Source organism: Perca fluviatilis, chromosome 2 (genome assembly GCF_010015445.1).
Source record: "Perca fluviatilis chromosome 2, GENO_Pfluv_1.0, whole genome shotgun sequence".
Lineage (NCBI taxonomy): Eukaryota > Metazoa > Chordata > Actinopteri > Perciformes > Percidae > Perca > Perca fluviatilis.
The window spans coordinates 34,586,758-34,650,790 of record NC_053113.1 but is presented as its reverse complement, the minus strand read 5'-3'; the positions used below and the strand labels follow the sequence as shown (position 1 = coordinate 34,650,790).

General features: G+C 39.6%; 5 protein-coding genes and 1 pseudogene across 5 annotated transcripts; all 6 read left to right on the top strand.

Moving 5' to 3' along the window:
* The first annotated feature begins 1,457 nt into the window (after positions 1 to 1,457).
* Positions 1,458 to 6,944, top strand: LOC120547358 (extracellular calcium-sensing receptor-like). Its single transcript, XM_039782920.1, has 8 exons — positions 1,458 to 1,579; positions 2,074 to 2,368; positions 2,473 to 2,762; positions 3,022 to 3,317; positions 4,955 to 5,160; positions 5,295 to 5,516; positions 5,830 to 5,953; positions 6,046 to 6,944. The coding sequence occupies exons 1-8, from the start codon at positions 1,473 to 1,475 to the stop codon at positions 6,942 to 6,944; spliced, it is 2,439 nt and encodes an 812-aa protein (XP_039638854.1). The 5' UTR covers positions 1,458 to 1,472.
* A 5,599-nt stretch (positions 6,945 to 12,543) lies between these two features.
* Positions 12,544 to 21,941, top strand: LOC120572483 (extracellular calcium-sensing receptor-like). The gene is made up of 7 exons (XM_039821824.1): positions 12,544 to 12,819; positions 12,915 to 13,204; positions 13,433 to 13,728; positions 14,726 to 14,928; positions 15,054 to 15,275; positions 15,817 to 15,940; positions 21,037 to 21,941. The coding sequence occupies exons 1-7, from the start codon at positions 12,559 to 12,561 to the stop codon at positions 21,939 to 21,941; spliced, it is 2,301 nt and encodes a 766-aa protein (XP_039677758.1). The 5' UTR covers positions 12,544 to 12,558.
* A 1,122-nt stretch (positions 21,942 to 23,063) lies between these two features.
* Positions 23,064 to 28,121, top strand: LOC120547343 (extracellular calcium-sensing receptor-like). Its single transcript, XM_039782919.1, has 8 exons — positions 23,064 to 23,137; positions 23,575 to 23,869; positions 23,968 to 24,257; positions 24,483 to 24,786; positions 26,069 to 26,257; positions 26,387 to 26,608; positions 26,990 to 27,113; positions 27,208 to 28,121. Exons 1-8 carry the CDS (start codon positions 23,079 to 23,081, stop codon positions 28,119 to 28,121), a joined length of 2,397 nt encoding a protein of 798 aa, XP_039638853.1. The 5' UTR covers positions 23,064 to 23,078.
* Positions 28,122 to 32,957: 4,836 nt separating this feature from the next.
* On the top strand, positions 32,958 to 38,593 carry LOC120570322 (annotated as a pseudogene).
* A 3,433-nt stretch (positions 38,594 to 42,026) lies between these two features.
* On the top strand, positions 42,027 to 47,569 carry LOC120570314 (extracellular calcium-sensing receptor-like). The gene is made up of 8 exons (XM_039818604.1): positions 42,027 to 42,124; positions 42,569 to 42,863; positions 42,962 to 43,251; positions 43,482 to 43,777; positions 45,434 to 45,639; positions 45,766 to 45,987; positions 46,454 to 46,577; positions 46,671 to 47,569. Exons 1-8 carry the CDS (start codon positions 42,066 to 42,068, stop codon positions 47,567 to 47,569), a joined length of 2,391 nt encoding a protein of 796 aa, XP_039674538.1. The 5' UTR covers positions 42,027 to 42,065.
* Positions 47,570 to 53,274: 5,705 nt separating this feature from the next.
* Positions 53,275 to 63,777, top strand: LOC120570310 (extracellular calcium-sensing receptor-like). Its single transcript, XM_039818590.1, has 8 exons — positions 53,275 to 53,387; positions 53,794 to 54,088; positions 54,187 to 54,476; positions 54,731 to 55,026; positions 56,346 to 56,551; positions 61,988 to 62,209; positions 62,652 to 62,775; positions 62,864 to 63,777. The coding sequence occupies exons 1-8, from the start codon at positions 53,281 to 53,283 to the stop codon at positions 63,775 to 63,777; spliced, it is 2,454 nt and encodes an 817-aa protein (XP_039674524.1). The 5' UTR covers positions 53,275 to 53,280.
* Positions 63,778 to 64,033: the final 256 nt, after the last annotated feature.

Here is a 64,033-nt window from a genome sequence, read left to right as displayed (position 1 = left end):
CCATTTGCACTGCTTACTGTGACTACTGTGTTATACGATAATTAGATTTTTAATATAGGTTTAATCTATGTATGTTTCATAGTTTTTTTTTTTTTCTTTAAAAAAAAAAATTTTTTTTTTTTTTTTTTTTATTTCCCCCCCCCCCCCCCCGGTTTTTTTTTTTTTTTTATAAAAAAAAAAAAAAGTGTTATCGCACATCACTTGCTTTTTTTTTTTTTTTAATTTTTTTTTTTTTTTTTTTTTTTTTTTTTTTTTCCATACCAACCTTTTTTTTTTTTTTTTTTTTTTTTTATTTTTATTTTTTTTTTTTCTTCCCTTAGGGATGGCACCAGGCGGGAAGGCAAGGCAAGGCTCCAGGCTGCAGCCATACAGTCTCAAAGTTTTCCCAAATTTGCGATCTTAAAGGCGGGTCCTCTAACTCTTGTGGGTCGCCACTCGCCACCACTCGCCATGCTCGTCCTTTCGTGCTGCTATCTTTGACTCACTCACTGGACCGTCGACCTGACAAAAAACTGCATGTAGCCGGAGCTCGACTAGCTTCAGAGCTAAGGGGAGCTACAAATTAAATGTCCCTAGAACTCGCGTATCTAACAGTAGTTCCGCATTATATTAGTTCTGCATAACATTAATTAATTTGCAGGCAAGTTTTAAAAAACGTCGTTTTAGCTAAGTTGGAGCTCTACATGTAGCTGTAGCAGCTCTGTGTTACTAGCACCAATTTGGCTCGTTTTCTTTCTATCGACTGTACTAGCATATTTATAGCAATCAAGATTAACGTAAGAATTGGCTGGAGTTCTCCTTTAAGATGGCAACATACAGTATGTATGCTGTGCACATCCAACAAAGTCTTCACCTTGTCTAAAATAGGTTATTTTTGCATTTAATATTTTCTTAATTGTCATTTTGTGAATGTCCTTTTAATGTTGATGTTGTATTTTATAAATATTACTTCACATCACATGGGCTGAAAATATAAAAATTAAGTGAATAAATTAAGTCCAAATTCACAACATAAACTTTAATTTATTATGAAATATTTATCTTTTAAATATTATTTCTGTATCTGCATTTTTTTAAATGGGATTAAAAGTGCGCATTTGTTAGGATTAACTCTAATGTAAGCTAAATCAAAGCCAAATAGATAAAACGGTAGGACTGGATAAGGCCATCCTCTCTCTGATGTAAAGTAAACTGACGTACAGTAGATGGAGGAAGGATTTGTCTGAAAATCTATAAAGCAGACATGCCCACATGCTCACAGTTGAGGGATGGAGATCTCCGCTCTCTGTATTGGCCTGATCCTGTCTCTGGGTTTGTGTGAACTGAACTCAGCTCTTGCCTTGAATGGTTCTGAGGATGGTGTTAAACAAAGGGCTGGGCTTACAGAAGATAGGACTGGAGCTGGGGTCAGCACTCAGACTTCATCTGTGAAATGTAAGCTCCAGGGTACCACTCGTCTCCCTGTGTTCTCAATGGATGGTGACTACGTTATTGGGGGTGTTTTGTCCATACACTACAACATGCAAACAGTGAAGCATAACTACACCACCATGCCTGAGCCACTAAGATGTACAGGAAGGTTAGTAAGAGGGAGAACTGGGGGATAAGAGGATGTTAGACTATGTTGTTGTTGTGATTTGTATCATGTGCTTACAATTGTGTTGCAAGTTTTGTGTTGGACTGAAAAAAATAATATTTGGTCATATATATTTCATGTATTATATTCACAAATTCACAAATTTGAGTTTGATATGAAAAAAGCATTTTTGAACATTAACTGACAGATTTTGTATAAAAACTGACATATATTTAGGAAGATAGAAATAAATTAAGACTATGGACTAACTATTTTTTAACCATGCAATAGGATTCTTGTACATTTTTGACTCATATTTACTCTTTTGAATTTTGGTGTTCAGGCACTCTTTGATGCCTGTACAGTATTTTGTTCACATATGGGCAGATATCAGCCATTGTCAATAACTATGAATTGCAATTTCCCTTTATTATTACAACTATTTCTCTTTAAGTTGTGAATGTCCTTGATTAAGAGACTTGAGTATCTGTGTGCAGCATTAACACCCGTGAACTGCGCTTCTCACGTGCAATGATCTTCGCCATTGAGGAGATAAACAACAGCACGGAGCTGCTGCCAGGAATCAAACTCGGTTATCACATCTATGATGCGTGCGGCTCGGTGACCGTAGCGGTGCATGTGGCATTCCAGCTTTCAAATGGCCTGGATCCAGTGTTTTACACCGGTGACAGTTGCTCACAATCTGGTATGGTGATGGCTGTCGTTGGTGAGTCTGGGTCCTCGCCATCCATCAGCATGTCGCGCATCATCGGGCCCTTTAACATCCCTCAAGTAAATATTCTGAATTACTGGAGAAAAAAAAATTGGAATAGAGACCATGCAGTGCTGATTTTTTTGTGTGTCACGTTAATATTGACCCTGTTATTTTCCTTCAGGTGAGCTACTTTGCCACTTGTGCATGTCTGTCTGATAAGCAGCAGTACCCAAATTTCTTCAGAACAATTCCTAGTGATCAGTTCCAGGCTGACGCGCTGGCCAAGCTGGTAAAACACTTTGGCTGGACTTGGATAGGTGCTGTCCGGTCAGATTCGGATTATGGCAATAATGGTATGGCGTCTTTTCTGGACGCAGCACGCAAAGAGGGGATCTGTGTGGAATACTCTGAATCTTTCTATCGGACCCACCCACGTAGCAGGATCCAGAGAGTAGCTGACGTTATCCGCAGGTTTGATGTTCCCTGTGTTGACACTGACCTGCACACAAAAGCACAACAAAAATGTTCTGTAAATGTAAGATGGACGATTTTTTTATGTTCAGTGGCAAATTGGAAATGTTTCTTTTTTCATCACGTTAAAAATAAAAATGGTCAGTCAGACAAAATAGCCTGCTAAAGTTTCATGTAGGCTATCTCATGGTTGTTTGTGTTAACTTTCTTGTTATATATTTTAAAAAGTATACTGTATTTATTTTAAATGTCTCTCCAGGTCGACAGCTATGGTTGTTGTGGCATTTACATCCCCTGGAGAAATTAGAATCCTGCTGGAAGAGCTGTCACTTGAGCCCTCTCCACCTCGCCAGTGGATAGGCAGTGAATCCTGGGTAACCGCCCCAGACATGCTGAGGTTCAGCTTCTGTGCTGGAACCATCGGATTTGGCATTCAGAAATCTGTCATCCCAGGTCTGAGAAATTTCTTGCTGGATCTCTCTCCTTCTAAAGTGGCTGCCTCTCCAGTGCTTACTGAGTTCTGGGAGGATGCATTCAACTGCAGGCTGGGAAAAAGTGAGACATTTATGTTTAACATAGGAGAGGCATCCACAGTTGTGTCCTTGTGGACGTGTATTTTTTGTGGGTTTTTTTGTATTGTTTGAGTGGAGCTTCGTGTGTTTCTAGTTCTATTAAGGCTATCATACTGACAGTGATATCAGATAATTTAATTTATTTTAAACACGTCAGGCCGATCATGTCAGTATTTCATTATACTAATTTGTTGCCTTTTTTTGAAAGTGACTAATTGTCTGATGACTGATTTGTGTTGACATAAGCTAACATAAATAAAGATAAAAAAAAACAAAAATATGTCCTGATACAAACTGAAACAGCAACAATTTAAAAACAAAAAAGCGTATCTGCAAAACATTGCTTTGAAATGTGTTGTAAAATTATGTTTTACTAATAAATTAGAACTATGTAGATATATGGATTTCTGCAAGGCACGTTTAGCAGGTTAAAAAAACTAAAATAAATCAAAGACAACTCGAAGGGTGCTTGGAAAATGCAGACCACCATTTCTCGCAATGGTAATGAAAGTGTAAACTAATTAGCGTATCTGCCCTGTGATTCAGCTCTGATCAACAATTTAATGGGGTTTTCCCCTGGCCCATGATACAACCTTCTACCAAGTTTCATGAAAAGCAGGCCTATACTATGAAGCAAGATCAACATGCCCTGGATTTCTTTCAGTTACCAGGCTTCAGCTAACCTGACAACCGCGGTCCCGCATAACCCGTGTCAAGACGGTGGTTACCAACTAGTTCAATCAACCCAGGGTTTCCCAATCCAGCGGTGTGCTCGTTCACATAAAAGAGGCGGTGTTTGCACAGCACTACCAATCGCAAACATCTACCAGAGCCGCATATTTTATATAAGAAGAGCAAACTATAATTCTACATAAATATGAAGAACACAGACTCTGTTTTACAGGCAAAAGGCAATACAGTCGCTGCTTCCTAAAACAGGAAGGAAAGCTGGCAAAAAAATAGCCAACGCTGTTATGCGTAGCCTAAATCACAACGCTTATCAATATCACTTCCCTATCACTCAGGCACAAGATCTGACCATTTCTTTAGCCTATTATTTCAGTTGAAACCCTGGCAGTGATAAGCGATTGTGAGAGCAAATAAAATATATAACAACATAATTCAAACCGATGTGCGCATTGGCAACACACGGTTCAACAAGCCGACAAATAGCCTATACGTAATTCCCTTGGGTTGACTGTCTCCAAATGTTTAAACTTTTATGAGCGCACCTCTCTCTCTCTCTCCACGCACCGAGCTCCACCGGATCTTCTAAGAACGGTGAACGCTTTTACACCAGTTTTTCTCTAATCTCCAACATAACCTGCTCCCGACCAGGTTAGGTGTTCAGCCTAAGTTACCACAGCAATTGAACCCGGTAAGAAGTGATCCACCGTCGTGATACAGAAAACCCTGGGTTGAACCTGAAGTTAACTCTTTAACGTCAAATCTTGCTTCGTAGTACAGGCCTCTGTTGTTTTCCGTACTCCTGTTGACAAACAGACAAACTGAACCAAAAACATTACCCTCCTGCTGGAGGTAAACTAATAATAAACACATAGGGAAGAATAATAATGTAATATCACATATTATTGTCAAGGCCTTTGTCATGTGTTTTAGGTGCAGCCATAGACAAGAGATTATGTGATGGAACTGAAGACATAAAAACGCTCCAGTGCCCGTACACTGACACATCTCAGCTCCGAATCACTAACATGGTATATAAGGCTGTTTATGCAATAGCTCATGCCATTCATAAAGCAGTGTGTCAGGAAACAAATTCTACAACTCAGTGTGACAAATTCACCAGGATAGAGTCCAAAGAGGTCAGTTGAACATAAGTGAAAGCACCAATCCCCTTTTTTTGCCATAATGTACCTTTTCTGACATAAAATATTTGTTTTATTTGATGTTATTTACTTGCTCTCCCTCACTGTTTACCTTTATTTAATCTTTACAGGTTCTAACTCAGCTGAAGAAAGTAAATTTTTCCCGAAATGGTTATGATATGTCATTTGATGCCAATGGTGATCCAGTGGCCCGATACGAACTGGTTAACTGGCAAAAAGCTGAGAGTGGCAGCATTAAGTTGGTGACAGTAGGGCAATACGATGAATCACTGCCGGTGGGCCAGAAGTTCCAAATTAACAGAAACCTCACCTGGGTGGATGGTGGCACACAAGTAAGAAACACAAAAGCAATAATTTTACATAAATATGGCAATCTTGTAGGGTCTGATATGTGTACATTGAAAGAATTTTTGTTCACTGTAATTGTTCCTCCAATCAGTACTGAGCCTGCTTGTAACCAGTAGGCTACTGACAATGTAATCTACTTTAGAATGACAGATTATTCAATATTAAATAAATTAATAAATACATAAATAAATTAATATATGTGTCAATATAGTTCAATAAATAAATACCTATCTGTTAATCCTCAGAGCTTTAGGGCATACATGAATATGTATGAGTTTGTTTCTCTCTATGTGCCAGGTTCCTGTGTCAGTGTGCACTGACAGCTGTCCTCCAGGAACTCGTAAATTGCTGCAAAAAGGAAAACCCATCTGCTGTTACGATTGTATACTGTGTCCTGAGGGAGAGATTAGTAATGCTACAGGTATTTTTTTTCTCCTATACAAAGCCGATGTACTGTAAAAGATCAATTTAGAGTACGACTTTCTAGAAGGCCTTTTTGTTTTATTTTTTCAGATTCCCCTGATTGTTTTCCTTGCCCCAAGGAGTTCTGGCCTAATGCAGAGAGAGACACTTGTCTCCCCAAACCTGTAGAGTTTCTTTCCTACAACGAGGTCCTAGGAATCATCCTGGCTACATTCTCAGTTGGTGGTGCCTGTCTGGCCATTATAACAGCGGCTGTGTTCTATCGTCACAGGACATCCCCGATTGTCAGGGCCAACAACTCTGAGCTGAGCTTCCTGCTGCTCTTCTCCCTGACTCTATGTTTCTTATGTTCATTAACTTTCATTGGAGCACCCTCTGAGTGGTCCTGCATGCTGCGCCACACAGCGTTTGGGATCACCTTCGTCCTCTGTATGTCTTGTGTTCTTGGAAAAACAATAGTAGTGTTAATGGCCTTCAAAGCTACACTCCCAGGTAGTAATGTCATGAAATGGTTTGGTCCTCCACAGCAAAGAATGACTGTAGTGTCTTTCACGCTTATTCAAGTCTTAATATGTACTATTTGGTTGGGTCTTAGTCCCCCTTTTCCAATGAAAAATCTAACCATATACAAGGAGAGAATCATCCTGGAGTGTGCATTAGGCTCAGCTGTTGGGTTCTGGGCTGTGCTCGGGTACATAGGCCTACTGGCTGTCTTTTGCTTTGTGTTAGCTGTCCTAGCTCGGAAATTACCTGATAATTTTAATGAGGCCAAGCTCATCACCTTCAGCATGCTGATATTCTGTGCAGTCTGGATCACCTTCATTCCTGCATATCTCAGCTCTCCTGGGAAATTTACTGTTGCTGTGGAGATATTTGCCATTCTGGCCTCCAGTTTTGGACTAATACTGTGTATATTTACACCAAAGTGCTTCATTATATTGTTTAAGCCTGAGAAGAACACCAAGAAACATTTAATGAATAAAGATTAATCCTGAGATTCCAGAGGTTTGGACATTTTTAAGTTGGCAACATACATTATACAGCTTATGTTGTGGATAGTCTTTACATCGTGGATTTAAATATTTATAATCACAAGTTTGTTTTTACATTAAATATTTTCCTAATTGTAATGTCATTACATGAATGTCCTTTTAATATGTCTCATTTTAGAAATAGTCTTATCATTTAACTGAAAATGATATATAATTGATATTGAATAAAAAAATTCAAAATGCATAACACAAATGTGTGGTACTGAGTTCTGTCTCAACATTTTGATTCAATCATTGCTATTTTAATATTTTTGTAGATTTAATAAACAAGTTAAATCACTCAAATCTAAGTATGATTTAGAATGAGCATGCTCAGTTATAGCTTTATACAGTATAAAATAACACATGGCTAGGTAACATCAACAAGACTGCAAAGAGGCTGTGTAATAAATGTGTGGTAGTGTTAAAAAAGTGGTAGTCCTTCCTGGAACTCTCTTGGTGTAAAGCCTAACAGCAAAGCCTAAGAGTAAACCCTGGGAAATGGGTGGACGAGTAACGAGCAGAGCACAGCACCCTGAGGCAGAGCACCTCTTCAGCCACTGTAGCAACAAAAAACATCCCCAACAATCGAGTGTGCAACTAGACAACAGATGTGTGCCACTGCTGCAGAGGATAAGGTTGCCCAGGGCATGGACTGAGAGTAACTTAAAAAAGTAAAAGGCTACCGGGAAAGCTAACGACTCGGCCTCAAATTCCTCAAATTTGTGGGTGACTCTGCTTTAAGAGATGTAAAAAGCATTTTAAGTTAAAAAAAAAAAAACTACTCGGCTTTCCCAAGGACAAAGTTGCTGACTTGGCAGAAACAATCCTACACATAGTGGCAGCACACCCAACTGTGAAAAACATACTCAACATTAAATGGTCAAATGATCTTGTAAAGCAACAATCTGAAGTGCTGAAACAGGACTTTATTGATCTGCTGAACAGTTAGCTCTCTGAATGCTGAGGTGGAGCCCAGACTCCGAGGACTCTCAACCCCTCTCTACCCCCTACCTAAAGCCAATTCCATTGCCGAACCATCTCCTTCACCACCCCCCTATTCCCCCTTTCCCTCCTCCCCAGCTGGTTTCTGTTGGAACTATACTTACCCCCTGCCCTTCTGCCATTAAAAAGAGAATGAACATTAAAGGTCCCATGGCATGAAAATTTCACTTTATGCGTTCCCCCAGCCTTCCTATGGTCCCCCAGTGGCTAGAAATGGTGATAGGTGTAAACCGAGCCCTGGGTATCCTGCTCTGCCTTTGAGAAAATGAAAGCTCAGATGGGCCGATCTGGAATCTTCTCCTTATGAGGTCGTAAGGAGCAAGGTTACCTCCCCTTTCTCTGCTTTGCCCGCCCAGAGAATTTGGCCCACCCATGAGAGAGAGACATCATTTCTTTCAAACGAGCAAAGTGGCAGTTGGTCAAGGCCACACCCCCACCCTCCACCTTGCCCCCCCTCTCTCCTCCTCAATAGCTACAGACACAGAAATGGCACATACTAAGGAAAGCTCATTGTGGGACTGGCTCTAGTGGCTGTAATTCTAAACCAAGGCTGAATTTCAGGAAAGACTTCAGATACAGTATTAGGGGACCACTAAGGTCTATATAAAAGCATCCAAAGAGAACAATGTCATGGGACCTTTAAGGCAAAAGGACTGCTGCAGTCAAGAATATAATCACAGATTTATTACGATAAAAAGTACATAAAAACATAACTATAACAAATATGTGCAATATAACTGAAATAATGGAAAAGCAGGCAGTACAGTTGGTAAAGGGTGTGGAAAAATGTTGATCAGCGATGTGCAAAAGTTCGCAGAATAATATGTGCAATAGCCAGGGATAATAGTCCAGGATGTGTTTTAATGTAACGTGTACTGAGGTTGGGGGGTTAAGAGAAGTCATATTGGGTCAGTGGGGGTCCCAGGCTTTGCTAATGAGTTCCACTGCAGTTGGGAAGAAGCGGTTCTTGTGACAGGTTTTGATGATCTTGTTTTGGTTTCTGATGGACCGCAGCCTCCCACCAGAGGAGAGAGGATCAAAAAGTTTGCAACTGGCATGGGAGGGATTGGCCACAATCTTTCATTTACTCATTATCATTCAGTCCTGTTATACTTGCTGGTATAAGGAATGTCTCCAGTGAGGTATTAAAGATTTCAGTGAACACCAAAGCTGATTAGCACAGTGCTTCAGGGTGGAGGGAGAGACTGCTTTGCAGGGGCTCTGACTTTTAGATAGCCTGTTAATGTCTATTTCATTGATGGAGAGTGCCATTGTTGGGGGAGGACAGGAGCGGGGCTCTAAGGTGGGCAGTAATGAAGAGGCCCCAGCCCCTGCTGAGGTGGGGCTGGAGCTGGTGGATGGAGTTGTGGGGTATTGTCAAGTTGTGTATGGTTCACACTTCAGCTCTTGAAAAAGGCCTCTTTAAGAACTGAAGGACAACTCAATTTTCTTCTGACTTCTTTTATTTAATTCCAGTTAGTCAGTTAGTTAACAGTTAGCTAGCAGGTTAGCAGTAGCAGGTTGACAACCTTTAAAAAGGGAAAACACAAAAAGAAATATACATTACTACATTACATTATTACAGGTCATTTCAAAGTGAATTTACAATCTCAATGTAGTCATATTATGAATGGCATTTAGAATTAACTGAATCTATGGAGTAACTTCTCCCAGCAAAAACAAACACAAATAGCCTCAAGTTTCAAACAATATGGTATTTGTATAATAACTGAAACTATGCATTTCAAATACAATACAACATGAATATAAACAATTGTCAAGTAGCTTGCCATCAATCATTGTTCCCCAAAATATAATTATCAAAGTAGACAATTGGTCTCAATTCCAAACACAAATAAACACTTAACTGACAACAATTTTATACAACAATGTCCATTTTCCTACCGGTTGCGTCTCCAGAATCCCAAATGAGCTGAATGTGGGTCTCCTCTTCCATGAAGGAATTCCACAGAAGCTTTTCTCTTCACCAAACATTTCACCGCCTGCTTCACAATGGTGCACCAGTATATATGTTCCCCAGGGAAACATAAGCTAGTGATGGGTTCCACAATGCATGCACTTTATTGCTCCCTGCTGGTGTTTTGTCTTTGAAAGAAGTTGAAAAGGTGAATGCCTTGAATATGAATACCTGTCTTTTGACGCAACAGGTATGATGTCAGGACTGTCACATTGTATTTCAAAACAACAGAAGAATTTGTTCAGGTTGTTTGCCAGGTTGTTGATGGAGTGGGGGGCTTTGGGCTTATAGTTGGTGATCTGTCTGAGGACCCTCCAGACAGAAGCGGAGTCATTAGCTGAGAACTGTTGTTGGAGTTTCTTAGATTACAGTCTTTTTGCATCTTTCACCGCCTTGCTAAACCTCTACTTTGCCGCTTTAAACATGCCCCTGTCTCCACTCCTAAACGCCTCTTCCTTTAGCAACCAGAGTTTGGCTGTGAACCAGCTTTTGTCTTTGTTGTACCTCACCTTGGTGTGTGTTGGTACACAGCTGTCCTCACAGACGGACAGAAGAAGACTTCCGTCACCAAGCCACTCTTAATAATGATCAATTATAGGCCCATATCAGACCTTCCATTTTTAAGTAAAATCTTTGAAAACATTTTTCTTGTCACTAAACAACTGTTTTGATGTCTACAAGTCAGGTTTTAGACCATACCACAGTAATGAGGCTGCTCTTGTTAAGGTCTTTAATCGGATCACCTTAAATACAGACAATGGCAAAATTTCAGTCTTAGTATTACTTGAGCTCAATGCTGCATTTGATATTGTGGAGCACAACATATTACTAGACCATTTGGAAAACTGGGTTGACCTTCTGGCACAGTACTAAACTGGTTTGAATCCTACTTAAAGAACAGGGACTACTTTGTGTCTATAGGTAATTAATTACACATCTGAGCGGACAAATATGACATGGAGAGTTCCCTAAAGGCTCCATTCTGGGGCTTCTTCTGTTTATCTGCTCAGATTATGAAAAATGAAATTAAAAAAATATATACTGGATCAGGTATAGTTATAAATTATTTTTTTTTCTATTATAAAGTATTCTTTGTTCCAGCTTTACTGGATGTTGTGCGGTGCCAATTTGGAGGCAGACCTGTTCGGAACGGGCCGATTGTTTTTTTTTTTTTTCAAACTTTATCTAGCTATTAGTGCGGTTCAATCAGGCGCGGTTCAATCAGGCGCGGTTCGGCTGCGGCTCATCTAGATATTTGGCGTGTCCCCTTTTTTCTTCTAGCTGTCATACATTCAGGTATCGATGTAGCCTGGGTAGAGGAAGCAGGGGGCCCAGCTCAGCCTGCAGGGGAAGAACGGCCAGAAAAATATGCACACATACAATAAAACAATCAAATCAAAATATCCAATTCAGGTGTCAAAGGCCAAGGAGAAGAGGAGATTTTAACAACCATCAGACTCATCTACAGTACATTTTCAAATTAAAATATACAAAGTCAGGGTACTGTATTCCTTGTTTCCTCGAAAGGTCAGGTTAATGAATGTAATTTGTCAGACCAGGGTTCGCTTGGTACAATGAATGCAGAATGTACATGCAGCCCACACAAAAGGCTAAGACAAGATTTCAGCAAAGACCACTGTGTAAGGGCATCCTCTCTCTGATGTACAGAAGGCTGACGTACAAGAGAAGAAGGGTGGCCTTAGTGTGAAAATCTATATAAACCTGTGAAAACACGCATATAGTATTCCCATCCAGATAGTTGAGGTATGGAGATATCAGCTCTCTGTATTGGCCTGATCCTGTTTCTGTGTTTGTGTGATCTGAACTCAGCTCTTGCCTTGAATGGTTCTGAGGATGATGTTAAACAAAGGGCTGGGCTTACAGAGGATAGGACTGGAGCTGGGGTCAGCACTCAGACTTCATCTGTGAAATGTAAGCTCCAGAGTGCCACTCGTCTCCCTGCATTCGCAAAGGGTGGTGACTACGTTATTGGGGGTGTTTTCTCCATTCACTACTACATACAAACAGTGCAGCATGACTACACCACCATTCCTGAGCCACTAAGATGCACGGGGAGGTTAGTAAGAGGGAGACGTGGGGGGTAAGAGGATGTTTAATTGTGTGGGGATAGAAATGTTTTTGCTTTGTATGGTGTCCTTACAATAATGTTGGAAAGCGAATGTGTAGTTTTAAAATCTTTAAAAAGTGCAAAGTGCAAAATCATTATTTTGCCATATAAATTGCAGGTATTATGTTCACAAACATAGTTGAATATACTTTACTATACTAAGTCACAAAGCTCTTCACAAGAGTAACAAGTGTATAACATAGATATGTTTAACAAGTGATTTTTTTTATATTCAACAAACAAATGAATAGGCCTATTTTAGATTTAGTTGACTATATTTATTATTATTTATTAATATTATTGTGAATGTTGGACTGATATATAATCCTGTGTTTTGAATTTTGGTATTCAATTTCCCCGTTTTATGTATTAAATGTTAAAATTGTGAATTGTAAATTTGAACAGTGACATGAGTGTCTGTGTGCAGCATTGACTCCCGTCAACTGCGCTTCTCACGCGCAATGATCTTCGCCATCGAGGAGATAAACAACAGCACAGAGCTGCTGCCGGGAATCAAACTCGGTTATCAGATCTATGATTCGTGCGCCTCGGTGCCCGTGGCGGTGCATGTGGCATTCCAGATTTCAAATGGCCCGGACCCGGTGTTTTACACCGGTGACAATTGCTCACAAACTGGTATGGTGATGGCTGTCGTTGGTGAGTCTGGGTCCACGCCAACCATCAGCATGTTGCGCATCACTGGGCCCTTTAACATTCCTCAAGTAAATATTCTGAATTTCTGGGAAAATGTGTTTAATATGGACCAGTGCTGATTTAGCCTGTTCTGTTAAATAAATACACCGTTGTTGTCCTTTAGGTGAGCTACTTTGCCACTTGTGCATGTCTGTCCAATAAGCAGCAGTACCCGAATTTCTTCAGAACCGTCCCTAGTGATCAGTTCCAGGCTGACGCGCTAGCCAAGCTGGTAAAACACTTTGGCTGGACTTGGATAGGTGCTGTCCGGTCAGATTCGGACTATGGCAATAATGGTATGGCGTCTTTCCTGGACGCAGCACGCAAAGATGGGATCTGTGTGGAATACTCTGAATCTTTCTATCGGACCCAACCACGTAGCAGGATCCAGAGAATAGCTGATGTTATCCGCAGGTCTGATGTTCTTTATGCTGATACTGACCTTCTGCACACAAAACCTGATCAAAAATGTTCTTTAAAATATAAGATGAGAGATTCTTTATCATCTTAGTGGCAAATTGGAAATTTTATTAACTTTATTTATTACTGATATTGTTATAAAAATAGTCAGTCAGACCAAACACTATAGTATCCTAGATATAAATCTCAATATAAATTTAAAATCTTAAATCTTTTTTTCAGGTCGACAGCTATGGTTGTTGTGGCATTTGCAGCATCTGGAGATATGAGGCTTCTGCTGGAGGAGCTGTCGCTTAAGCCTTCTCCACCTCGCCAGTGGATAGGCAGTGAAGACTGGGTAACAGACACAGACATGCTGAGGTTCAGCTTCTGTGCTGGAGCCATCGGATTTGGCATTGAGCGATCTGTCATCCCAGGTCTGAGAGACTTCTTGCTGGATCTCTCTCCCTCTAAAGTGGCTGCCTCTCCAGTGCTTACAGAGTTCTGGGAGGATGCATTCAATTGCAGGCTGGGAAAAAGTGAGAAAGTTTTTCTGATATTTAACATAGGACAGACTCTCACAGTTGGATTCTTGTAGTCATGTTACTGTATGTTGTTTTTTGATTGTCTATCTGAGTGGGATTTCTTGTTCTAAAGATTTAGCAGCTGCTATAAGATTGAACCCCAAATTGATAGGGAAATTACTGATATCAATAAAAGACCTGAGGTGGACATAAGGTGCAACTCAGCACTGTGAATAATCTCACTTTATTTTTTAGATTATTTTTTTGTGCTTTTCACTTGATTTGATAGTGACAGTGGATAGACAGGAAGGTTGGGAGAGAGAAAAAAAAAAAAAAAAAAAAAAAAAGAAAGGGGGTCCACGCAGCAACTGGCCGCAGGTCTGATTGAAATCTGGGCTGCTGCAAAGGACTCAGTCTACATGGGGCCCGCACACTCTACTGGCTTAATAATCTCACTTAATATAATTATCTTTCAGGTCAAGTTTAGGCAATCTGCTGTTATGGTAAATGTTTTGTATAAGGTTTTCTGCAGTGGTTTGTCAATTACTGACGTTCTGAACACACAGTAGACATTCTCCAGGCCACCAATCTAAATTACTACTAATAAATATCTTAAATTGTACTTACTAGCATGTATCAGTTACAGTATATGTTAATATGTATGAAGCTCTTAGTGGTTTCAAATCATTCATTTTTATTCACTTTCAAGTTCTTTATTGTCATATGCACAACAATTAGAGTCGATTGAAAATCTATATCTCAGGTTCTCTCCAACAATGCTCATTAAATATATATTAAAATATAACCATCTTTAGCCTAATATCAATATCAATCAAGAAAGAAAGGTCTGTAAAAGCAATGCTTTAAAATGTAATATAAAATAAGCAACACTATAGTTATGAGTTTCTACAAGGTGGGATTGGCAGGTAAAATGGAACAAAAAAGAACAAATAACATAAGAAAGTGTAAATGTTAATGTCAATTAACACCTTTCTCTGGCTCTGTGTTTCAGGTGCAGCAGATGAGAGAGTGTGTGATGGAACTGAAGACATAAAGACGCTCCAGAGCCCATACACTGACACATCTCAGCTCCGAATCACTAACATGGTATACAAGGCTGTTTATGCAATAGCTAATGCCGTTCATAAAGCAATGTGTCAGGAAACAAATTCTACAACTCAGTGTGACAAATTCACCAGGATAGAATCCAAAGAGGTCAGTTGAAACAAATAAGTGAAAACCCCAATGCTGTTTTTTTGTTGCTATAATGTACTATTTATGAAATTAAGCATTCATTTTATTTCATATTATTTTCTTATTCCTTTACTTTATTCTGACAGGTTCTTTCTCAGCTGAAAAAAGTAAATTTTTCCCGAAATGGGTATGATGTGTCATTTGATGCCAACGGTGATCCTGTGGCCAGATACGAGCTGGTAAACTGGCAAAAAAGTGACAGTGGCAGCATTAAGTTGGTGACAGTAGGGCACTACGATGCATCACTGCCGGTGGGCCAGAAGTTCCGTATCAACAGGAACCTCACCTGGGTGGACGGTGGCACACGAGTAAGAAGCACAAAAACAATAATTTAACATTACAATTGGTAACCTAAATGGTATATGTGTACATTATTAGAATTTTGGTCACTGTATATTCCTCATGTCCATACTGGCTGTGAAGAGATCCATTCCAAAGTTAAAGGATTTTCAGTATGAAATTCTTCCTCCATATTTTTCAAGTGTTGCCTTGCTCAGCTTCAGCAGAGGGATAGTAACAAAATAAAAAGGGAATTTTTACTAAAAAGACTTTAACTATGTAAATAATGACTGTAACTTATAACCAAGTGATTTGTCCAACTCAGACTGCAGAAGCTTCATTTTAGCTTCAGTTGAACTTGAAAAAATGTGGATTTTGTGGATTTTGACAAAATCCACATTTTTGTGTAAAAAAAAGTTCAGCTGAAGCTAAAATGAAGCTTCTTTATATATATATATATATATATATATATATATATATGAATATGACATTAGTATTATTTGAAGAGAGGACTGAAAAAAACTTCCTAGCATACCTGAATGTGTGTGTTTCTTTGTCTCTATGTGCTAGGTGCCTGTGTCAATGTGCACTGACAGGTGTCCTCCAGGAACTCGTAAAGTGCTGCAGAGAGGAAAACCCATCTGCTGTTATGATTGTATACTGTGTCCTGAGGGAGAGATTAGCAATGCTACAGGTATTTGTTTTTCCCCAAATGTATATCTACACTACAACATAAAATATACATTAAATCTGCAAGCAGCGATGAACAGACCCTCGCACCTCCCGGCATGTCGGGGTATTGGCAGGATGCCGGTCGACATGGCCGTGCATTTGCATCATAATTGAACAGTGCGCATAGCGCAGGCCAATTGATATGATGCATTGCAACTACTTCCTGTTTCATTGCTAAATGCACAAAATGGCCGCCACACTGTTAGACAACACACTACACATGCATTATGTTGTTCTGTATCAAGTTTAGAAAACACAATGAAAATGTCATGTAAATCGGATGATGTTTGTCACATGAAGCTGAATTTCATGAATCAGTATTGGCATGTACATGTCCTTAGGCCTGGACACTCATCTTCACACATGTGGAATTTGGGGCAGATTGGACAATGTACATTAGTGGCGTGCGATACTGCAAAATGTGGTATTGATCCGATACCAAGTAAATACATGGCCAGTATCGCCGATACCGATACGATAACGATACGATACTAGGGCTGCTCGATTATGGAAAAAATAATAATCAGTCTTTGGATCAGAATAAAATCTGTTTTACTACTGTGAGTCAGTTCAGCTTTACAGATATCACACATAACGTTGCACAGCTAATGAACAGTTCCACAGACATAACACAATGTGCATCTCACATCACATGTTCACTCACTATGACCACTACTACTGTCAATACTAAAGATTGTGCCAAAATATCAACAATAATGTCACCGTCAGTGGGCTTATTTGCTAGCTAACCTTAGGAAAAATCCAGCACATAGACGGTACCTTAGAGTAATGTTACGTCAAACAGGTGATTTAACGTCCCTGCTCATTTACTTACAGTTTAACAACAAAACTAAATGCTGAGGGAACATTAATATGTTTTTTCATGGTGGTTTTGAGCAGTATCCCTATGCACCCCCACTAAGCTGGAAAAAGTTTTAAACAGTAAGTGAATACAGCGTGTCGGGGGAATACAACGTCTACTACAGTCTACTACTACTTTTTGCTCACCAAACGCTGCTGTCATCTTTACTCGCGCTGAGTTTTTAAATTCCAGCGGATGATGTGCACACGACTTGCCTCTTTGACTGGCATCGGGAGGGGCAGATGTGCGCGTGCAGATGTGCGCGTGCAGATGTGCGCATGCGCGTGTCATTCAGAACACAAGACAAAATAAGAGTGTTCTTGCAAAACAGAACATGGTAAAATAATAGTTTTTCTCGATTATACTATTTTGGTGATTGTTGGGAGCCAAAATCGAAATTGAAATTGAAATTCAATTAATTGCACAGCCCTATACGATACCGATACTTTTTAATAATTAAGGTGGAATTTTCATCAAATGGCTCAATCTGAATGAATTTTCATGACGTAGTGTTTTTGTGATTTTTATTAAGTTAAAACCCAGGACAGCATGTGCATATGCTTGTATACATTTGTACAGCCTTTTTACCAATTATACAGCTTGCCTTTTCATCATCAAGGTCTTAAGGCTTTTCTGAACCTGTTTAAAGAAGATCTGGTCAACCCGCTAGGAGGAGCACATCAAAGAAACATTCTGTTTCCAGTAGGTGGCGCTATCACTATAACTTAATATTGACATGTAGCTACATTCAGATTGCAATCCCAAGTGACTCAAATCCGATTGTTTCTTGACAGTGTGAACAGCCCACGTCACATGGCATCCAATATTTTCTAGTTCTGATTTGGGCCACATTCATATGTGGTCCAAATCCGGAGAAAAATGCGACCTAAGTCTGGACTGTCAGATCGGAATTCATGCGATTCTGATGTCACTCTAAAGCGACCATCCTCACAATTTTGCGCTTTCCCATATACTTTACATGGTGAAAGATAAGTCTATATATCAGCAGATAATTGTTTTTGTGGTACATCAACTTACCAGTCCGAACACTTAAATAGTCCTTATTTAAATCATTATGTTTTACAGTTGTAACATGCACCAATAGCCGAATCCAGAGTTATTTAACTAGGCATAAAAAATGCACATTATGAACGCGAGCTGACCAGAGCAAGGTAATTGGGGTAAATGCCGATCCCCAATCAGTTAAAAAATGCCCATATCGGCTCCGATCCGATACTTGCGATTGGGACATCCCTAATCTAGGTGAAACGTACTGCAGGGGCTGCTTCTTTGTAATTTTATAGGGGTGCTATTGAGTCAATTTACCACTCCCAAGTGCAAGACCAATGTAGCTATCTTCAGGCCTGGACTGTCATCATGCATGACAAATTTGGGGCAGATTGGACAATGTACATTCAAGTTACAACAACTTCCTGTTTCATTGCGTAATATCGAAAGTTTCTGTGTCGACACGGCAATTATGTTTAAAGGGATATTTCACCACTGGAAAGCTGAATATATCTTTAAATTGGGTCACTTATGTAGTATAAATGTGAACAAAAAATTTTAATTGGTGCCTTCTAGCCCGAGAAAAGCCAGGAAATGTGTTTTTGGCTCATGTGGATGAAAGACACCAAATCCCAGAATGCACTTGCTTCGCTGCTCTGAGTCCGCTCCCAAGCCACGCCTACCGTTTACAGACAGACAGACAGTGAGACAGTCAACTCAACTCAACTGTGTTTTATTGTCATTTCAACCATATACACGAAACAACGTTTCACCGTGGCTCAAGTGGTTACACAATTAAAATATATAAAAACGACATACGAAACAGGCTACATTTAGTGCACACACATTATATGCTCCGTAAAGTTCAGCTAACACATACTGGCATTAGCGCTTGATAGGCTGTAAACACTGAGTATAAACACAGCCGTAAATTTGCGTGGAGAATGGTCGGTCACAAACTCCACCAGCAGTTAGTTTGATACAAGCAACCCATTTCTGCAACAGTCCGTGTTAAAAAAGCCCACCTCCACTAGTCTTACCCGGCGACAGAGCAGCACTGTTGTTCAGCCATGTTTCCACAACAACAAAAACACAGCAGTCTCTGAACTCGCGTTGGGAGTTTTGTTGAAGTTGGATATAGTCCAGTTTGTTGTCCAAAGAGACACTTGCAAGCAGGATTGATGGAACAGGTGGCTGGCTAGCGTTATCTTTCCACCTAGAGCTAGGAGTATGAGCTAGGGACATCCTCTGCGTTTCACCGCTGAGGATACCCCCTTACCGGTTAGTGGCATCGAGAAACACTGCAGGATGACGTGCTGGTCTCCGTAGCAGGCAAATCCTGTCAAGTATTCCGGCAAGCGGCACTGCAGGCTGAGGTGGTGGTCTCCGTAGCAGGCGAAGCCTGGCACAGGTGGCCGGCTATCGTTAGCTTTCCACCTAGCTCTGTTGAAACAAAATATAGGTCCATGGTTCAAGGCCAGATTTATAGGCTCGGACCTTATCGCCAGCTGCACTTTGTCAACTTCTCTTCAAGTTCTTCAAAGTATGAAAAAGTCCCAGAACGAGGTCATAGAAAATTCACGCAGAGTCAGAATCAGATGTGAAAAAGAAGTTTTAATGTGCATGAAAGATAAGACAGAAAAACCCCGAGCAAGTACCGGTAAGCTTGCTAAAGATTCCTTTGTCTAGCTTCGCCTTATATTATCCAAAAGAGTGACCCTCCTCCTGAGGAGCGCGCCAATGATCACCTTCAGATCATGCGTGTAAAACTTCAATTGGCTACTTTTGAGGCCACCTCTTTTGGGGATTTTCCACTAGATTAAGTCATTTAGCTGATATTGCATTTTGAACACCTACGCTTAAGGCGTTTGGCGTGGTGCCCGCCGTGGCTTTTGCGGCTATACAGTGGCAGGCCATCTGTGGCTGTTGCGGCTGCATAGCGGCAACTGAGGAGCTGCATGAGGGGGAGAGTCTGTGTAGCAGTGAGGAAGGCAGCTGCGGGAAGCACTCGGAGAGAGAAAGTCTGTGACTCCCACCAGGCAGACACATTGACATCTCCTATCTATATCACATTGATACACGTTGTATATGTCCCCATAATTCAATTAAAAACCAGATTTATCATATTTTGCCACAACAGCTCCAACTCTTACCCTCGTCCCACTTTCCACACACTGCTGAGGATGTCCCCTTACCGGCTAGCGGCATCAAGCAACACCGCAGGCTGAGGTGCTGGTCTCCGTAGCAGACAAAACTTGAGTAGTGTGTCGAGTATTCCATCTGTAATAAAGTTTCCTGAATATTCTCCGATCTGTACCGATGTATCCCGGTGGTACACGTGTGTGGTAGTTTGAATGCACATAATTGTTGTTCTAAAATTTCCTTCGGGATGAATAAATCTATCTATCTAAAAGTTTTCTGCTGAGAAGCCAGTAGCAAGGATTCAAAATGGCTGACGCTCGTTTTGCTTTGGCAATCTTCGGAGAAAGACCACAGTCCAACACCCTATGGGCGGATTGAAAAAATGTGCAAGTAGCTCCTACTACTGGCTGTAGTCCATTGCCTCTGGGCAAAAACTCTTCTGATGACGCAAAAATCATCGTTTTACGCCATTGGAAGATTTTTTCCAGACCCACAATACAGAGATCTCTCGCCTCATGAGGGAGGGAAGCACGGTTATTCAAAAATACTACCGTGTTTCTGCTGATACAAAGCTTAATGCTAAATCAGTGAAGTATCCCTTTAATGAAATCTCACATTCTTCAAAAATGTAGGAGGAGTTTCTTAAAGTACAATGCCTGCAAATGGTCAAAGATGATCAAAATGACTGATTTCCTGTTGGGTTTAGTGCGTGGCTTTAATTGTGATTTTTTTGTAAGTCTGGACATGATACATTCCCATACATCTAGGTGAAACTCACTGTGGGGGCTACTTTTTTGTAATTTTGTAGGGGGCACTATAGAGCCGATTTGCCAAGCTCGAGACCCTTATTACATGTCAATTTTGACCACTTCTGATATGTGTGCAAAGTTTCAAAACTTTCTGAGCACGTTTAGCCCCTCAAAATTGCGATATATTTAAGTTAAGAATAGTAAACTTAAATTTCAATAGTGCCTTCGCTGACCGACGTTGTTAGTGTTCATGCCCTAATTATGACTGCTAAAAGGCCTTTTGTTTTATTTTTTCAGATTCCCGTGAATGTTTCCCTTGCCCCAAGGAGTTCTGGCCTAATGCAAAGAGAGACACTTGTCTCCCCAAGCCTGTAGAGTTTCTTTCCTACAACGAGGTCCTAGGAATCATCCTGGCTGCATTCTCAGTTGGTGGTGCCTGTCTGGCCATTATAACAGCGGCTGTGTTCTATCGTCACAGGACATCCCCGATTGTCAGGGCCAACAACTCTGAGCTGAGCTTCCTGCTGCTCTTCTCCCTGACTCTATGTTTCTTATGTTCATTAACTTTCATTGGAGCACCCTCTGAGTGGTCCTGCATGCTGCGCCACACAGCGTTTGGGATCACCTTTGTCCTCTGTATGTCTTGTGTTCTTGGAAAAACAATAGTAGTGTTAATGGCCTTCAAAGCTACACTCCCAGGTAGTAATGTCATGAAATGGTTTGGTCCTCCACAGCAAAGAATGACTGTAGTGTCTTTCACGTTTATTCAAGTCTTAATATGTACTATTTGGTTGGTTCTTAGTCCCCCTTTTCCAATGAAAAACCTAACCATATACAAAGAGAGAATCATCCTGGAGTGTGCATTAGGCTCAGCTATTGGGTTCTGGGCTGTGCTCGGGTACATAGGCCTACTGGCTGTCTTTTGCTTTGTGTTAGCTATCCTAGCTCGGAAATTACCTGATAATTTTAATGAAGCCAAGCTCATCACCTTCAGCATGCTGATATTCTGTGCAGTCTGGATCACCTTTATTCCTGCATATCTCAGCTCTCCTGGGAAATTTACTGTGGCTGTGGAGATATTTGCCATTCTGGCCTCCAGTTTTGGACTAATACTGTGTATATTTGCTCCAAAGTGTTTCATTATATTATTGAAGCCAGAGAAAAACACCAAGAAACATTTAATGAACAAACATCAATCCTAAGACTTCTCAGGCTTGGAAATAGGTAAGATGACAACATACAGTATAAAGCTTTTGTGGAGCACATCCAACACAGTCCTTATCGTGTTTTTTTTGGTCAATGTCCTTTAATATGCTTCCGCCTGCTCCTTCTCGAACTTATCCTTTTTTATTATTTATTTTTTGGTCTTTGGTAAATTCTAATTGTTTGTGTTTTAATTTTGTGGTTACATTCTTTTGTTTTCATTTCTTTTGCAACATTGTTGATTGTTCAAGATAAATAATAAATAAATAAAAATAAATATTGACTTATTTTACAAATACTCTTTTATCATGGGCTGAAATTTTTTATTTTAAATAAATAAATGAAGTCAAACTTCACAAGATAAATGTGTGGGCCTTTCTCTTTCATGAAATAATTTGTATTTCAATAATGTTTCCATATACACATTATTTAATCTGGGATTAAACCACACAACCCATCAAAGGTGTGTATTTGTTAGGCTTATCTGTAATATCAGATAACACCAAACAAAAAAGATGTAGGGGTAGGACAAACTTAGGAAGATATCTTGCGCCTGTTTTAAGGCTTTAGAAAATCTAGCCATGAGGGAAGACTTTGGTCAACCACAGGTCATATTAGAGAGACATTGATATTGGCTGTTCTGCAGATGCATTGCCCGTGCAACAGAGAGGGGAGAAGGAGGGCTGCATTCTACCCACTGCAGCTTCAATGCAGATTATATAGTACATGCAGCCCACAGGAAATACTTAGACATGAGTTACTCAAAGGCCACTAGATAAGGCCATCCTCTCTGATGTAGAGTAAGATGACGTACAGTAGAAGGAGGGAAGCTGTTGTCTGGAAATCTATAAAACGCAGTATAACCACATGCTGACAGTTGAGGGATGGAGATCTCCGCTCTCTGTATTGGTCTGATCCTGTCTCTGGGTTTGTGTGAGCTGAACTCAGCTCTTGCCTTGAATGGTTGTGAGGATGATGTTAAACAAAGGGCTGGGCTTACAGAGGATAGGACTAGAGCTGGGGTCAGCACTCAGACTTCATCTGTGAAATGTAAGCTCCAGGGTACCACTCGTCTCCCTGTGTTCTCAACGGATGGTGACTACATTATTGGGGGTGTTTTCTCCATACACTACAACATGCACACAGTGAAGCATAACTACACCACCATCCCTGAGCCACTAAGATGCACAGGGAGGTTAGTAAGAGGGAGTGTGGAAAAAGAGATGTTTTGACTGGTATGATGTGCCTACAATTGTGTACTTTTGTCTAGCATTGGAAACTTAAAAAAAGTTAATTAAATGCCAAATAAAGATGAGATAAGATAAACTTTTATTGATCTCCAGAGGGAAAATGCAGGTGTTGTGTAAATTGCATGATATTATATTTACAACAGGTAAAGAATAGTAAATATATAAAAAATAAAGTTTTTTGTTTTTTTTAACTGAAAATATAGGTGTGTTTAACAACTGATTTTGTACATATTTACCAAACAATTTAATACTTTAGATTTATTTGACTCTGTACATTAAGATTCTTGTGAATGTTGGATTGATATCTAATCCTGTGTTTTTTATATTTCTGTTACAATTGTGAATTGTAAAATTCAAATAGTGACACAGTGTCTGTTTGCAGCATTAACACCCGTGAACTGCGCTTCTCACGTGCAATGATCTTCGCCATCGAGGAGATAAACAACAGCACGGAGCTGCTGCCGGGAATCAAACTCGGTTATCAGATCTACGACTCGTGCGCCTCGGTGCCCGTGGCGGTGCATGTGGCATTCCAGCTTTCAAATGGCCTGGACCCAGTGTTTTACACCGGTGACAATTGCTCACAATCTGGTATGGTGAAGGCTGTCGTTGGTGAGTCTGGGTCCACGCCAACCATCAGCATGCTGCGCATCATCGGGCCCTTTAACATCCCTCAAGTAAATATTCTGAATTTCTGGGAAACGTTTTGTAATAGCCTATAGTCCAGTGCTTTTTCCATGTTCTGTTAAATAATTACACTTTTGTTTTCCTTTAGGTGAGCCACTTTGCCACTTGTGCATGTCTGTCCGATAAGCAGCAGTACCCGAGTTTCTTCAGAACAATCCCTAGTGATCAGTTCCAGGCTGATGCGCTGGCCAAGCTGGTAAAACACTTTGGCTGGACTTGGATAGGTGCTGTCCGGTCAGATTCGGACTATGGCAATAATGGTATGGCGTCTTTCCTGGATGCAGCACACAGAGAGGGGATCTGTGTGGAATACTCTGAATCTTTCTATCGGACCCACCCACGTAGCAGGATCCAGAGAGTAGCTGACGTTATCCGCAGGTTTGATGTTCCCTGTGTTGACACTGATCTGCACAAAAGCACAACAAAAATGTTCTGTAAAATATAAGATTGGAGATATTTTTATTGCTTCAGTGGCACGTTGGAAATGTATATATTTTTCATCCTGTTTATGTAGAACTGATGTTATTATAAAAATGGTCAGTCAGACCAAATACTAAAGTATCCTATCTTGATATACATTTAAAAACGTAAATGTTTCTTCAGGTCGACAGCTATGGTTGTTGTGGCATTTGTAGCATTTGGAGAGGCGAGGCTTCTGCTGGAGGAGCTGTCGCTCGAGCCATCTCCACCTCGCCAGTGGATAGGCAGTGAAGCCTGGGTAACAGACCCAAAATTGCTGAGGTTCAGCTTCTGTGCTGGAGCCATCGGATTTGCCATTGAGCGATCTGTCATCCCAGGTCTGAGAGACTTCTTGCTGGATCTCTCTCCCTCTAAAGTGGCTGCCTCTCCAGTGCTTACTGAGTTCTGGGAGGATGCATTCAACTGCAGGCTGGGAAAAAGTGAGAACGTTTTTTTGGATGTCTATCTGAGTGGATTTTCCTGTGTTAAAGACTCAGCAGCTGTTTTAAGACCAAACCCCAGATTGAAAGGGAAATTACCGATATTGATCAAAGACATGAGGTGGACATAAGGTGCATCTCATCTCTGTGAATAAACTCACTTGTTATGATTATCTTTCAGGAAAAATGTAGGCACTCTGCTGTCTTTGTGAAGATTACGTATTGCTGCAGTGATTTCACAATGTCAACACTGAAGTCCTGAACACAAGCACACAGTAGACATTCTCCTGCCACCATGCCTAAGTAGGCTACAAATCAATTTCTTAAATTGTACTTACTCAAATGTATTAGTTACAGTTAATGTGAAGTTTTTATTATAGTGACAGTGATTACTTTTATTAGTTGTAATTTTTAAGTTCTTTATTGTAATATGCACAACAATTACAGAGATGTAACCGTTGGCAAAAATGATCTAGCTCTCAGGCTCCCTCCAACAATGAATATGTATAATAATAAAATCATGCAATAAAAATGACACTCTAAGACATAAAATAGTGCAAAGTTAAAATATAAGGGTAAAGTATACAATAACATATATATGTGGTAGACAAAGTGTACAGTAATTGCAAAAAGAATAAACGGTAATGTCAACAGGAATGTGGTAAATGTATGTGTAATGAGAGGTTGTAAAGTATAAAGGTAAAGTGACAGTATAAAGTATGAAAGGGAAAGTGACAGTATTGTCGTCATTAGCTCAGGAGTTCAGCAGTCTTATGGCCTGTGTGATGAAGTTGTCCCTGAGCCTGGTAGTGCAGGACCGGATGCTGCGTTAGCGTCTGTCAGATGGCAGCAGGTAGAGCACTTTGTGTGATTTGGGTCTCTGATAATCCTGTTGGCCTTCTTCATGCACTGCTGAGGGTTAGAGGTCCTCCTTAAAACAGGTCAAGACAATAATTAAAGGAAAATACATGTTTGGCTTTTATAAATGTGACTTATTTTTAATGATGATTTATCTTATTTGTGGTTTGGCTTACATGAAGGTTGAAAAAAAATATGACTGACACACACTGAAACAGCCACTATTTAAAAACAAAGAAATGTAGGAAAAACAGTGCATTATGGTGTAATGTTAAATATGCAACAATATAGCTATGTGAGTTTCTACAAGGCATGTTTGAAAGGTTAAATGGACTAAAAAAGAACAATAAACACAAAGAAAGAATGATAATTTAAAGGCTAAAAAACACTTTTCTCTGTCTCTGTGTGTTATTAGGTGCAGCAAAAGACGAGAGATTATGTGATGGTACTGAAGACATAAAGACGCTCCAGAGCCCGTACACTGACACATCTCAGCTCCGGATCACTAACATGGTATACAAGGCTGTTTATGCAATAGCTCATGCCATTCATAAAGCAGTGTGCCAGAAAACAAATTCTACAAAGCAGTGTGACAAATTCACCAGGATAGAGTCCAAAGAGGTCAGTTGAAACAAATAATTGAAAACCCCAATGCGATTTTTTGCTTTAATTTCTAAAATGAAATAATTATTTTATTTAATATTATTTAATTTCTGTCCCTCACAGCTTTCCTTTATTTTATCTTCACAGGTTCTTACTCAGCTGAAAAAAGTAAATTTTTCCCGAAATGGTTATGATGTGTCGTTTGATGCCAATGGTGATCCTGTGGCCAGATATGAACTGGTTAACTGGCAAAAAAGTGAGAGTGGCAGCATTAAGTTGGTGACAGTAGGGCACTACGATGCATCACTGCCGGTAGGCCAGAAGTTCAAAGTCAACAGGAACATCACCTGGGTGGACGGTGGCACACAAGTAAGGAGCACAAAAGCAATAATTTTATCATCAAATATGATGATCTCATAGGGTCTGATATGTGTACGTACATTGAAATAATTTTAAGTCACTGTACATTGCTCATGTCCATTCTGGCTGTGAAGAGATCTATTCCAAAGTAACAATATTTTCAGTATTAAATTCTTCCCTCATATTTTACAAAAAAGTATTCCCTTGCTGAGCTGTAGAGGGATAGCAACAAAAGAAAAAGGGAATTTGTACAAAAAAGACTGTAACTTTGAAAGACAACCATTCAAACTGCTAAAACCTCATTTTGGCTTCAGCTGAACTTTAGAATGGATTGAAAAAACTTTGAAGCACACCTGAACATATGTGAGTTTGTTTCTCTCTATGTGCCAGGTTCCTGTGTCAGTGTGCACTGACAGCTGTCCTCCAGGAACTCGTAAAGTGCTGCAGAAAGGAAAACCCATCTGCTGTTATGATTGTATACTGTGTCCTGAGGGAGAGATTAGTAATGCTACAGGTATTTGTTTTTCTCCTGTACATAGCCAATGTACTGTTTAAAATCAAATATACATTACAACCACTAGAATACATTTTGATTTAACTTTTTTCAGATTGCCCTGATTGTTTCCCTTGCCCCAAAGAGTTCTGGCCTAATGCAGAGAGAGACACTTGTCTCCCCAAGCCTGTAGAGTTTCTTTCCTACAACGAGGTCCTAGGAATCATCCTGGCTACATTCTCAGTTGGTGGTGCCTGTCTGGCCATTATAACAGCGGCTGTATTCTATCGTCACAGGACATCCCCGATTGTCAGGGCCAACAACTCTGAGCTGAGCTTCCTGCTGCTCTTCTCCCTGACTTTATGTTTCTTATGTTCATTAACTTTCATTGGAGCACCCTCTGAGTGGTCCTGCATGCTGCGCCACACAGCGTTTGGGATCACCTTCGTCCTCTGTATGTCTTGTGTTCTTGGAAAAACAATAGTAGTGTTAATGGCCTTCAAAGCTACACTCCCAGGTAGTAATGTCATGAAATGGTTTGGTCCTCCACAGCAAAGAATGACTGTAGTGTCTTTTACATTTATTCAAGTTTTAATATGTACTATTTGGTTAGTTCTTAGTCCCCCTTTTCCAATGAAAAACCTAACTATATACAAGGAGAGAATCATCCTGGAGTGTGCATTAGGCTCAGCTATTGGGTTCTGGGCTGTGCTCGGGTACATAGGCCTACTGGCTGTCTTTTGCTTTGTGTTAGCTGTCCTAGCTCGGAAATTACCTGATAATTTTAATGAGGCCAAGCTCATCACCTTCAGCATGCTGATATTCTGTGCAGTCTGGATCACCTTTATCCCAGCATATCTCAGCTCTCCTGGGAAATTTACTGTGGCTGTGGAGATATTTGCCATTCTGGCCTCCAGTTTTGGACTAATACTGTGTATATTTGCTCCAAAGTGTTTCATCATATTGTTTAAGCCAGAGAAAAACACCAAGAAACATTTAATGAACAAAAATGAATCCCAAGACATCTGATGTTTAGAAAAAGTTAAGATGACGACATACAATATAGAGTTTTTGCTGAGAAAATCCAACACAATCTTCATCTTTTTGATTCAATATTTTCTTGGTCTTTTATTGACATTCTGTGAATATCCTTTTAATACGTTATCATCTTATTTTACCAACATTATTTTATCATGGGCAGAAAATGTGAATGCAAAAGTCCAAATTTAAAATATAACATTTCTTTCTTTTTTCATAAAATAGCTTCTATTTCAATAATATATTTATTGTATTATATAATATGTATAACAAATGTGCAGCTTTAATAGGTTCTATGTTTTAATCCCATATTAAAGGATTATTGCATTGCTGCAGGAAGAGGTCTCTCTACACTCTACCTGAATTAGTTGACCTAACGAAATTTGCGTGGAAACCCATTGCCTTAAACCATTTAAGTTTTTACACAAGGTGAAACTTAACAGGTTAAGTTGTATTAACACAGAGCAGTAAGTTGATGCAGTAGTCAAAATCATTAGGGCTCCCGCACACTGCCTGTGTAGCGTGAGTGTGGCGTTTCTGTTGCGTGTCAGTTGCGTGGCGGTTGCGTGGTGTTTTCTATGTCTTTGCACACCAGAAATGACGCGGCGCTACTAGCCTCGTCTGCACACATGTATGTTTCCCATTGATAAAATGAAATAATAGCGTGTTTTTCTCTTCGATATACATATTTTTATATTTCAATTCCCTTTCCTGAGATAATAAATATAAAATGACTGCGCTCAAGCAGTAGTGTACTTCATATTAAACATAAATATATACTGATTTGATTACAGCAAAGACAACGTCGGCAGTATTGACGGAAAAATAGGTTACAGAATATTTTGTTCTGTATTGACAGGTGCAATATTTAAAAATCGATAATTATTTATTATTACTTTTGAAAATTACATTTCTATCTGCATTTATGTCAAAACCTAGAGACTTTCAAACATCAAAATGTCATCTACTAAATGTAAATGTGTCAAAATGAGATATAAACATCTTTTTCTATTCTATTTTGAATGGAAACGCTTCCAACACGCTTGCATGTCGTGTGAAAAATAGGTGGCAGTTCTATTTCTAGCATGCACACGTTTTCAGCACGGCTCGAGCCACGCCTGAGACGTGCGTGTCACTCAGGCAGTGTGCAAGTTCTAACCTGTTAACATGGGAGCCGAAATAAAAACGAACACGCCACGCAGGCATTGTGCAGGAGCCCTTAGTAAACAAACATTATTTTTTTTCTGGAGTCATGTTGTTTAAAATAAATATGTTGCGTTAAACATGCAAAGAAACATAACAAATATAAAACAGGCTACTTATCACTGTTAAAAAAAGAATTAGTTGATATACATATTATTTTATCCTTCATGTCAGTATGACTTTAAGAATATTATATTCAATAACATTCTATTCATGAAACAGGGAAGAACAAAAAAAATCTAAATCAACAATAACATGTTCCAATGATCTATGCTTCAAAGAGAATTTCCCTCAGGAGACAAGATTACTCATCTCCATCTTTTGCTCATAACACAAAATTCCTTTTCACTGCCCAGAGCCGATCTCTCCCCACCCGGGTCTCGGTCATGGTGCAACAATAAATTTAGATAAACATGATCCTAAATCAACCATTCAAAACCAAAACCCAGATATAAAAAATGCACACCCAAAACACAAACAGAACATTATTAAAGCACACTCTAACTAGGACAAAAAACGTTCTGAACATATATATTTTTATTTTTTATTTTTTCCCATGAGCCTTTGCACCGCTTCAGCCAGAACAGTTCAAATGACCCCGCCCCTTCCATACAGAAACTTAACATCCTTAGTTATCTCTGCTTAATATAATCTGTGCATGGCATACTTCAGATGATTATTACAAACAACTAATGGGATTTAGTAATGAATATGGTGTTTAACAAAACATGAAAGAATAACTAGTGACCACTAAAAAGTTTAATTACAACTAAATCTGGGTTTACAGTGTCAAATTCTGGCGTTTTTCTTGCATTCTACCCACTGCAGCTTTGATGAAGATTATATTGTACATGCAGCCCATAGAAAAGAATTAGACATGAGTTAATCAAAGGCCACTAGATGAGGCCATCCTCTCTCTGATGTACAGCAAGATGACGTAGAGTAGAAGGAGGGAAGGTTTTGTCTAAAAATCAATAAAACATACATGCTTCCATATACACATTATTTAATATGGGATTAAAACAAACAGTCCATTACATGTATTTGTTAGGCGTAACTGTTATATCAAATAAAAAATGAAAAAGGTGTAAGGGTAAGACAAACTTGGGAAGATATTTTGACTGTAGCCATGAGGGAAAACTTTGGTCAATCACAGGTCATTTCAGAAGGACAGAGCATTCATATTGGCTGTTCTGCAGATGCATTGCCCGTGCAACAGAGAGGGGAGAAGGAGAGCTGCAGGAAGAGGTCTCTACTTCAAATTCTGGCATTTTTCTTGCATTCTACCCACTGCAGCTTCAATGCAGATTATATTGCACATGCAGCACACAGAAAAGACTAAGACATGAGTTAATCAAAGGCCACTAGATAAGGCCATCCTCTCTCTGATGTACAGCAAGATGACGTAGAGTAAAAGGAAGGAAGCTTTTGTCTGAAAATCTATAAAAACATACATGCAGTATGCCCACATGCTGAAGTTGAGAGATGGAGATCTCTGCTCTCTGTATTGGTCTGATCCTGTCTGTGGGTTTATGTGATCTGAACTCAGCTCTACAGCTACCAGCATACTGGAGAGAAACTAAAATGAAAGTATCAATCTCATTACACTGGTATTGATCAATATAAATACCAACGTTGGTATCGATATTATCATTATTTGGATCGATCCGCCCACTACTAATGTATATTATAGTACCAACAACTTCCTGTTTAATGACATAACATCAAAATTTGCTGTGGCACCACAGCCACGCCCTTGAACGCAGACTCAAAGTCTTAACAATCCGCATCATCAAGGTCTTAAGGCTTTTCTGATCCTGTTTAAGGAAGATCTGGTCAACCCGCTAGGAGGAACTCATCAAAGTATAGTGACTGTAACGTTCTGTTTCCAGTAGGTGGCGCTATCACTATCACTTAATATTGACATGTAGCTACATTCAGATTGCAATCCCAAGTGACTCAAATCCGATTTTTTTCATGACATCATGAACAGCCCTCGTCACATGGCATCTGATATTTTCCAGTTCAAATTCGAAAAAAATGCGACCTGAGTCTGGACTGTTAGATCAGAATTCATGCGATTCTGACGTAACTCTATAGCGACCATCCTCACAATTCTGCGCTTTCCCATATTCTTTGCATGGTGAAAGATATGTCTATATATCAGCGGATAATTGTTTTCGGCTCTGATCCGATATTTGCGATCGGGACATCCCTAATCTAAGTGAAACGGGGCTGCTTCTTTGTAATTTTATAGGGGCACTATTGAGCCAATTTACCACTCCCAAGTGCAACACCAATGTAGCTATCTTCAGGCCTGGACTGTCATCACGCATGACAAATTTGGGGCAGATTGGACAATGTACATTCAAGTTACAACAACTTCCTTTTTCATTGCGTAATATCGAAATTTGCTGTGTCAACACGGCAATTATGTTTAATAAAATCTCACAATCTTCAAAATGTAGGAGGAGTTTCTTAAAGTACAATACCTGCAAATGGTCAAAGATGACCAAAACAATGCATTTTTTATTCAAAATGGCTGCTTTCCTGTTGGGTTTAGTGCATGGCTTTTTTTGTAAGTCTGGACATGATACATTTCCATACATCTAGGTGAAACTCACTGTGGGAGCTACATTTTTGTAATTTTGTAGGGGGCACTATAGAGCTGATTTGCCAACCTTCAGACCACTTTTAGATGTCAATTTTCACCAATTTTGTGTGTGCAAAGTTTAATAACTTTCTGAGCATGTTTAGCCCCTCAATTGTGATTTATTTAAGTTAACAATAATAAACAGAACAATATCAATAGTACCTTTGCTGACTGATGACGTTAGTGCTCTGGCCCTGATCATGACTGCTTAAAGTCCTCTTGTTATATTTTTTCAGATTCCCAACTTGCCCCAAGGAGTTCTGGCCTATTGCTGAGAGACACTTGTCTCAATAATGGTTCTATATACACATTATTTAATATGGTCTTAAACCACACAACTCATTAAAGGTGTGTATTTCTGTAGGGGTAGGACAAACTTAGGAAGATATCTTGACTCAGTTTTAAGGCTTTAGAAAATCTAGCCATGAGGGGAGACTTTGGTCAACCACAGGTCATGTTAGAGAGACAGTGCATTGATATTGGCTGTTCTGCGGGGAGAAGGAGGGCTGCAGAAAGAGGTCTCTACTTAAAACTCTGGTACTTTTATTGTTGCATTCTACCCACTGCAGCATCAATGCAGATTATATAGTACATGCAGCCCACAGGAAAGACTTAGACATGAGTTAATCAAAGGCCACTAGATAAGGCCATCCTCTCTCTGATGTACAGCAAGATGACGTACAGTAGAAGGAGGGAAGCTTTTGTCTGAAAATCTATAAAACACACCTGCAGTATAACCACATGCTGACAGTTGAGGGATGGAGATCTCTGCTCTCTGTATTGGTCTGATCCTGTCTCTGGGTTTGTGTGATCTGAACTCAGCTCTTGCCTTGAATGGTTCTGATGATGGTGTTAAACAAAGGGCTGGGCTTAGAGAGGATAGAACTAGAGCTGGGGTCAGCACTCAGACTTCATCTGTGAAATGTAAGCTCCAGGGTACCACTCGTCTACCTGTGTTCTCAGTGGATGGTGACTACATTATAGGGGGTGTTTTCTCCATACACAATATGCACACAGTGAAGCATAACTACACCACCATGCCTGAGCCACTAAGATGCACAGGAAGGTTAGTAAGAGGGAGTGTGGAAAAAGAGATGTTTTGATTTGTATGATGTGCCTACAATTGTGTACTTTTGTCTAGTTTAAAAAAAGTTCATTAAATGCCAAATAAAGATGAGATAAAATAAAATTGTATTGATCTCCAGAGGGAAAATGCAGGTGTTGTGTAAATTGCATGATATATTTACAAAAAGGTAGATAATAGTAAATATATAAAAAAGAAAGATTTTTTGTATTTTTTAACTGAAAATATAGGCGTGTTTAACAACTGATTTTGTACATATTTACCAAACAATTTAATACTTTAGATTTATTTAACTCTGTACATTAAGATTCTTGGGAATGTTGGATTGATATCTAATCCTGTGTTTTTTATATTTCTGTTACAATTGTGAATTGTAAAATTCAAATAGTGACACAGTGTCTGTTTGCAGCATTGACATCCGTGAACTGCGCTTCTCACGTGCAATGATCTTCGCCATCGAGGAGATAAACAACAGCACAGAGCTGCTGCCGGGAATCAAACTCGGTTATCAGATCTACGACTCGTGCGCCTCGGTGCCCGTGGCGGTGCATGTGGCATTCCAGCTTTCAAATGGTCTGGACCCGGTGTTTTACACTGGTGACAATTGCTCACAATCTGGTATGGTGATGGCTGTCGTTGGTGAGTCTGAGTCCACGCCATCCATCAGCATCTCGCGCATCATCGGGCCCTTTAACATTCCTCAAGTAAATATTCTGAATTTCTGGGAAACGTTTTGTAATAGCCTATAGACCAGAGCTTTTTCCATGTTCTGTTAAATAATTACACTTTTGTTTTCCTTTAGGTGAGCCACTTTGCCACTTGTGCATGTCTGTCCGATAAGCAGCAGTACCCGAGTTTCTTCAGAACAATCCCTAGTGATCAGTTCCAGGCTGACGCGCTGGCCAAGCTGGTAAAACACTTTGGCTGGACTTGGATAGGTGCTGTCCGGTCAGATTCGGATTATGGCAATAATGGTATGGCGTCTTTCCTGGACGCAGCACACAGAGAGGGGATCTGTGTGGAATACTCAGAATCTTTCTATTGGACCCAACCACGTAGCAGGATCCAGAGAGTAGCTGACGTTATCCGCAGGTTTGATGTTCCCTGTGTTGACACTGACCTGCACAAAAGCACAACAAAAATGTTCTGTAAAAGATTGGAGATATTTTTATTACTTCAGTGGCAAATTGGAAATGTATATTTTTTTCATCCTGTTTATTTATTACTGATGTTATTATAAAAATGGTCAGTCAGACCAAATACTAAAGTATCCTATCTTGATATACATTTAAAACCGTAAATGTTTCTTCAGGTCGACAGCTATGGTTGTTGTGGCATTTGTAGCCTTGGGAGACATTAGGATTCTGCTGGAGGAGCTGTCGCTCGAGCCATCTCCACCTCGCCAGTGGATAGGCAGTGAAGCCTGGGTAACAAACACAGAATTGCTGAGGTTCAGCTTCTGTGCTGGAGCCATCGGATTTGCCATTGAGCGATCTGTCATCCCAGGTCTGAGAGACTTCTTGCTGGATCTCTCTCCCTCTAAAGTTGCTGCCTCTCCAGTGCTTACTGAGTTCTGGGAGGATGCATTCAACTGCAGGCTGGGAAAAAGTGAGAAAGTTTCTCAGATTTTTAGCATAGGACAGACAGTTGGATTTCTTTGTTTGTGTTGTTTTTCTAGATGTCTATCTGAGTGGATATTCCTGTGTTAAAGTTTCAGCTGCTGCTTTAAGACCAAACCCCAGACTGAAAGGAAAATTAGCGATATTGATTAAAGACATGAGGTGGACATAAGGTGCATCTCATCTCTGTGAATAAACTCACTTGTTATGATTACCTTTCAGGAAAAATGTAGGCAACTGTGTTCTTGGTGATGATTATGTATGAACTTTGCTGCAGTGATTTCACAATGTCAACACTGAAGTCCTGAACACAAGCACACAGTAGACATTCTCCAGGCTTACTGGAATGTATTAGTTACAGTTAGTGTGAAGTCATGAAGGTAAATATGGTGCAAAAGGTGAGAGAGATATTCACACACATGTGATCTGAATTTGATGTCACACAAAGAAAAAGAAACACATGAGAGCTTGTAAAAAAAATCTGAACTTGTAAATTGAAATTTGCACTTGTAGAAAATAGTCACACACCTGTATTCTGAATGTGAAGTCGCAGAAAAAATATTCACAAATGTGTAGATTGATATTTGCATGAACACAATGACAGCTGCAAACTTGTAATGCAACATTTACTCGTGTACTGTTTTTTTTCCTCAGGTTCATTTTCCATCACAACCACAAGTCAGTGATTACAACCTCTCGAGTCAGTCACTGCAACTTCACACATGTGCTCTCTCACATCACAAAGTGGCGAATCTGCGCCTCCACTTTTGCAACACTTCTTGCGATACATTTGGTGCAAAACTTTTTTTTACCTTCAAATATGTTATTAAAGTGACAGTGATTACTGATAATTTATTAGTTGTAATTTTTAAGTTCTTAATTGTAATATGCACAACAATTACAGAGAAGTAGTCATTGGCAAAAATGATCTAGATCTCAGGCTCCCTCCAACAATGAATATGGATAAAAAGAAAATCATGCAATAGAAATGAGAATCTAAGACATAAAACAGTGCAAAGTTAAAATATAAGTGTAAAGTATAAAATAAAATATATATGTGGTGGACAAAGTGTACAGTAACTGCAAAAAGAATAAACTGTAATGTAAGCAAGAATGTGGTAAATGTATGCGTAATGAGAGGTTGTAAAGTATAAAGGTAAAGTGACAGTATAAAGTATGAAAGGGAAAGTGACAGTATTGTCGTCATTAGCTCAGGAGTTCAGCAGTCTTATGGCCTGTGTGATGAAGTTGTCCCTGAGCCTGGTAGTGCAGGACCGGATGCTGCGTTAGCGTCTGTCAGACGGCAGCAGGTAGAGCAGTTTGTGGCTGAAGTGATTTGGGTCTCTGATAATCCTGTTGGCCTTCTTCGTGCACTGCTGAGGGTTAAAGGTCCTCCTTAAAACAGGTCAAGACAATAATTAAAGGAAAATACATGTTTGGCTTTGATAAATTTGACTTGTTTTCTGATGACTGATGATTTGTGTTATTTGTGAGTTGGCTTACATAAAGGCTGAAAAAAATATGACTGACAAAAACTGAATCAGCCACTATTTAAAAAAAAAAAAGAAATGTAGGAAAAACAGTGCTTTATGGTGCAATGTTAAATACGCAACAATATAGCTATGTGAGTTTCTAGAAGGCATGTTTGACAGGTTAAATGGAATAAAAAAGAACAATAAACACAAAGAAAGAATGATAATTTAAAGGCTAAAAAACACCTTTCTCTGTCTCTGTGTGTTATTAGGTGCAGCAAAAGACGAGAGATTATGTGATGGTACTGAAGACATAAAGACGCTCCAGAGCCCGTACACTGACACATCTCAGCTCCGGATCACTAACATGGTATACAAGGCTGTTTATGCAATAGCTCATGCCATTCATAAAGCAGTGTGTCAGAAAACAAATTCTACAACTCAGTTTGACAAATTCACCAGGATAGAGTCCAAAGAGGTCAGTTGAACATAATTGAAAACCCCAATGCGATTTTTTGCTTTAATTTCTAAAATGAAATAATTATTTTATTTAATATTATTTAATTTCTGTCCCTCACAGCTTTCCTTTATTTTATCTTCACAGGTTCTTACTCAGCTGAAAAAAGTAAATTTTTCCCGAAATGGTTATGATGTGTCGTTTGATGCCAACGGTGATCCTGTGGCCAGATATGAACTGGTTAACTGGCAAAGAAGTGAGAGTGGCAGCATTAAGTTGGTGACAGTAGGGCACTACGATGCATCACTGCCGGTAGGCCAGAAGTTCAAAGTCAACAGGAACATCACCTGGGTGGATGGTGGCACACAAGTAAGGAGCACAAAAGCAATAATTTAACATCAAATATGATGATCTCATAGGGTCTGATATGTGTACGTACATTGAAATAATTTTCAGTCACTGTACATTGCTCATGTCCATTCTGGCTGTGACGAGATCTATTCCAAAGTAACAATATTTTCATCATGAAATTCTTCCTTCATATTTTACAAAAAAGTATTCCCTTGCTGACCTGTAGAGGGATAGTAACAAAAGAAAAAGGGAATTTCTGCAAAAAAGACTGTAACTTTGAAAGACAACCTCTCATACTGCTAAAACCTCATTTTGGCTTCAGCTGAACTTTAGAATGAATTTGACACAAAAACTGTGTATTTTGTCCCTCAGCAGTTACAATGACAATACACATATTGACATGTATTGTTTTAACACAGGATTGAAAAAGCTTTGAAGCACACCTGAACATATGTGAGTTTGTCTCTATGTGCCAGGTTCCTGTGTCAGTGTGCACTGACAGCTGTCCTCCAGGAACTCGTAAAGTGCTGCAGAAAGGAAAACCCATCTGCTGTTATGATTGTATACTGTGTCCTGAGGGAGAGATTAGCAATGCTACAGGTATTGGTTTTTCTCCTGTACATAGCCAATGTACTGTTTAAAATCATATATACTTTACAACCACTAGAATACATTTTGATTTTTTTTTTTCAGATTCCCCTGACTGTTTCCCTTGCCCCAAAGAGTTCTGGCCTAATGCAGAAAGAGACACTTGTCTCCCCAAGCCTGTAGAGTTTCTTTCCTACAACGAGGTCCTAGGAATCATCCTGGCTACATTCTCAGTTGGTGGTGCCTGTCTGGCCATTTTAACAGCGGCTGTGTTCTATTGTCACAGGACATCCCCGATTGTCAGGGCCAACAACTCTGAGCTGAGCTTCCTGCTGCTCTTCTCCCTGACTCTATGTTTCTTATGTTCATTAACTTTCATTGGAGCACCCTCTGAGTGGTCCTGCATGCTGCGCCACACAGCGTTTGGGATCACCTTCGTCCTCTGTATGTCTTGTGTTCTTGGAAAAACAATAGTAGTGTTAAGGGGGGCTTCACCCCACCCTCCCAGGTAGTAATGTCATGAAATGGTTTGGTCCTCCACAGCAAAGAATGACTGTAGTGTCTTTCACGTTTATTCAAGTTTTAATATGTACCATTTGGTTGGGTCTTAGTCCCCCTTTTCCGGTGAAAAACCTAACCATATACAAAAAAAGAATCATTCTGGAGTGTGCATTAGGCTCAGCTGTTGGGTTCTGGGCTGTGCTCGGGTACATAGGCCTACTGGCTGTCTTTTGCTTTGTGTTAGCTGTCCTAGCTCGGAAATTACCTGATAATTTTAATGAAGCCAAGCTCATCACCTTCAGCATGCTGATATTCTGTGCAGTCTGGATCACCTTTATCCCTGCATATCTCAGCTCTCCTGGGAAATTTACTGTTGCTGTGGAGATATTTGCCATTCTGGCCTCCAGTTTTGGACTAATACTGTGTATATTTGCTCCAAAGTGTTTCATCATATTGTTGAAGCCCGAGAAGAACACCAAGAAACATTTAATAAACAAAAAATAATCCCAAGACATCTGATGTTTAGAAAAAGTTAAGATGGAAACATACAATATAGAGTTTTTGCTGAGCAAATCCAACACAGTCTTCATCTTTTTGATTTAAATCTTTTTTCTTTTAACAGTCAATTTTTTCTTGTTTTTTTTGTTGTCATTCTGTGAATGTCCTTTTAATATGTTATCATTTTATTTTAACAACATTATTTTATCAAGTCCAAATTTAAAACATATATGTGTGTTTCTTTCCCCTTTATAAAATAGTTTCTGTTTCAATAATATTTTTATTTTATTAAATAATATGTATAAAAAATGTGCACCTTTAATAGGTTCTCTGTTTTAATCCTCTATTAAAGAATTATTGCATTGCTGCAGGAAGAGGTCTCTCTACACTACCCGAATTAGTTGACTTAACTAGAAATTTGCCTGGAAACCCGTTTAAGTTTTTACACAAAGTGAAACTTAACAGGTTAAGTTGTATTAACACAGAGCAGTAAGTTTATGTAGTAGTCAAAATCATTAGGGCTCCGGCACACTGCCTGCGTGGCGTGAGCACGGCGTTTCTGTTGTCTGTGTCAGTTGCGTGGCGGCTGCATGGATTTTTCTATGTCTTTACACACCAGAAACGTGTCTGACGCGGCGCTGCTGGTGCTAGCCTTGTCTGTATACATGTATGTTTTCCATTGATAAAATACGGCTCGAGCCACGCCTGAGACGTGCGTGTCACTCAGGCAGTGTGAAAGCTCTAACCTGTTAACATGGGAGCCGATATAAAAATGAACACGCTACGCAGGCATTGTGCAGGAGCCCTTAGTAAACAAAGATTTTTTTTTTTCCTGGAGTCATGTTGTTTAAATTAAGTATGTTAAGTTAAACATGCACAGAAAACTAATAAATATAAAACAGGCTACTAAAAAAGAATTAGTTGATATACATATTATTTCATCCTTCATGTCATTATGATTTTAAGAATATTGGGCCTCATTCACCAACCATTCTTATGAAGAAAAGTATTCCTAAACCCCACATATGCACTTTTTATGAAGATTCTGAAATTCACTGTTTTCTTATCTTGGATTTGACTTAGCTAAGAACAAAATCTACGAACACTCAAGAGCACTCTTACGCACATTTGAGTGATGACAATTTGCTCCAAATAATTGGTTACTGCATTTTATTTAATTATCCAGTCATTTACAATGGTGGTATTGTAATGTAATGTATTTCTGATCATTTGTTGAAAAGGAATCACTATGCAAAGAAACGCTAACATTGCAATTTGCATCAGCTATTACACTGATTAAATCCTGCGTTATTTCGTTGATTGATTGTGCTATTTATAGGGCATCGCTAAAATGCAGTGGTGGAATGTAACAAAGTACAAATTCTTCGTTACTGTACTTAAGTAGTAGATTCAATAGTGCATACTTTTGACTTTGACTGAGTTTGGTTGCCATAGATATATATGGGGCACCGCCGATCCTTCATCAGCTTCCAAGCCGGCTCCGGTGCGGGGCATTTTCTTATGCTAATTAGGAGCAACTGGCACGCGCTTTCAATTACGAAGACATGAGATTCATCAATCCTAAGAGCACAGGTGTGAACAATTCTGTTGTTTAAGAACACGTCACAAATCCAACGTAAACATTTCTTCAGGACTTTCCTAAGAACATATTTAAGAGACAGCTTTATTGGTGAATGAGGCCCATTGTATTCATTACATTCTTTTCATGAAAGAGTAGAAAAAAATATCTACATGAAGAATGACGTGCTCCAATGTTCTATGCTTCTAGGAGAATTTCCCTCAGATGAGACATTTACTCAATTCTGTCATTTACTCATGACTCAAAATACCTTTTCACTGTCCAGACCTGATCTGTCCCCACCCGGGTCTCGGTCATGGTGCAACAATAAATTTAGATAAACATGATCCTAAATCAACCATACAAAACCAATACCCAGATATAAAAATGCACACCCAAAACTCTAACAGAACAAAAGCACACTTTAACTAGGACAAAAAACATTCAGAACATATATATTTTTTTCCATGAGCCTTTGCACTGCTTCAGCCAGAACAGTTCAAATGACCCCGCACCTTCCATACAGACACTTAACATCCTTAGTTATCTCTGTTTAATATGATCTGTGCATGGCATACTTAAGCTGATTATTATAAACAACTAATGGGATTTAGTAATGAATCTGGTGTTTAACAAAACATGAAAGAATAACTAGTGACCACTAAAAAGTTTAATTACAACTAAATCTGGGTTTACAGTGTCAAATTCTGGCGTTTTTCTTGCATTCTACCCACTGCAGCTTTAATGAAGATTATATTGTACATGCAGCCCATAGAAAAGAATTAGACATGAGTTAATCAAAGGCCACTAGATAAGGCCATCCTCTCTCTGATGTACAGTAAGATGATGTAGAGTAGAAGGAGGGAAGATTTTGTCTAAAAATCAATAAAACATACATGCAGTATGCCCACATGCTGAAGTTGAGAGATGGAGATCTCTGCTCTCTGTATTAGCCTGATCCTGTCTGTGGGTTTGTGTGGTCTGAACTCAGCTCTACAGCTACCAGCATACTGGAGAGAAACTAAAATGAAAGTATCAATCTCATTACACTGGTATTGATCAATATAAATACCAACGTTGGTATCGATATTATCGATATTTGGATCGATCCGCCCACCACTAATGTACATTAGAGTACCAACAACTTCCTGTTTAATGACATAACATCGAAATTTGCTGTGGTGCCATTCCTACGCCCTTGAACGCAGACTCAAAGTCTTAACAATCAGCATCATCAAGGTCTTAAGACTTTTCTGATCCTGTTTAAGGAAGATCTGGTCAACCCGCTAGGAGGAGCACATCAAAGTATAGTGACTGTAACGTTCTGTTTCCAGTAGGTGGCGCTATCACTATCACTTAATATTGACATGTAGCTACATTCAGATTGCAATCCTAAGTGACTCAAATCCGATTATTTCATGACAATGTGAACAGCCCACGTCACATGGCATCCAATATTTTCCAGTTCTGATTTGGGCCACATTCATATGTGGTCCGGAAAAAAAGCGATGTAAATGCAGCCCACAGGAAAGACTTAGACATGACAAAATCCAAGGCCACTAGATACGGTCATCCTCTCTCTGATGTAGAGTAAGATGACGTACAGTAGAAGGAGGGAAGCTTTAGTCTGAAAATCTATAAAACACCTGCAGTATAACCACATGCTGACAGTTGAAGGATGGAGATCTCTGCTCTCTGTATTGGCCTGATTATGTCTCTGGGTTTGTGTGATCTGAACTCAGCTCTTGCCGTGAATGGTTCTGAGGATGGTGTTAAACAAAGGGCTGGGCTTACAGAGGATAGGACTGGAGCTGGGGTCAGCACTCAGACTTCATCTGTGAAATGTAAGCTCCAGGGTACCACTCGTCTCCCTGTGTTCTCAATGGATGGTGACTACATTATTGGGGGTGTTTTCTCCATACACTACAACATGCACACAGTGAAGCATAACTACACCACCATGCCTGAGCCACTAAGATGCACAGGAAGGTTAGTAAGAGGTAGTGTGGAAAAATAGATGTTTTGATTTGCATGATGTGCCTACAATTGTGTACTTTTGTCTAGCATTGGAAACTTAAAAAAAGTTCATTAAATGCCAAATAAAGATGAGATAAGATAAACTTTTATTGATCTCCAGAGGGAAAATGAAGGAGATGTGTAAATTGCACGCATATTATTTTTACAAAAAGGTAGAGAATAGTAAATATATAAAAAAATAAATATTTTTTGTATTTTTTAACTGAAAATATAGGTGTGTTTAACAGCTGATTTGTTTGTACATATTTACCAAACAATTTAATACTTTAGATGTATTTAACTCTGTACAATAAGATTCTTGTGAATGTTGGATTGATATCTAATCCTGTGTTTTTTATATTTCTGTTAAAATTGTGAATTGTAAAATTCAAATAGTGACACAGTGTCTGTTGGCAGCATTAACACCCGTGAACTGCGCTTCTCACGTGCAATGATCTTCGCCATCGAGGAGATAAACAACAGCACGGAGCTGCTGCCGGGAATCAAACTCGGTTATCAGATTCACGACTCGTGCGCCTCGGTGCCCGTGGCGGTGCATGTGGCATTCCAGCTTTCAAATGGTCTGGACCCGGTGTTTTACACTGGTGACAACTGCTCACAATCTGGTATGGTGAAGGCTGTCGTTGGTGAGTCTGGGTCCACGCCAACCATCAGCATCTCGCGCATCATCGGGCCCTTTAACATTCCTCAAGTAAATATTCTGAATTTCTGGGAAACGTTTTGTAATAGCCTATAAACCAGTGCTTTTTCCATGTTCTGTTAAATAATTACACTTTTGTTTTCCTTTAGGTGAGCCACTTTGCCACTTGTGCATGTCTGTCCGATAAGCAGCAGTACCCGAGTTTCTTCAGAACAATCCCTAGTGATCAGTTCCAGGCTGACGCGCTGGCCAAGCTGGTAAAACACTTTGGCTGGACTTGGATAGGTGCTGTCCGGTCAGATTCGGACTATGGCAATAATGGTATGGCGTCTTTCCTGGACGCAGCACACAGAGAAGGGATCTGTGTGGAATACTCTGAATCTTTCTATCGGACCCACCCACGTAGCAGGATCCAGAGAGTAGCTGACGTTATCCGCAGGTTTGATGTTCCCTGTGTTGACACTGACCTGCACAAAAGCACAATAAAAATGTTCTGTAAAATATAAGATTGGAGATATCTTTATTACTTCAGTGGCACATTGGAAATGTATATATTTTTGATCCTGTTTATGTATTACTGATGTTATTATAAAAATGGTGAGTCAAACCAAATAACCAAATAAAATATCCTATTTTGATATACATTTAAAAAAGTAAATGTTTCTTCAGGTCGACAGCTCTGGTTGTTGTGGCATTTGTAGCCTTGGGAGACATTAGGATTCTGCTGGAGGAGCTGTCGCTCGAGCCATCTCCACCTCGCCAGTGGATAGGTAGTGAAGCCTGGGTAACAGACACAAAATTGCTGAGGTTCAGCTTCTGTGCTGGAGCCATCGGATTTGGCATTGAGCGATCCGTCATCCCAGGTCTGAGAGACTTCTTGCTGGATCTCTCTCCCTCTAAAGCGGCTGCCTCTCCAGTGCTTACTGAGTTCTGGGAGGATGCATTCAATTGCAGGCTGGGAAAAAGTGAGAACGTTTTTCTGATATGCTACATTTACTCGTGTACTTCTTTTTTTTCCTCAGGTTCATTTTCCATCACAACAACTCAGTGATTACAACCTCTCGAATCTGTCACTGCAACTTCACATATGTGCTCTCTAGAATCACAAAGTGGTGAATCTGTGCCGAATTTTGCAACACTTCTTGCGATACATTTGGTGCAAAACTAATTTGTAACCTTCCTGTGGACTTAGGCTGTGGAGCTCTGAGCCAACAGAATGGGGAAAGCAGGGTTTCTATCGCCAGATGAGGGACAACTCTGTCCGGCTTATTTAGCTATAGCATGGAAGCTTGGTGGAATAGCAAGCTAGCGTTAGCTAACTAACCAACCAGCCTGCTTCTAAATAAATACCTACCGCTGCTACCGGGTGTGGGGCTCTCCGTATCCCGCTGGAGCTCCGACTGCAGGTTGAGGTCGGCAGCGAAGCTTTCTGGCAATAGCAATGTTCCTACGCTGGCCGATCCCCACTGGTGACGGTCCGTCTGCGGCTGCAGGACCTGGAGCTCACCGCCAGTGTTTCAGTTTGACTGTTAAAAAGTGTTAAGATAATTAAAAGGTATTTATTTAGAAGCAGGCTGGTTGGTTATTAGTTAACGCTAGCTTGCTATTCCACCAAGCTTTCATGCTACATAGCTAAATAAGCCGGACAGAGTTGTCCCTCATTTGGCGATAGAATCACTGCTTTCCCCGTTCTGTTGGCTCAGACTCCACAGCCTAAGTCCACAGGTACAAATTAGTTTTGCACCATATGTATTGCAAGAAGTGTTGCAAAAGTCAAGGCGCAGATTTGCCACTTTGAGATGCAAGAGAGCACATATGTGAAGTTGCAGTGACAGATTCGAGAGGTTGTAATCACTGACTTGTGGTTGTGATGGAAAATGAACCTGAGGAAAAAAAAAAGTACACGAGTAAATGTTGCATTACAAGTTTGCAGCGGTCATTGTGCTCATGCCAATATCAATCTACACATTTGTGAATATTTTTTTCTGCGACTTCACATTCAGAATACAGCTGTGTGAATATTTTCTAAGAGTGCAACTTTCAATTTACAAGTTCAGATTTTTTTTTACAAGCTCTCGTGTTTTTTTTCTTTGTGTGACTTAAGATTCAGATCACGTGTGTGAATACCTTTTTACAAGTGCAAATTTTAACATACAAGTTCAGATTTTTTGTTCTGCAAGTTCTCACATTGTATTCTATAAGCTCTCACCTTTTGCAGCATATTTACCTTCATATGAAGTTGTTGTTATAGTGACAGTGACAGTGATTACTGAGTATTAGTAGTAATTTTTAAGTTCTTAATTGTAATATGCACAACAATTACAGAGACGTAGTCGTTGGCAAAAATATTCTAGATCTCAGGCTCCCTCCAACAATGAATATGTATAAAAAGAAAATCATGCAATAAAAATGAGAATCTAAGACATAAAACAGTGCAAAGTTAAAATATAAGTGTAAAGTATGAAATAAAATATATATGTGGTAGACAAAGTGTACTGTAACTGAGTTTCTACAAGGCATGTTTGACAGGTTAAATGGAATCAAAAAGAACAATAAACACAAAGAAAGAATGATAATTTAAAGGCTAAAAAACACCTTTCTCTGTCTCTGTGTGTTATTAGGTGCAGCAAAAGACGAGAGATTATGTGATGGTACTGAAGACATAAAGACGCTCCAGAGCCCGTACACTGACACATCTCAGCTCCGGATCACTAACATGGTATACAAGGCTGTTTATGCAATAGCTCATGCCATTCATAAAGCAGTGTGTCAGGAAACAAATTCTACAACTCAGTGTGACAAATTCACCAGGATAGAGTCCAAAGAGGTCAGTTGAACATAATTGAAAACCCCAATGCGATTTTTTGCTTTAATTTCTAAAATGAAATAATTATTTTATTTAATATTATTTAATTTCTGTCCCTCACAGCCTTCCTTTATTTTATCTTCACAGGTTCTTACTCAGCTGAAAAAAGTAAATTTTTCCCGAAATGGTTATGATGTGTCGTTTGATGCCAACGGTGATCCTGTGGCCAGATATGAACTGGTTAACTGGCAAAAAAGTGAGAGTGGCAGCATTAAGTTGGTGACAGTAGGGCACTACGATGCATCACTGCCGGTAGGCCAGAAGTTCAAAGTCAACAGGAACATCACCTGGGTGGACGGTGGCACACAAGTAAGGAGCACAAAAGCAAAAATGTAACATCAAATATGATGATCTCATAGGGTCTGATATGTGTACGTACATTGAAATTATTTTAAGTCACTGTACATTGCTCATGTCCATACTGGCTGTGACGAGATCTATTCCAAAGTAACAATATTTTCAGCATGAAATTCTTCCTTCATATTTTACAAAAAAGTATTCCCTTGCTGACGTGTAGAGGGATAGTAACAAAAGAAAAAGGGAATTTGTACAAAAAAGACTGTAACTTTGAAAGACAACCACTCAAACTGCTAAAACCTCATTTTGGCTTCAGCTGAACTGTAGAATGAATTTGACACAAAAACTGTGTATTTTGTCCCTCAGCAGTTACAATGACAATACACATATTGACATGTGAGTATTGTTGTAACACAGGATTGAAAAAGCTTTGAAGCACACCTGAACATATGTGAGTTTGTTTCTCTCTATGTGCCAGGTTCCTGTGTCAGTGTGCACTGACAGCTGTCCTCCAGGAACTCGTAAAGTGCTGCAGAGAGGAAAACCCATCTGCTGTTATGATTGTATACCGTGTCCTGAGGGGGAGATTAGTAATGCTACAGGTATTGGTTTGTCTCCTGTACATAGCCAATGTACTGTTTAAAATCAAATATATATTACAACCACTAGAATACATTTTGATTTTATTTTTTCAGATTCCCCTGATTGTTTTCCTTGCCCCAAGGAGTTCTGGCCTAATGCAGAGAGAGACACTTGTCTCCCCAAGCCTGTAGAGTTTCTTTCCTACAACGAGGTCCTAGGAATCATCCTGGCTGCATTCTCAGTTGGTGGCGCCTGTCTGGCCATTTTAACAGCGGCTGTGTTCTATTGTCACAGGACATCCCCGATTGTCAGGGCCAACAACTCTGAGCTGAGCTTCCTGCTGCTCTTCTCCCTGACTCTATGTTTCTTATGTTCATTAACTTTCATTGGAGCACCCTCTGAGTGGTCCTGCATGCTGCGCCACACAGCGTTTGGAATCACCTTCGTCCTCTGTATGTCTTGTGTTCTTGGAAAAACAATAGTAGTGTTAATGGCCTTCAAAGCTACACTCCCAGGTAGTAATGTGATGAAATGGTTTGGTCCTCCACAGCAAAGAATGACTGTAGTGTCTTTCACATTTATTCAATTTTTAATATGTACTATTTGGTTAGTTCTTAGTCCCCCTTTTCCAATGAAAAACCTAACTATATACAAAGAGAGAATCATCATGGAGTGTGCATTAGGCTCAGCTATTGGGTTCTGGGCTGTGCTCGGGTACATAGGCCTACTGGCTGTCTTTTGCTTTGTGTTAGCTGTCCTAGCTCGGAAATTACCTGATAATTTTAATGAGGCCAAGCTCATCACCTTCAGCATGCTGATATTCTGTGCAGTCTGGATCACCTTTATACCAGCATATCTCAGCTCTCCTGGGAAATTTACTGTGGCTGTGGAGATATTTGCCATTCTGGCCTCCAGTTTTGGACTAATACTGTGTATATTTGCTCCAAAGTGTTTCATCATATTGTTTAAGCCAGAGAAGAACACCAAGAAACATTTAATGAACAAAAATTAATCCCAAGACATCTGATGTTTAGAAAAAGTTAAGATGGCAACATACAAGATAGAGTTTTTGCTGAGCAAATCCAACATAGTCTAGAGACTTTCAAACATCAAAATGTCATTTACTAAATGTATTTGTGTCAAAATGACATATAACATCTTTTCCTATTCTATTTTGAATGGAAACGCTTCCAACACATTTGCATGTCGCGTGAAAAACAGGCGTCGGTCCGATTTCTAGCATGCACGGGTTTTCAGCACGGCTCGAGCCGCGCCTAAGACATTCGTGTCACTCAGGCAGTGTGCAAGCTCTAAACTGTTAACATGAAACAAACCGAAATAAAAACGAACACGCCACGCAGGCAGTGTGCAGGAGCCTTTAGTGAAAATACATTATTTTTTTTCTGGAGTCAAAACTAAGTAAGTGTTTAAACTAAGTATGTTAAGTTAAACATGCAAAGAAACATAACAAATGTAAAACAGGTAGGTAACAGGTAACTTATCACTGTTAAAAAAAGAATTAGTTGATATACATATTATTTCATCCTTCATGTCAGTATGATTTTAAGAATATTATATTCAATACATTCTTTCCGTGAAACAGTAAAGAAAAAAAATCTACATTAACAATTACATGTTCCAATGCTCTATGCTTCAAGGAGGACTTCCCTCAGGATACAAGGTTACTCATCTCCGTCTTTTGCTCATGACTCAAAACACTGTTTCACTGCCCAGAGCCGATCTGTCCCCACCCGGGTCTCGGTCATGGTGCAACAATAAATTTAGATAAACATGATCCTAAATCAACCATACAAAACCCAGATATAAAAAACAGAACAAAAGCACACTTTAACTAGGACAAAAAACGTTCAGAACATATATATTTTTTCCCATGAGCACTTCTTCAGCCAGAACAGTTCAAATGACCTTGCCCCTTCCATACAGAAACTTAACATCCTTAGTTATCTCTGCTTAATATGATCTGTGCATGGCATACTTAAGCTGATTATTACAAAGAACTATGGGATTTAGTAATGAATATGGTTTTAACAAAACATGAAAGAATAACTAGTGACCACTAAAAAGTTTACTTACAACTAAATCTGGGTTTACAGTGTCAAATTCTGGCTTTTTTCTTGCATTCTACCCACTGCAGCTTTAATGAAGATTATATTGTACATGCAGCCCATAGAAAAGAATTAGACATGAGTTAATCAAAGGCCACTAGATGAGGCCATCCTCTCTCTGATGTACAGTAAGATGATGTAGAGTAGAAGGAGGGAAGGTTTTGTCTAAAAATCAATAAAACATACATGCGGTATGCCCACATGCTGTGGAGATATTTGCAATTCTGGCCTCTAGTTTTGGACTAATACTGTGTATATTTGCTCCAAAGTGTTTCATCATATTGTTTAAGCAAGAGAAGAAAAAACAAAAAATGTAATGAACAAAAGTCAATCCTAAGACATCTGAGGTTTGGAAATAGTTAAGATGATAACATACACTATAAAGCTTATGCTGTGCACATCCAACAACGTCTTCATCTTGGATTTTTTGTGAATTTCCTTTAATAGTTATCTTCTTATTTTACAAATATTCTTTCATCATGGGCTGAAAATATAAAATTAAGTGAATAAATGAAGTAAACATTCACAACATTAATGCATGGTTCTTTCTGTCATGTAAAATAATTTCTCTTTTCAATAATACTTCCATATACACATTATTTAATATGGGATTAAAACAAACAATCCATTAAATGTGTGTATTTGTTAAAGGTCCAATATGTAATATTTGTACTGTAATAAATCCAAAAATGACACCAATGCCTCATCAGATATTAAGGAAACATGTTAAACTGAAATACTATCTTTTCTGACAACAATGCTAATTTCAGTATTTTTTCTTTTTGAAATTTACATTCCATGACGGAATTTATGTTTATGTTTTGATCTGTGTGTTGTTATCAACGGCCCAGTTTGACAGCCAGGCCGGGTTGCCAGATATACCTGTAAAAACGTAAACCCAGCGCGCTACAGCTGTAACGTTAGTACAGCCATGAAAGCAGCAAACAAACAAACACGTTTGCATTAGCATGTTAGCATGTTTCTAACAGTTGCGTGACCAGAGACATAACAACCCCCTGGTAAATAATGGAGATGTATTTGAAAGATGGAGACAGCTTAGAGCCCAAAAGGACGCAGAGTTGGCTTATTTTCTCCTGAACCGGTAAGCATTAGCTTCAGGCTAATTTATCACAGCTACTAGGGACGGGCATTTTTTGTCATTTCAACATTTGTGTTCTCACATTGAATTATATAGCTAGAGTACCCGAGTTGGTTACTCGCAAAAACAATTGAGACACAGCCAGTAAAGTGATCCCGACTGGTCCTGGCTAACGCCGCCATGCTAACCCTGCTACCTGTTAACGTTAACGGAGAACCAGGCAAGCAGCCCACGGCTGTTTACAGCGTGTAGCCTCGTCAGCGGCTGGAGCCGACAACGGTGAGTTATTTTAAGCCACGAGAGGGGGACTGTAAATCGGAAAGAGAGGACTGTGAGTTTGCAGTGTGTTTAGCGATTTTTGCCATAGTTCTAAGCCAATGAAGTGTGTTCCGTCGGTAAGGTAGTGGTATTTTTAGCGTTTCGTATTGTAATTCTAAGCCAAGGAAGTGTGCCTGACTGGCGTGTGGAGAGGACAGTGAGGTTGTTGTGTTTTTAGCGGTTCATACTGTAATTTTAAGCCGAAAAAGTGTGTCTGTCAGTTGGTTACAGAGCTCCGCGTAGCAGGCTTTATGCTGTCAATATAGCCAGCATCTACCGTTAGCTACTCCGTGTTGCTGTGGAGTAAGTTGTCTGGCTATGGGGGAAAAGTGTCTAGCAACGTTGTTGTGAATGCTGCGGTCTCAGCCTGGCAACCCCTGTGAACTTCGAGTCTGGGCAGGAGGGGGCGGGGGAAACGACTCTCCAGTATTTTGAATTGGTAGTGCAGTAACTATTTTAACCGCTAGCTGCCAGTATTACACACAATATTACATATTGCACCTTTAAGCTTAACTGTTATATCAAATAAAAAATGAAAGAAGGTGTAAGGGTAAGAAAAATTTAGGAAGATATTTTGACTCTGTTTTAAGGCTTTAGAAAATATAGCCATGAGGGGAAACTTTGGTCAATCACAGGTCATTACAGAAGGACAGAGCATTCATATTGGCTTATCTGCAGATGCATTGCCCGTGCAACAGAGAGGGGAGAAGGAGGGCTGCAGGAAGAGGTCTCTACTTCAAATTCTGGCGTTTTTCTTGCATTCTACCCACTGCAGCTTCAATGCAGATTATACTGCACATGCAGCACACAGAAAAGACTTAGACATGAGTTAATAGGGCCAGTGGATAAGGCCATCCTCTCTCTGATGTACAGCAGGATGACGTAGAGTAAAAGGAAGGAAGCTTTTGTCTGAAAATCTATAAAAACCAGTATGCCCACATGCTGAAGTTGAGAGATGGGGATCTCTGCTCTGTATTGGCCTGATCCTGTCTGTGGGTTTGTGTGGTCTGAACTCAGCTCTACAGTTACCAGCATACTGGAGAGAAACTAAAATGAAAGTATCAATCTCATTACACTGGTTTTGATCAATATAAAAACCAACGTTGGTATCGATATTATCAATATTTGGATTGATCCGCCCACCACTAATGTACATTAGAGTACCAACAACTTCCTGTTTAATGACATAACATCGAAATTTGCTGTGGTGCCACTGCCACGCCCTTTAACGCAGACTCAAAGTCTTAAGAATACAGCATCATCAAGGTCTTAAGGCTTTTCTGACCCTGTTTAAGGAAGATCTGGTCAACCTGCTAGGTGGAGCACATCAAAGTATAGTGACTGTAACGTTCTGTTTCCAGTAGGTGGCGCTATCACTATCACTTAATATTGACATGTAGCTACATTCAGATTGCAATCCCAAGTGACTCAAATCCGATTATTTCATGACATCATGAACAGCCCTCGTCACATGGCATCTGATATTTTCCAGTTCTGATTTGGGCCGATTTCATATGTGGTCCAAATCCAGAAAAGTAATGCGACCTGAGTCTGGACTGTCAGATCGGAATTCATGTGATTCTGATGTCACTCTATGGCGACCATCCTCACAATTCTGCGCTTTCCCATATACTTTACATGGCAAAAGATATGTCTATATATGAGTGGATAATTGTTTTTGTGGTACATCAATAAGTTGTAACATGCACTAATAGCCAAATCCAGAATTATTTAACTAGGCATAATAAACGCACATTATGAACGCGAGCTGACCAGAGCAAGGTAATTGGGATAAATGCCGATCCCCTATCAGTTAAAAAATGCCCATATCGCTTCTTTGTAATTTCATAGGGGGCGCTATTGAGCTATTTTACCACTCCCAAGTGCGAGACCAATATTCAGGCCTGGACTGTCATCACGCATAACAAATTTTGGGCAGATTGGACAATGTACATTCAAGTTACAACAACTTCCTGTTTCATTGCGTAATATCGAAATTTGCCGTGTCAACAAAGCAATTATGTTTAATGAAATCTCACAATCTTCAAAATGTAGGAGGAGTTTCTTAAAGTACAATACCTGCAAATGGTCAAAGATGACCAAAACAATGCATTTTTTATTCAAAAGGGCTGCTTTCCTGTTGGGTTTAGTGCATGGCTTTAAGAGTTTTTTTCTAAGTCTGGACATGATACATTTCCATACATCTAGGTGAAACTGTGGGGGCTACTTTTTTGGAATTTTGTAGGGGGGACAATAGAGCCAATTTGCCAAGCTCGAGACCCCTATTAGATGTCACTTTTCACCAATTCTGTGTGTGCAAAGTTTAATAACTTTCTGAACATGTTTAGCCCCTCAAAATTGCGATTTATTTAAGTTAAGAATAATACGCATAACAATATCAATAGTGCCTTCGCTGACGACGTTAGTGCTCAGGCCCTGTTATATTTTTTCAGATTCCCAACTTGCCACAAAGAGTTCTGGGCTATTGCTGACAGAGACACTTGTCTCAATAATGGTTCTATATACACATTATTTAATATGGTCTTAAACCACACAACCCATTAAAGGTGTGTATTTCTGTAGGGGTAGGACAAACTTAGGAAGATATCTTGACTCAGTTTTAAGGCTTTAGAAAATCTAGCCATGAGGGTAGACTTTGGTCAACCACAGGTCATGTAGAGAGATAGAGCATTCATATTTGCTGTTCTACGGGAAGAAGGAGGGCTGCAGAAAGAGGTCTCTACTTAAAATCCTGGTACTTTTATTGTTGCATTCTACCGACTGCAGCTTCAATGCAGATTATATAGTACATGCAGCCCACAGGAAAGACTTAGACATGAAATAATCAAAGGCCACTACATAAGGTCATCCTCTCTCTGATGTACAGTAAGATGACGTACAGTAGAAGGAGGGAAGCTTTTGTCTGAAAATCTATAAAACACACCTGCAGTATAACCACATGCTGACAGTTGAGGGATGGAGATCTCCGCTCTCTGTATTGGTCTGATCCTGTCTCTGGGTTTGTGTGATCTAAACTCAGCTCTTGCCTTGAATGGTTGTGAGGATGATGTTAAACAAAGGGCTTGGCTTACAGAGGATAGGACTGGAGCTGGGGTCAGCACTCAGACTTCATCTGTGAAATGTAAGCTCCAGAGTGCCACTCGTCTCCCTGTGTTCTCAATGGATGGTGACTACATTATTGGGGGTGTTTTCTCCATACACTACAACATGCACACAGTGAAGCATAACTACACCACCATGCCTGAGCCACTAAGATGCACAGGGAGGTTAGTAAGAGGGAGTGTGGAAAAAGAGATGTTTTGATTTGTATGATGTGCCTACAATTGTGTACTTTTGTCTAGCATTGGAAACTTAAAAAAGGTTCATTAAATGCCAAATAAAGAGGAGATAAGGTGAAATGCAGGTGTTGTGTAAATTGCATGATATTATATTTACAAAAAGGTAGAGAATAGTAAATATATAACAAAGAAAGATTTTTTGTATTTTTTAACTGAAAATATAGGTGTGTTTAACAACTGATATTTACCAAACAATTTAATACTTTAGATTTATTTAACTCTGTACATTAAGATTCTTGTGAATGTTGGACTGATATCTAATCCTGTGTTTTTTATATTTCTGTTAAAATTGTGAATTGTAAAATTCAAATAGTGACACAGTGTCTGTTTGCAGCATTAACACCCGTGAACTGCGCTTCTCACGTGCAATGATCTTCGCCATCGAGGAGATAAACAACAGCACGGAGCTGCTGCCGGGAATCAAAATTGGTTATCAGATCTACGACTCGTGCGCCTCGGTGCCTGTGGCGGTGCATGTGGCATTCCAGCTTTCAAATGGTCTGGACCCGGTGATTTACACCGGTGACAACTGCTCACAATCTGGTATTGTGATGGCTGTCGTTGGTGAGTCTGGGTCCACGCCATCCATCAGCATCTCGCGCATCTTCGGGCCCTTTAACATCCCTCAAGTAAATATTCTGAATTTCTGGGAAACGTTTTGTAATGTCCTATAGACCAGTGCTTTTTCCATGTTCTGTTAAATAATTACAATTTTGTTTTCCTTTAGGTGAGCCACTTTGCCACTTGTGCATGTCTGTCCGATAAGCAGCAGTACCCGAGTTTCTTCAGAACAATCCCTAGTGATCAGTTCCAGGCTGACGCGCTGGCCAAGCTGGTAAAACACTTTGGCTGGACTTGGATAGGTGCTGTCCGGTCAGATTCGGACTATGGCAATAATGGTATGGCGTCTTTCTTGGACGCAGCACGCAAAGAGGGGATCTGTGTGGAATACTCTGAATCTTTCTATCGGACCCAACCACGTAGCAGGATCCAGAGAGTAGCTGACGTTATCCGCAGGTTTGATGTTCCCTGTGTTGACACTGACCTTCTGCACACAAAAGCACAACAAAAATGTTAAGATGGAAGATTATTATTATCTCTTTGGCAAATTGGAAGCGTTCAATTACAAATCAAACGTTTATTTCTCTCATATTTAATATTGTAATAAAAATGGTCTGTCAGACCAACAACTAAATCTAAATATCCTAGATGTCATGTTTGTTGGGTTTACTATCTCAATATACATTTTAAAAACCTAAAACTTTCTCCAGGTCGACAGCTATGGTTGTTGTGGCATTTGCAGCCTTTGGTGACCTGAGGCTTCTGCTGGAGGAGCTGTTGCTCGAGCCATCTCCACCTCGCCAGTGGATAGGCAGTGAAGACTGGGTAACAGACACAGAATTGCTGAAGTTCAGCTTCTGTGCTGGAGCCATCGGATTTGGCATTGAGCGATCTGTCATCCCAGGTCTGAGAGACTTCTTGCTGGATCTCTCTCCTTCTAAAGTGGCTGCCTCTCCAGTGCTTACTGAGTTCCGGGAGGATGCATTCAACTGCAGGCTGGTAAAAAGTGAGAAAGTTTTGCTGATTTTTAGCATAGGAGAGACATTCACAGTTGGATTCTTGTGGTTGTGTTGTGTTGTTTTTTGATTGTCTGTCTGAGTGGGATGTCCTGTGTTCAGCAGCTGCTTTAAGACCAAACCCCAGATTGACAGGTAAATTACCGACATAAGGTGCATCTTATCTCTGTGAATAATTTAACTTGTTATGATGTTCTTTCAGGTCAAATTTAGGCAATCTGTTGTCTTTGTGAAGATTTTGTATGAATTTTGCTGCAGTGGTTTTGCAATGTCAACAAGCACACAGTATATAGACACAGTCTCCAGCCCACCGAGCTAAAGTACTAATCAATATCTTAAATTGTAGTTACTCGCATGTATTAGTTATAGAACGCAAGTTCTTGTGATAGTGAGTTCTGATCATTAATGTGTTTTCATTTTTAAGTTCTTTATTGTAATATGCACAACAATTACAGATAAGTAGTCCTTGGAAATGAAAATCTAGATCTCAGATCTCAGGCTCCCTCCAACAATGTTCATTAAATATGTAAAAAAAGACAATCATGCACTACAAATGAGAATCTGAGACAAAAAAATAGTGCAAAGTTAAAAGATAGGGGTACAATATTATATATATAAAATATAAACTGTGGTAGATGAAGTGTACAATATTTGCATAAAGATTAAACTTTAATATCAGCAGGAATGTAGTAAATGTATGCGTAATGAGAGGTTGTAAAGTATAAAGGTTAAGTGACAGTATAAAGTATGAAAGGGAAAGTGACAGTATTGTCGTCATTAGCTCAGGAGTTCAGCAGTCTTATGGCCTGTGTGATGAAGTTGTCCCTGAGCCTGGTAGTGCAGGACCAGATGCTGCGTTAGCATCTGTCAGACGGCAGCAGGTAGAGCAGTTTGTGGCTGAAGTGATTTGGGTCTCTGTTAATCTTGTTGGCCTTCTTCCTGCAGCACTGAGGGTAGACGTCCTCCTTAAAACAGGTCAAGACAGTATTTAATTAAAGAAAAATAATTAGTTTGCCTTTATAAATGTTACTGATTGTTTGATCACTGATTCGTGTTAATGTGAGCTGGCTTACATACAGGTTAAAAAATAGGACTGATACAAACTGAAACAGCCACTATTGAAAAAAAAAGGAGAAAGACACATCTGCAAAACAATGCTTTGAATTGTAATGTTAAATAAGCAACAATATACTGTAGCTATATGAGTTCCTACAAGGCATGTTTGGCAGGTTAAATTAACAATAAACATTAGAAAGAATGATAATGTAAAGGCTAAAAAACACCTTCCTCTGTCTCTGTGTGTTATTAGGTGCAGCAAAAGACGAGAGATTATGTGATGGAACTGAAGACATAAAGACGCTCCAGAGCCCGTACACTGACACATCTCAGCTCCGTATCACTAACATGGTATACAAGGCTGTTTATGCAATAGCTCATGCCATTCATAAAGCAGTGTGTCAGGAAAGAAATTCTACAACTCAGTGTGACAAATTCACCAGGATAGAAGCCAAAGAGGTCAGTTGAACATAAGTGCTTTTCATAATGCCAAAATACAAAAACATCCGTTTGTGCTGTCCTGACTATATTTTAGCCTCAGATTTTTTAAAGATTACTTTCATGTGCACTAACAGGACCTAGATTCAATAACATGCTCTTAACTTGGTGTTGTACTATGGCATTATGATCAGCGATGTTGTATAAGAAAGTGTGATTTCCAATCATAAGTACCTTCTTTTTAACACTATTGTCCATAACACAGTCAATAACAATAATACAGTACTGTCCTATTTCTGCATTTTTTTATTTCTACTCATTCAACGAATTTCTTCTGAATTATGTGATGTCTTTACCTTTGATTCTGATATGGTTTTAACTCTTCAGTGAATATCAATGATGCCATTAATACTTTTAACTCAACATGTTAAAATATTCTTGACATTGTAGCTTCTTTGAGATTGAGAATACCCCAAACTAAACATTAGCCCTGGATATCCAATTAAATCAGATCACTTGAACAGCTGTGTTGTAAAGCTCAACTGAAATGGTGGCGCAATAGACAGCCTGCAGACCTACAAACTCTGAGAGACCTAATGAAGAATTGTAATCAAACAGTGAAATTGGCAAGAGAATGGTATTAAAATTGCCTCATTAATAATCATATATCCAATCCAAGACTGAGAAATTGACAAATGTGAACAGTTTAAATCTTTTTTTCTCTGACAAAATTAAAAAAATATAAAAAAAAATATTTCATCTGCTGCCTAGACTGTCATCGAACCCTCTTCTCCTAGCATAAACTGTACCTTAACTTCTTTCGATAAGCTAACAATATAAACATTACTAAAACCATTTTCAAAATGAAGAACTCCACCTGCTCTCTCGATATAATTCCTAACTTCTTCCTAAAAGCAACCCTCACCATAACCTGTCCGTTTCTGATGGATTTATTGAACTCCTACTCTCATCATGGCTGATCATGCATCAGCTGAGCTCATTTAAACTAATTACCAAGGCCTTGATGGGCCTAAATACCACCTTTACCATAGTCACCACATAAATTAGTGATAAAATAACAAATACACAATATGAACACAGACAATGCCAAATAGCCAAAACCCTAAGTGCTACACTATTGACACTATTTGTCACATTAGACCAATCCCACACACAATATCACAAGAAAAGACATTACAGAAAAGGCTTTATATCAAATTCTTCATTTAAGCTGTTTGGAGACATTGTGTTGAGGTAATAAATCCAAAAAGTTTCTCTCTGAAGAAGCCTTCTACCATGATCACCCCCTCTTGGAGGGTTCTGAACACATTCCACCCCAACATATCTCAATGCACTAACATTGTGACCAGCTCGCATAAAGTGGGCAGCTACGGGACTGCGCTCTAATGCTGCTCCTATGTTCACAGATCCTTGTGGTTTTACCCACATATGCCAGGCCGCAAGGACACACAATCATGTATATGACATGTGTGGTGCTACAGGTAATACGACCACTAATGCGTGTGGCTTTACCAGTGTGGTTGAACGTTTTACATTTGTGCGTGTATGAACACTGTACACAGCTGCCACACCTAATTTCCATCTGGCACAGGCGGTAGGAGTGGTGCGCAATGAGGGCGCATATTGCTCCTAACTCAACAGTCTCTTAGGTTAGGTGTGCGCTTAAAAACCATCCTCGGCTTATCTGGAAATACCTATTTTAGATTGGGATCTGAATCAATGATGTGCCAGTGTTTTTGGACAGACTTATTAAGTTCAAAACCCAGTGGGGAGTATTTTACTCAGCACATGGGGGTATTAGTCTTCTTACCAGTGCTCTTTTCTGTAGCCCGAAGGCATTCGTCTTGCGAGATGTTGTCAAAACATTCCATTGCGTTATTTACCCACTCCTGTTTGTGCCCTCTGCTGAGGAATCTATTAGATAAATCCTTAGCCTGTGTAGAATATGAGTCATCACCACTACATATCCTGCGAATCCGATTAAACTGGCTAATGGGAAGGCTTTTATTCAGCTATCGCGGGTGAAAACTGTCTCCTCTCAGTAAAGATTTGCGATCAGTTGGTTTTCGGTACAGATCTGTTTTTATTTCCCTCCTATCTTTATAGACTTTAACATCCAGGAAGCTAATACCAGAGCCAGTCTACGGAGAGCCATTTAACTCCCTATTAAGCCCCATTGTACCGAATTTGGTTGCAGTTCCACCAGAGTTCCACTGGGGGTGATCGCAGGAGAGTGCAAAATGAATGGGACTCTATGGAGCTAGATGGCTAAATTTGTCTCTTTCGCCTGATTGCCGTCGACAAATCTCAGATTTTATTGTAGTTTTTGCAAGTTCAACATGGATTATAGGTCGAAAGTTGAATGAACGAGTACTTATGTTACTTACTTATTAAGGCTTTTTAGAAGAAAAAAAGCCACTTTAAAAAAATCTAACACCCAGCAGTGTGTATTTTCTTAGCCTCACCTTTCGAATGCAACATTCAAATTACTAGACATGTTCTAGTGTGAATTTAAGATGGTCATTGCAAGAGTTGAGATATGCATGAAAGTGCATGAGTTCATCCACTGTAGAGTCAACAATTAAGAAAACATCATCAATGAATCGTTTATGAAATAAGATTTTTTCATGAAAAGGGTTTGCTGGGCTCAAGATAAAATTATTCTCAAAAAGGCTCATGTATAGGCAAGCGTAATTTGGTGCCATTTTGCTGCCCATTGCTGTGCCTTTCCTTTGTATTATAGTTATCCTGAAATCAAAAGAAATTATTTGTTAAAGCTATACAAGCTAAGTACAAAATGCAGTCTATGCTGGGCTTGGATTCAGGCTGATTCAGGGTGAGAAAATGTTTTAGTGCACTTATACCACTGTCATGGGGGAAATTTGTGTATAAGCTTTGAACATCCAGTATGGCTACCAAAATGTTTGATTTAACTTCAAACTTTTTCAATGTGTCAATGAAGTCTATAGAATCCCTCACATAGGATGGAAGGGCGACCACTGCAGACTTAATAAAGTGGTCCACATAAGCAGAGATGCTTTCCGTTAAACTCCCAATACCGCTTACAATAGGCCTACCTTTTACGGGGGTGTCCAAACCTTTATGTATCTTAGGGAGTGTGTACGTAACAGGTATCACTGGGTGTTCTACCTTTAGGAATTCAAAGACAATTTTTTCAAAAGGATGGGAAAGCTTAGAGTGCACCAACGTCAATAACCTCTTAGTGGGGTCTGACGACAGTTTCTCGTAAAAAGTTGAATCACCTAATTGTCTTTCGAACTCATGATTATAATCCACAATGTTTGGCAACACAATAGCGCCGCCTTTATCAGCGGGACGTACCACAAAATTATTGTCTTTACCCAAATCAACCAAAGCTTCTCTTTCTTCTTTTGATAAGTTATTATACACTTTGTACTCTTTTTTTTCTTTTTTAATAAGCGATTCACATCATTTTCCACCAAACGACAGTATGTATCAAGGGAGGCATTGCGATACTTAGGCGGAATGAAAGTAGATCTTTTTCTGAACTGGTTGAGGGTTGGGACAATGGGGGCAGGGGCAAACAATGAGCTGGCTGGATACAAGACGCGTTCATCACTAGGTGTAGATGTAAAGTCTCTATCACCCTGTAAAAACTCCCTTAATCTTAAATTGCGGAAGAACTTCTGGAAGTCAATAACAATGTCAAAGTTATTAGTTTGGGCAGTAGGTGCAATACTCAGTCCCTTACTCAATGCTGATATACAAGGGTCAGTTAGTGTCTTTTCAGAAAGACTTATTACCGTGGTGCTGTCCAGTTGGTGTGCGTTCGGGACTGTATGCGTCCTTTTGCGCTGGCCCTTCTACACCGCTCGGAAAAGCTCTTCCCCATCACAGCGGCTTTGGAGGCCTTCTTTGGGCGTGTCCCAAAAAGGACGCCCCGCGTTCTGATTTGCCACTCACGTCAGAACCAGATTCGAACGACGAGGACGACAGCCATGATCTGTTGTTGAGTCTCATAGGGCATTGCCATGTAGGTTGTATTCATTGTCCTCCGTCATGCTGGGGTTTGGCTGGAGGCTCCGGTTTCCCGTCTTTCCAGAAGTAGACCTTGTTTTGTTTGTAGTTGTCAGTGTCTTGTGCAAATTTAGATTTCTTTAGGCCTCTGATTTCACCGGCCTTCCATCTCCTTCTTGATTTCCATAAACCTCTTCTTCTCAGTAACTGTTTTGAACTTGAATTCTGTCTGCTTAAGCTCTTGCCGTGTAGATTCCAGTTGTTGATTAATTTCACTAATGACGAGGACCATCAGGTAGAACAGATCTATTTTTTAACGATAATTACCTCTTTTAGGGATTTTACTCAGGTTTTAGAGCAGGTTTTAACACAGAACCTGCACTCCTCAGGGTTTTAAATAATCTTATTTTAGCAGCTGACTATGGTCAACAAACCATTTTAATTCTGTTGGATTTGTCTGTGACATTTGACACCATTGACCATAGTATTTAAATTCAACTTTTAAAAACTGGGTGGGCATTTTAGGGGTGGTATTAGTATGGTTATGTCCTTATCGATCTGGAAGGTCTTTCTGTGAGGTAAATTGGAATTTCTCAATCATCTTCAGTAGGCTACCATTACAACAGGGTTCCATTCTAGAGCCATTGCTATTCTCCATTTACATGCTACCGCTCGGTCAAATTATTAGGAAGCACAATATCATGTACCATTTCTATGCCAAAGACACACACTTGTATATTTCTGTTGACTCTTACGACACCAATCACTTAAGCAACATCCACTTGTGCACTGCATACATCAATAACTGGATGGCGTCAAACTTTCTACAGCTAAACTCAGAAAAAAAATTAAGTTATTATCATAGGTCCAGATTGATGACAAAATCATATTTCTCCCCATCTAGGTCCCCTCTTAACCTGACTCCGCCAGATGGATTGCTTCGTATTTGCTCGGCATATCCATCTGGGAACTTTCCGTTGGAGAACTTTTGGGAAGGGGCGAAAATACTGGTTAGCTGTTTGGATAAATCATCTGTCTATCACCACCTGTTGGCGATAGATGGGCCAAATCAACCAATCAGATCAAACTCTTGCCGAAGCCAGTCGGGAGAAGAGCAAAAATATATTTTCCCCCGAGAAAAGCCTCCAGTGCCATTTTTTGCTCTTCTTTCAATTAAGGAATACTTTCTAATTCGGATAAAACTTGCGCGATAGTTACGCTCATCTCATCCGTGGATGCTGCCATGTTTTTGCTTTTTGCTATATTAACTGTTTGCTCTTTGTCTTTTTAAATGAATGTAAATCACTTTGTAACTTGTTTTTGAAAAGTGCTTCATAAATAAAGGTATTATTATTATTTTGTAAAATAAAATATTAAGTTTATTTTATATTATGTAATTTCTCTCCCTTACGGTTTTCCTTTACTTCATCCTCACAGGTTCTTTCTCAGCTGAAAAAAGTAAATTTTTCCCGAAATGGGTATGATGTGTCATTTGATACCAACGGTGATCCTGTGGCCAGATACGAGCTGGTTAACTGGCAAAAGAGTGAGAGTGGCAGCATTGAGTTGGTGACAGTAGGGCACTACGATGCATCACTGCCAGTGGGCCAGAAGTTCCGTATCAACAGGAACCTCACCTGGGTGGACGGTGGCACACAAGTAAGGAGCACAATATTTTAACATCAAGCATGGTGATCTTAAAGGGTATGATATGTGTACATTGAAAACATTTCTGGTCACTGTATATTCCATACTGGCCGTAAAGAGATCCATTCCAAAGTTAAAGTATTTTCAGTATGAATTTCCTACTTTATATTTCCCAAAAAAGTATTCCCTTGATGAGCTGTGGCACAGCGATAGTAACAAAGGAAAAAGGGAATTTGTACTAAAAAGACTTTGGAACCAGTTGATTTGTCTAACTCTGACTGATAAAGCCTCATTTTAGCTTCAGCTGAACATTAGGATGAATTTTACCCATAAACTGTGGATTTTGTACCCCGACAGTTACACTGACAATACACATTTTGACATGTGAGCATTGTTTTAACACAGGATTGAAAATGTTTCCATGCCTGAATATTTGTTTGTCTCTATGTGCCAGGTTCCTGTGTCAGTGTGCACTGACAGCTGTCCTCCAGGAACCCGTAAAGTGCTGCAGAAAGGAAAACCCATCTGCTGTTATGATTGTATACCGTGTCCTGAGGGAGAGATTAGCAATGCTACGGGTATTTGTTTTTTCTCTTAATACATGTACTGTGCAAAATCAAATATACATTACTACCACTAGAATACCTTTTTGTTTTATTTTTTCAGATTCCCCTAATTGTTTCCCTTGCCTCAAGGAGTTATGGCCTAATGCAGAGAGAGACACTTGTCTCCCCAAGCCTGTAGAGTTTCTTTCCTACAACGAGGTCCTAGGAATCATCCTGGCTACATTCTCAGTTGGTGGTGCCTGTCTGGCCATTATAACAGCGGCTGTGTTCTATCGTCACAGGACATCCCCGATTGTCAGGGCCAACAACTCTGAGCTGAGCTTCCTGCTGCTCTTCTCCCTGACTCTATGTTTTTTATGCTCATTAACTTTCATTGGAGCACCCTCTGAGTGGTCCTGCATGCTGCGCCACACAGCGTTTGGGATCACCTTCGTCCTCTGTATGTCTTGTGTTCTTGGAAAAACAATAGTAGTGTTAATGGCCTTTAAAGCTACACTCCCAGGTAGTAATGTGATGAAATGGTTTGGTCCTCCACAGCAAAGAATGACTGTAGTGTCTTTCACGTTTATCCAAGTTTTAATATGTACTATTTGGTTGGGTCTTAGTCCCCCTTTTCCGGTGAAAAACCTAACCATATACAAAAAAAGAATCATTCTGGAGTGTGCATTAGGCTCAGCTATTGGGTTCTGGGCTGTACTCGGGTACATTGGCCTACTGGCTGTCTTCTGCTTTGTGTTAGCTGTCCTAGCTCGGAAATTACCTGATAATTTTAATGAAGCCAAGCTCATCACCTTCAGCATGCTGATATTCTGTGCAGTCTGGATCACCTTTATACCAGCATATCTCAGCTCTCCTGGGAAATTTACTGTGGCTGTGGAGATATTTGCCATTCTGGCCTCCAGTTTTGGACTAATACTGTGTATATTTGCTCCAAAGTGTTTCATCATATTGTTGAAGCCAGAGAAAAACACCAAGAAACATTTAATGAACAAAAATCAATCCCAAGACATCTGAGGTTTAGAAATAGTTAAGATGGCATCATACAATTTTTTTGCAAAGTTTTTGCTGAGCACATCCAACAGTCTTCATCTTTTTGATTTAAATCGTTTTTCTTTTTACATTCAATATTTTTTATGTTTTTTTTGATGTTCTCATCTTATTTTACCAAAATTATTTTATCATGGGCAGAAAATGTGAATGCAAAAGTCCAAATTTAAAACATATATATATATATATATATATATATTACACACATTTGTTTTATAAAATA

Excerpts from the sequence above, each read along its gene's own strand:
- LOC120547358 (XM_039782920.1), top strand. The coding sequence starts at position 1,473 with ATGGATGGTGACTACGTTATTGGGGGTGTTTTGTCCATACACTACAAC. Across the intron at positions 5,517-5,829 it reads GGGTGGATGGTGGCACACAA|GTTCCTGTGTCAGTGTGCAC; the intron begins GTAAGAAACACA and ends TCTATGTGCCAG. Across the intron at positions 5,954-6,045 it reads AGAGATTAGTAATGCTACAG|ATTCCCCTGATTGTTTTCCT; the intron begins GTATTTTTTTTC and ends TTATTTTTTCAG.
- LOC120572483 (XM_039821824.1), top strand. The coding sequence starts at position 12,559 with ATGATCTTCGCCATCGAGGAGATAAACAACAGCACAGAGCTGCTGCCG. Across the intron at positions 13,729-14,725 it reads CAATTGCAGGCTGGGAAAAA|GTGCAGCAGATGAGAGAGTG; the intron begins GTGAGAAAGTTT and ends TCTGTGTTTCAG. Across the intron at positions 14,929-15,053 it reads CCAGGATAGAATCCAAAGAG|GTTCTTTCTCAGCTGAAAAA; the intron begins GTCAGTTGAAAC and ends TTATTCTGACAG.
- LOC120547343 (XM_039782919.1), top strand. The coding sequence starts at position 23,079 with ATGCACACAGTGAAGCATAACTACACCACCATCCCTGAGCCACTAAGA. Across the intron at positions 24,787-26,068 it reads GGCTGGGAAAAAGTGAGAAC|AGATTATGTGATGGTACTGA; the intron begins GTTTTTTTGGAT and ends GCAAAAGACGAG. Across the intron at positions 26,258-26,386 it reads CCAGGATAGAGTCCAAAGAG|GTTCTTACTCAGCTGAAAAA; the intron begins GTCAGTTGAAAC and ends TTATCTTCACAG.
- LOC120570314 (XM_039818604.1), top strand. The coding sequence starts at position 42,066 with ATGCACACAGTGAAGCATAACTACACCACCATGCCTGAGCCACTAAGA. Across the intron at positions 42,125-42,568 it reads CCACTAAGATGCACAGGAAG|CATTAACACCCGTGAACTGC; the intron begins GTTAGTAAGAGG and ends GTCTGTTGGCAG. Across the intron at positions 42,864-42,961 it reads GGCCCTTTAACATTCCTCAA|GTGAGCCACTTTGCCACTTG; the intron begins GTAAATATTCTG and ends GTTTTCCTTTAG.
- LOC120570310 (XM_039818590.1), top strand. The coding sequence starts at position 53,281 with ATGGATGGTGACTACATTATTGGGGGTGTTTTCTCCATACACTACAAC. Across the intron at positions 55,027-56,345 it reads CAACTGCAGGCTGGTAAAAA|GTGCAGCAAAAGACGAGAGA; the intron begins GTGAGAAAGTTT and ends GTGTGTTATTAG. Across the intron at positions 62,210-62,651 it reads GGGTGGACGGTGGCACACAA|GTTCCTGTGTCAGTGTGCAC; the intron begins GTAAGGAGCACA and ends TCTATGTGCCAG.